This window comes from Chenopodium album, chromosome 19, assembly GCF_948465745.1.
Source record: "Chenopodium album chromosome 19, dcCheAlbu1.1, whole genome shotgun sequence".
Classification (NCBI taxonomy): Eukaryota; Viridiplantae; Streptophyta; class Magnoliopsida; order Caryophyllales; family Amaranthaceae; genus Chenopodium; species Chenopodium album.
This window is the reverse complement of record NC_137852.1, coordinates 10,358,523-10,419,255: the sequence shown is the minus strand read 5'-3', so window position 1 is coordinate 10,419,255 and position 60,733 is coordinate 10,358,523. Positions and strand designations below refer to the sequence as shown.

Below are 60,733 nucleotides of genomic sequence, written 5' to 3'. Positions count from 1 at the left end.
AATAAAAAATTGAAACACTAAAGCCTAGAAATGACCCCTAATTCAATTGAAACCTTAAACCCCAAAAATACAAAGCCGCTAATTCAATTGAAACAACAATACTTAAACAAATTTCAATTATGATAATTTAAAAAAATTAAAATCCTTAACCCCATTACATTGCAAAAGAATTACAAAATTTACTTAAAATATTACACGTTGAATTGTTAGATTTTAGTAAGTTATTGCCTTCAACAACTTCGAATTCAGGGTTCTTAGATTTTTCGTTGTGGTTGAAGGAAAAAAACAATTGAAGAAATGAAAATATGGGTTTTACAAACGACAAAGTTGACAAAACCGTTAAAGAATAGTGTTACACAAAGTTTTTGCAATTATGGGTAGTTTTTTTCAAAAAGTAAAAGTTCGAGTAGTTTACAAAACAAACCTTTTACAAGGTATTTTTGGACAAGATTTCCTTACATTGATGCTACCAGGCCACACCCAAGCGACTCGAATCAAGTTGTAATTGAACCAACCTCAATAGGCCTATGAAACTTAACTCAATCCTAGCTAGTTTTAGGGCCTGTTCACATTTACTGAACTGCTTGGAGCTGAACTAAAATGAATATTTTAAGAGAGAAGGAAATTAGGAGCTGACCTAAACTGAAGTGATTGGAGTTGAACTGAATTGAACTAAACTAAGCTGAAATTAAGCTAAAGTGAACAAGCCCTAATGGTCATACTTTATCGAAGAAACAATATGTTATATTCCTATTTTGGTTATGTTTATTTCATCTAATTTTGTCTGAATTTATTTTATTCAATATTATTTGAAATTATTTAATTTAATTTCGTCTGAACTTATTTGATTTCAATGTTTACGAACTTTGTTTAAACTTATTTTATTTGATCTAAACTTATATTACGTGAACCTATTTTACTTTATTATATCGAAATTCATTTGATTTTATTTTCTCGAAAATAAAAAGTTTTTTTTTTACTAAAACGGGTCGACCCAACCACTTACTACCAATACCATACCCATAAAAATATGACCTAATACGGCCTCATGGGCTTTATAACCCAACAAAAAATGTAAATGGGTAGTTTGGTAATTAGCCATGTTGGCCTCTCAGTCTACTTGCAGTATAAAACGCATCATCTTCCCCCTTACAAACCCTAATTTCTGCTACATTTGCCACTCTCTCTATATTTTCCCTCAGTAGCGGCTAGGGTTTTTGCTCATACTCTTCGAAGGTACTTTCTCTCTCCTCTTTTCATCTTTCAATTCCGAACAATCATCGTCTTTAATCTGTTATTACTTTTTCGTTTGATCTGAACAATCGGGTTTCTGTAAGATGTTGTCCCTGTTTTTTTATCGAATTTTTTTGAATTTTGTTGTTGTTGATTTGTGTGAAATGTGATTGAAATGAGTTAGTTTATATCGATTTTTAGGGTTTTACGAATTTGTTTGTACTACTGTAGTTGGATTTTTGTACGCTTTATGTGATTTAGCTGCTTTTCCTGCGAATATTTGGAGTAGGTTCTGTGTTTTTCTAATAAAATGTTGGAAAGTTTTGAATTTTATTTAGTTTTAGTATAAACAAGTGGAGTAATCCCAGAAATTAGATCGATTTTTGTGGTTAATATTCAAATTGTGGTGATAAATTTGTGTCCCGAGTAACAATTTTTTTTGGATTATGGCTTAAACATGAAATTATAATGATGCATTGGTTTAGGATGTGTAATCTGAAATTGATATGAAATGGAGGAGCTAATTTTGATTTTAGTGATTTTGGATGCTTAATAATAGGCTATATGATCTGGGTATATGGTTTTGGTTTTAATGGGTGATTGATTGGCACTTCTGTTAAGCAGAAATGGGTGAGGAGGCTACTAAAGTTGTTGTACCGGAGTCGGTTTTGAAAAAGCAGAAGAGGGAGGAAGAATGGGCTTTGGCCAAGAAGGAGGATCAGGATGTTCAGAAGAAGAAGAGAGTTGAAAACAGGAAGCTGATCTTTAAGAGGGCTGAGCAGTACGCCAAGGAATACGCAAACCAGGTCCGTGCTTGTTATTTGTGCCGTCTGTTCTTGGTGTATGGTTATTAAATTAAGTTTCTGATTTGACTTGTTTATTGTTAATCAGGAGAGGGAATTGATCTGTCTCAGAAGGGAGGCTAAATTGAAGGGTGGATTCTACGTCGAGCCAGAGGCTAAGCTTCTATTTATCATCCGTATTAGAGGGTGGGCGATCAACTTTTTTTCAATTAGTTAATTATGATAGTTAGTTGATTGTTTGTGGCATTAATGTAAGTTGTCATGTTTATACAGTATCAATGCTATGCACCCCAAGACCAGGTCTATTCTGCAGCTTCTCCGATTGAGACAGGTTCGATACACACTATGAGTTTTTAATGTTTAGTATATGTAGCTAGCTTTACTGCTCTCTGTCTATATGCATGTTTATATGTTTTTGGCTTATAAAATCTTACATAATTCTGTAACCAATTCCTATCTTTTGTATGTTTTTTATTCTATTTCTGCTAAGTTGAGCTGATAGAAATGATTTTTGGTAGATTAGTTTTTGATGTTGCATGGGAATAATTTCCTTGACTTGTTAGTCAAATGTTGATTGATCTTATTTTTAGCTTCTTTAGTTTCCTGTGTGTGTGGCTGGCTCTTTACTTTAGCCTGGCTGCTTACTGTTATATAACAAGCTTCGTCTAGGGAATTTTTTTTATATTTAGTTGCTGTAGTCTAAGATTCTTTGTCAATGCAGATTTTCAATGGAGTCTTCTTGAAGGTGAACAAGGCAACATTGAACATGTTGCACAGAGTCGAGCCTTTTGTTACCTTCGGGTATGTCTTCTCCACCATAGTTATATGCTGTTTGGTTGCCTCCTGGTTTGAGTTTGATTGTTTCTTACCAAAATCCTTCCTTTGCAGATACCCTAACTTGAAGAGTGTGAGGGAACTGATCTACAAGAGGGGTTTCGGAAAGGTTAACAAGCAGAGAATTGCTTTGACTGACAACTCCATTGTTGAGCAGGTAATTATTTGTATGTTAGTAATTTTTTTTCCAGATAACTTGATTATCTTTCAGGGTGTAGATGGAACACATCTTTGTAATTCTCCTCTCTAAGAAATTACATTAGTCATCACTTTTTCTTTTGTGTTCAATTTCATCTTCTCTAGTTAATGGTAATGCCAAATCTTATGTCTAAAAGCGTTGTGTAGATGATGATATGTTGCTTTATTTGGTCAAAAAGACTTGTTCAGATTAGTTTGTTCTTTTGATGACTAATAATAAATCTAACTGTATTGCAGTATTTTTGTAATGTTAATTTAATTTACTTGGCTTTTTCTTTTGTCTTACAGACCCTTGGGAAGCATGGCATCATCTGTGTGGAGGATCTCATCCACGAGATCATCACAGTTGGACCTCACTTCAAGGAGGCCAACAACTTCTTATGGCCATTCCAGCTTTCAGCTCCATTGGGTGGACTAAAGAAGAAGAGGAACCACTTTGTTGAAGGTGGAGATGCTGGTAACCGTGAGAACTTCATTAACGAGCTCATCAGGAGAATGAATTAGGGTGTAGTGTATTCTTCCCTTTTTTTGATCCGGTGTTGTTTTAGGGTAAACATATCTTGAATGTTTTTGATAGAGATTCAAAGAATGAATTTTATGTTTCTGGATTTTGTGTTTGCTTATGGCTTAAAAGTTTTGAAGAGTTATTTAAGGTACATTTTAAAGATTAGTATCTGTTTCAATCTCTCTTCATATGAGAATGATAATTATGTTTTCGAGCTGTTTTTGTAGTTAGTTCGTATGTGCTTTAATTCTCGACCCAAAGCCTTTTGACATTCTATCTTTTGTCAATTATCTTAAGAGCTCATTCTGTAGTTAAATGAACCGTTCTAAGGATTATTCCCAAAGAATTAGTTTAGGAAATTTATGGGACCTGTCCCTGAGTACTGTCACAAAATTAGTATGTTTCAAATTATGAGATGATGAATTCAGAACCTAATAACAGTTGATGATTAAACAAAGCTTGAGTGCAAATTTGGTGAATTGACCTAAGTTGAGTTGTACTTCGTATTACAATTACATGCTCAAAATTTATTTGTTCTAAAGAAATATGGAAATTGCAATCAACCGTTCAATTCACTTATATTGAACTCTCAAATTCTCAATTCCTGGGGTTTTAATAATATTTTGAGATTTATATAGGAAAATTTGTAAAAATTAATCCCAACTTTTGCGTATTTGCTTTTAATAAGCCCAACTTGCGTATTTTCAAAAATAATCCCAACTTTAGGGGGTATCCGCTCAAAAAATTTTAATCTAGGTTAAGCAAAGTTGTTCATGAACTATTTATGCTTATAAATTGTAATCATGCATAATGATTATCAGTATATCACTATATTGTACATAGATAGGTAAGTTAACATGCAATGGAACATGTAATCTCTTGCTCATTTGGGTTCTCCTAATGTAAAACCTTGTAAGATCATTCATTTTTGCCCTTTCACTTCAATTAAGGTTGAGTTCTCCTTGGCAATAATATAACATCCATATTTAATTTTGAAAAGAATAGTCTCATGTTCACTTGACCTGCTCAAAATAAGCCATCTTTGCTCTCTGCCTTATCAAAACAACCCTTTTTACCTAAAACATGTGCCGCAGGTTAATTTTTTTTAATTCTTTTAATCTTTCTCCTCCACCTCACCATCATCTTCCCACCATAGCTACAACCACCCAACCACGATAACCACCACCCCACCATAACCGCCGCCCTCTTCCCCTTCTTCGGCACCCCTACCCCTAGCTTATTCTTTCTCAACCTATCTCCAGCACTCAACACCTCTATTTCACTCTTTTTTTTTTCTTTTTTCTTTTTTTCTTTTTTTAATCTCTTAAATCTTGTTATGGGGTGGAATTAAGGGGGTCATCAGGGTGGGTTTTTGTTGGTGGAGGTGGTTAATTGGTGGTGGGGTGGATTTTTCGGGAGGGTGGTGATGAAATTATAAGGAAATGTGGCTAATTGGTGGTTGGGGTAGGATTTTCAAGTGATGGAGGTGAAGTTAAAGGGTTGGATTGAAGGGATTTTGGGTGAGTTAGGTCGGCGAGGTTATGTGATAAGGGTGGGTGGAGGTTTTTACGGGTGGGTTTCAGGGCACATGAAGTTGGTTGAGGGGTAGGGGTGGTTGTTGTTGGGGGAAGGTTAGGGGCGGCAAGCGCCAGAGGAGGAGGGGCAAAAGTAATAGTGGCAATAGTGGTATGTAGTGTTTGGGGGGGAAGGGGCAGGGGTGGCAGGCGGAGCGCAATTTCTATAGTAATCCTGGAGTACGGGTACTCCACGGGGTCAAACACGGGCCTTATAATTAAAAAAAAAAAAAATTATTCCTCTATTTTTTGTTCTCCTGCCCTTCCCTTTGTCTTACTTTATTTTTTGGGAAATTCTACATAGTGGCCTCTAGGTTTCAATTTTTCTACATGGAAGACACACTTTTTTCCAATTCTCTCAAGTGGCACCCAAGTTCTGAAAAATCATGTATAGTGCCCTTTTTTGGGTTTTATGGCTAACCTTTTGATTTTTCGGTTAAGCACAATTAATTTTTTTTTTTTTAAAAAAAAAATCAAATTCTTTTTTAAAATAAAATAAATAGATAAATAAATAAATCAAATTAAAGGCTCCAACCTACGACCACCATCTCCACCACCACCATCCCGGAAGGTGGCAACCTTCACCATTCCGACAACCCAGCCCACCCCTACCCCTCGCCGCCACCCAGACAACTTTTTGCTGCATCGGCACCGGCGATTTGTCCCCCCTTTCCCCTACCCACTAAACCCACCACCTGAAACCCCCAAATATCCAACCCAAAACCTGAATAAACTCTCCCTTGCCACATTAAACCCCAAATACAGACCTTTCCCACCCTCGAAACCATGGGCGTCGGAGTTTCTAGGGTTGGGGAGAGCCTGATTCGGGGTTTAAAGTGGTGGGAGTGTGTTTTTAAGGGGTTTCGGGTTGGGCATTTGGGGGTTTCGGGTTTGGGATATGGGGTTCAGGTGGTGCCGTGGTGGGTTCAGTGGGTAGGGGGATGGGGCCGCCGGTGCCGGCGCGATAAAAAGGGATTTTGGGTGCCAGCGGTGTATGGGGGTTGGGGTTGTGGATGGTGGACGTGGTGGTGGGATGGTGGTCGTGGGTTTGGGATGTTTTTTTATAAAAATAATTTCCTTTTTTTATTTTATTTTAAAATATAATTTAATTAATTTTTAAACTTAAAAACCTTAGGTCAACCATTTTTATTATAAAAGTTAGCCATAAACTAAAAAAAGGACACTATACATAATTTTGCAAAACCATAGTGCCACTTGAGAGAGTTGGAAAAAAGTGTGTCTTCCACGTAGAAAAATTGAAACCTGGAGGCCACCATGTAGAATTTCCCTTAATTTTTAAATTCTCCAATTAATCTCAAAATTCATCAACAACGTTCAAGAATCAAGATCCATCTTCTTCAATCACTCTATTATTAAGATATTTTGTTGAATTGAAGAGCTAATTGTTCGAATTACCAAAATCAGAAAAATTAAAACCCTAAAAATCAAATTGAGTATTTTATATTTGTGAGAATTTGATAAAATTTGAACAACAACATGAATGAAGATTATTTTATGTAAAGAGGAGAAAAACAATTGAACAAATTTATGAGAATTTTCAGACGGAACTCGTAGAAATTAATTAATTTTCATACGTTTGAAAAAATAACAAAAAGTTTAAGCAAAATAACACCAAGTTCAAGTATAGCATAATATGATAATAATCTTTTCGAAAAATAACATATGATTTCAGCAAAATAACACAAGGTTTGCGTGAAATAACACAAGTTTAGAGTAAAATAACATAGGCTGAGGTTTACACAAAATAACACTAGAATCTATCAAAATAGCACATGGTTTACGTAAAGTAACACAATGTTTTAGCAAAATAACATAAGGTTATTTTAGCAAACAACACAAAATTTGCTTAAAATAATATAATGTTTAAGCGGAAATACATAGTATTTTAATTAGTAAAATAACATAAATTTTTCAGAAAATAACACAACGTTTTGGAAAATTAAAAAATAACATAGATTCGATTGAATCAAATCAAATTAACATATTTAGTTCAAATTTGCAGTACATTTTCAATTAATTTAAAACAAAACAAAACAAATTCAATATACTTACTTTAATTTGTTTTGCTCATTATTCTTGTTCATGATTGTCTTTTCTTTATATTATTCATGAATATTAACCATTTTTATATAGTGAAATTGATTTTCAACTTCGATTGAGCAATTTTGTGCTTGTTTGAGTGGTTAAAATAATAATCAAAAGAATTTATGTGGTTTTTGTTGAGAAGAATGAAGGATTTGATGATGTTAAAATGGTGAGTTGAGAAATTAGAGAGAGGAAAGGTGGGGAGAGAGAAAGTGGAGACAGAAATGAAATTGAAATTTTAATTGGTTATTTTAGGTTTATTTTCATTTATATACTCTTTTTATGTTATTTTGTTTTAAAGATAAGTTATTTCACTTAATATGTTGGAGTATCATGAACATGGTACTCCAGTAGTACCTAATGAGGGGCGACAGTAGCAGTGGCTAACTGGCTGGGGAAGGAGGAGGAGTGAGAAAAGTTTTTTAAAAAAAAAAATAAAATTTTGTTATATTTTTTTTAAAAAAAATGGACTAATTAAAAGGTGACATGTGGCAGTCACCTTTTAAAACTGGTGACAAATTTTAAAAACCAATCAAGCGCTTGTTATAAGAAAATATGGGGCAAATGTTGGCTCGTTCTTAGAATACGTAAAGTTGGCTCGTTTTGATCAAATCGAGCAAAAGTGGGATTATTCTTTTCAATTTTTCCTTAAAATTTTCCTTCACTCCTTTTATAATGTTTAGGCTATGTTCTCCTTGGAAATTAATTTTATTTAATTTAAAAAAAAAAAAAAATCTTTGCAAAGCTTTAGTGTAACCTATATATTCCTATTGTTTGTATTCATTTAGCCATGTGTTGATGTGTGAGTAGTTCTAATCTAGGCTCTAAGGGAGCCACGAATATAGAGAAACGATCAATTAGATGATTTGGTTATTACTTGTGATTGTTAATTACTATTGACTATCATCATTCCTTTTCATATAGACTTGGCCAGTTCTAGTTGCATATGTTGAGCGATATTTGGTTATGCTCTGATATGTATAACATGGTATTAATTTTTTTTTTTAATAGAGAATCAGAATAATGCATGACAAGCGAGTTAACATAAGGATATTAACTGTAATTGTCAAGGTCCAAACAAATTTGTGGGGGCTATAAAACATGACTCTTTAAATGAGCCTTAGAATTGTTTGAAAGATTACGGAAATTTGAATTTAGGCTTATAAGATTGTAAATGCATAGAAATTTCAATTCATTGTTCAAAAAAGCATGGTGTTTGAGATAAAAGGAAAATTAAGGTAAAATTAATCCGATTACAGGAGTAATGCTTAATGCAAACTCCTATGCTTAGCTTAGGATGAAGTACACTTGTCATTGAATTCTAGCGCTGACAAGACGACTTGCACACCCTTATTCCTACTTCCGATAAAGGTAGAGTTCAGACTTGCATTAAATATGAGAATGCTCAGACACTCAGCGCAAGTGATCTCCAATGTTAGGACTTGCACTAAATACCACAGTTTGAGTTTGTTAGGCCTTACTAATTGGGTTTTTAAAGGATTTTGGGTAATTTGAATGTCAAATTAAAGGATTGGACTATATCATATCAATTCCTCAGAGAATTGAGTTGCTTAACAAATGATGTTGTTCCATCATTATCGGACACAATGTAGGGATGAGACTCACAAGAGGAAGAGAAATATTTAACTGTCTAAAAATTTTATCATCATCAAATGAATACCACCATTAGGTGGCGGAGGGAGGGGGGAGGGTGTTAATATTCTAGCAAGCCAAACAACAACTTTAATGAAATAAGATCCATTTATATGAAAAACCTCGCAACTCTTAAAATTTTATCAAATAAAATCCTTCGAGGATGAGAGTGCTAATAGTAATGATAACAAGGTTTGCATGAAAATTTCATTTCATTGTGAGATTTATTTAGTTGCTTTTCCTCTAAAAAAAAAAATTTGAACCTATAAAGTATGGAAAATTAGCTAAATTAGAGAATGTATTTCTAAGTGAGGACACCGTGTTTCTTTTCATACGTTTTCAAAAATGTTCTTTTTTTTAATTATTTTTTATTTAAAGCACGTTAGTTACATTAAGTTAAGGACTTAAAATCTTTTAGTATCTAGGGAACAACTTCTTGAGAATAACGATTTACCCAATTTGTTATACTCCAAGCAATACTAACTAATTAGCAAGAGAACGAGCAACATAGTTGTTGTCGTCCCTTTTAATATGAGACCAAGAAGTGACAAACTTAAAGTGAGGGCACATCGAAAAGATATCTCTTAAAACTATATCAAGCTTAGTAGAATGCGTGGATCCTTTCGAGAGTCGATCAATCAAAATTTAAGTTTATAAATGGATTCCAATATTATTACCTCGTCTACTTCATAGTTCATACCTTATACTACCATGCACCCACACATTCCTAGCAACTATGCCAATCCCCACTTGCCCATCATCTTTCAAGGAAGCATTCATATTGATTTTAGTCATATTTGTAGGTGGAGCACACCATTTTTTTTTTTTTTTTTTTTTTTTTTTTTTTGGAATTTGAGGGTGCTTTGTGCTTTACCAAGTTGTAGATACGAGACACTACTTATCATACTCCTATGTTAGCTTGAGGGTGCTTTGTGCTTTGCCAAGTTTGGAGTTTGGACATTGTTTTGCCCTACATTAAACACCTTGCAATCTTGTTTGCTCAAATACTCCATGTTAGGAACATCCCTCTTTGTTTAGTTTTTGAGTCTAGAGCTCTCCAACTCATTAGTAGATTGCAAAAGTGAATTCACCTTGTCCCACTTTGTCATTGATACACATTCGTATAACTCACACCCTGAACTCATTCACAACAAAAAGGGGCATGTTCCAGTGTTACCACTTCAAACATTTCGAGCTTGTCAATTATAAATCAAATTTAATCAACCTTAAGAGGAACCTCAAGAAGATAAAATTAAAGAAGTAGCATATGCAAGAAAAATCAAATCACATCGCCCCAAATTCAATAACATGTCTCATCATACAATTATTATTTTTGAGTAAACTACGAAAAAGATATAATAACCGAGACTAGACACTCATACTTATCGAGCTTTATTTTGTTAGGAATATGCAACACAAAGGCAAAAGTGACAATTTAGGATGCATCCAAAATGCAAGAATTGTTCTCCCAAAGTCCATCACACTTAAGTAGTTAGCACTAGTTAGTAACTAGATATAGGAATGGAATGTCAAATATAAGGGCAAAAAAAGGAAATAAAAAATAAAAGAAAAGATAAAATTTATTATTACACAAGTGAGACCGTGGGAAGGAGACCAACAAAGGAAGAGAGAGAAAGTGAAAGAGGAGAGAGAAACAGCGATCGAGGGTTGCAAAACAAAATCTAATTCCCTCTTTCTCCCAAAATCAGCTCAAAAAAATAAAAAATAAAAAAAAAAAAACCCAAAAAAATAAAGAAAAACAAAAAAAACCCAGAAAAATTCAGAGAGAGAAGAAGCAAATGCACTTATGAGAAGAGAGAGAAAATAATCTAGCTGGGTATTTCGCAAAAATTTGCTGACAATTCGAAGAAAGTTGAAATTCATCGAATTTGGGTGTTGTTCAGTCACCAAAGAAGCTGCTTGGTTGCCGATATTAAGGTCAGAAATTGATCAAAAAAAGGGTAAATTAATCAGCTTCTGGTAATATAGTTGAATTCCCATTTCCCCTTTTTCTTCAATTAATTGTGTTCTGAAAGTTGGGAATTTGTTTTCTGGGAAAAAGGGGGAAAATTAAAATCAGGGAAGTTAATTTTAATTGATCTTATATGTTGAAGTTAAACTCTGCGATCTCAGTGGTTAAAAGGGGAATTGAGGGGTACCCAGTTGGTGAATTTTGAATTGGAAATGTGGGATTTTGAGCAACGGTATAGTTACGCGCTTTACAGTTTTTACCGTTTGAAGTCGAGGCGTCGTAAGCTTTGTTGCTTATTTTGGTGAATTTGAACTTAGGGTTTTGTGATTTCTTGCAGATTTGAATTGTATAAGTGTTGATTTTAGGGTTTGGTTGTTTGTTGTTTGAGTAAGTTAGATCTCTACTTGGGTGGTTGTCATTTTTGAAATTTAGGGTTTTGTATTTGTTTAGTAATTGTGGTTATGTGTTGGCATTTTTGGGTAATTTTGAGTGAGTTTTATTAATTTGTTTAATTGGGTGTTTAGGGGTTGTGAAGTGGAATGTTGCTGAGATTTGAATTGGGAGGGATTTGGTGTTAGTTGTTGTTGTTGGATTTTTGTTGTATGAGTTTGTAGGCGTGACTGTGAAGAAATAAAAATATGCAACCGGAAAAGAGTTCGCGTATGGATATTGGTGAGCTCAAAGCTCATTTGTTCAAGAAGGTTGGTCCGGACAGATTTAAGAGATACTTTTATAGTTTGAACAGGTTTATTAATCAGAAGTTAAGTAAGAGTGACTTTGATAAGTCGTGTCATCGGTTACTTGGGAGGGAAAATCTCTCTTTGCATAATCAGATAATAAGGGCTATTTTGAAGAATGCTTGTAGTGCCAAGACCCCTCCTCCATCAGTTCATGAAGCGGGTCCCGCTAAACCTGCCATAGCAACTGGAAAGAGCTTGCCTGTATCAGAGGATGGGCATGGTCCGCTGGCAGTTGTGTCCCAGAATCAAAGCTCAGTGGCCCCTGTTTGGTCGAATGGGGTTGTTTTGCCTATGTCTCCGCGAAAGGTGAGGTCTGGAGTTCGGGAAAGGAAATTTAGAGATAGGCCAAGTCCTCTTGGGCCAAATGGGAAGGCAGATTCCTCTTCGCACCTGACAACTGCAACAGATGATAGTGGTATGAAAACTGTAGAAAATGGAGATTTGATGGAGATGACTCCTTGCGATTATCAACGGCCTTTGCAGCCACCACGGGGGCTTGCTGAGCAACCAGAGAATGAAGAGAGATTGATGATGAAAAAATCTGTAGATATTCCAGGTGTCGTTCGAGGTAAAGACCAGAATAATGTACCTGCTGTTGAAGATGGGGAAGAGGTGGAACAAGGCAGCCGGCTTAAGCTCTCCAAAAGTCCTCTACTTGCTCCTCTTGGAATTCCATTTTTCTCACCTAGTGGTGGAGCCCGCAAATCATTACCTGTGACGCACATTGGCGATTATGTTAACTGCTTTGATATTGGCGGACTCTCTGACAGTGAGATGCTAAGGAGGCGAATGGAGCAGATTGCAGCTACACAGGGTCTAGGAGGGGTTACGACAGATTGTGCTAATACCTTAAATAACATGTTGGATGTATATTTGAAGCGATTAATCAGATCTTGTTTAGAGTTAGTTGGTAGTAGATCTACAAGTGACACGTCAATGTATGCTGCTCAGAAGCAGCAAATTCACAGCAAGCTTATCAACGGTCTCTGGCCTAGTAATCATTCACATATGCAAAGTGGTGGTCCTCCTCTAGAAGAACAGAGGGCTCATCATTCTGTTTCTCTGCTTGATTTCAAGGTCGCAATGGAGCTAAACCCTCAACAACTTGGAGAAGATTGGCCTTTGCTGTTGGAGAAGATATCTATGCAGGCATTTGAAGAATAAGATCTATGAAGAACATAGGGAATTGCCTTTTAATCCTGGTGGGTTGGTCATTCTGGCTTGAAGAACTTGTCTTTTATGACTTGTTATTATTAATGGTATCAATGTCCATTTAATTACGCCCCTGTCCCAAGCCAGGTCATTCCTACCCATTAGATGCAGCTCGACCTTCGCAAGAACAAATGAAGGTTTTGAGCTCGATGTATGTACAGCTCCTTTCACAGAGTTTGTACATGATCGGGGATTATTTAACTGGCCACCAGTGAACGGGTTCTCGAGGGATGCCTAGTGGTGGTTGCTCTGTTGTATGTTTAGCATTCTTGTTGGCTGTCTTCTGCCTGAGTCATGTAATTTACTGCCAAGAGGAGGAAACATGGAAAATTTTTGCAGGGATACTGTTGTTTAGCTTGGTAAAGGTAATATTCACATAATGTAAGAGCTGCAATGTTGCTCTTCATGTGTTTTTAGATTAAAGTGGAATTCCAACATCAATAACATATTAACTTCTTAACAGCTTGTCATTGTAGTTTGACTCTGGATGTTTCCACTGTGAGGACCTGCAAATCTTTGCTTCTGAACATAAATTATGTTATTGTCAATAAAAGACTTCAGCAATTTCATAAGATATTGTGTAATGCAAATTTGTGGCCTGATGTTCTTGGACATTCTTTCTGGTGTTCTTAGCTATATGTGTTGCAAATGTTTGTTGGGAATGATTTCTATCTCCTCTATACCTCGAGTTTTACTCATCTGTTGAGCTTTATTTCAGCACAAGAAAGTAATACGTGGACTTAGGATTTGTATTTTACTACCTCAGTACTTAGGTCCATGACTGACTTTCCTATTTTTTTTCCTTAAATAACTCCATTATTTTTGTACAAATTACTGTCTAAATCCCAATAATGTTGTCCGTGGGTAAGTGACTAAATGGTATGCGAGGAGGCTCCAGTCACTTTTTTGTTAAGAAGGGCCTATGCTGCTGGAATAACTGGAAGGGTTAGATTTTTTAGAAGAATGCAGTGTCAGCTAAGTGGTAAGCACTTTGAGTTGCTATCAGTATGTCTTTTACTTTATCTATTTATATTTTTTTAATCTATACATGAACCTATTTGTGAAGGGGTTGGGGGTGGGATTAAAGGTAGTAGTCATTGCGAAAATGTGCAAGCATTTCTCTGCACTGTTGCAGAGAAGCATAGCTGCGTATGCGAACCAGTATCCATAATTATTTTCATGGGCTCCTGAGGTTTCAGCCTGCTTATCTATTTTTCAGCTACATTGGAAATTTGATATTGCTATTTCATTAGGCATCCTTCTGAAAAAAGATGACCACAAAAGTCTACTCTACTTTGTTTTCCATAGTGTTCCAATTATATGATAATAATGATTTACAAAAAATAGACATTAGATATCTTTCAACTGAACTAGGCTCTGTGACTTTGTTTCTGATGTTGTGTTTCTGTCCTTTTAATAAAGCATGTTGATTAACCCTATTTCCCCTTCCAAAAAAAAGAAGGAAAAGAAAAGAAAAAAGGAATAACCCTTTCCCTTTTCTGTCTTACAATTTCTATATCATTGGTGCTTCATGTGTCTTAAGAACTTCTCATTCGTTGTTTGCAATATTCAATCCATGTCCAGAGCTAAATGCTTTCATATTGGCCTTGAAATTTTTATGGATTGAATACTGAAGAATACTGACCTTATTCCTGGATATCAAATATGTTGTTTCACTAAACAGGTCCCACTTCCCAAGCACAATCTAGTCATTCCTCATTTCAGCTTATGGGGATTTTCTCCATCATTTTTATGTATTTATTTATATATGTTACTTTTCCTTAACCCCCCTTCCATGCAGGAGCTTCTTCAAAGGCATTGGTGTATTATTAGAAAAAAATTGTAATTGAATAATTGGTTATCAAATGATACTCTGTTCTTTGTGTCATCTTGAAAACATCTTTATTATTTATGCTTTCAATATTAGTACCTGAATTCTATATTGCAGCATGTCCAAGATTTGTATGTGGCGGTGTGGTCATAGCATAGCTGTCAGGACTTTCACACCTTGATGACCATTGCTGTTACTGATTTCTTGTGTCCCTCTCCTTCTGAAAATGTGGAGAGGCAGGGAGGGAAGCCTGATCTGTGCGGAATACTGGAATTTAGTGATCTTCGGTGGACATACTTCTTTCTATCTTTTAGAAATAAGTAGATATTCCCACCTGTTGTCTTTTCGGTAGTGGCAGGATTTTGTTCCCTCTCGCTCATGGAGAAGCATGCTGTGGAAGTGAGGATATTGCTTACTTATTGCCCAAAGCAACGGTTGTTATCATCAATTCCTTGGATGATAGAGACTATTGTTGGTTTCAGCATAGTTCAGAACGTATTATTGGTCCCAAAGAAGGAGGAGGATGTGGAAGTTGGTTCCCTTTACAATTTGGTGGTGCGCACAGAAGTGAACAAACTGGCAGATATTGAGACTTAAAAGTTCTAGTTCTATATTGTGAAGCTTTTGTGTTATTGCATTCAAGTGCTTGATACTTGGCTTTCCATTAATATGAGGATTAGTCTTGCATGCTTTGTAAGTTTGAGGGATTATGATAATTTTGTTCATAGCATTTATTCATATGAGCTAGCACCCCTTTTTTGTCCTGCTTTTGCTACAGTATCTATGTATATGGATTATGAAAAAAAAGTAACCAGTATCTAAGGAGTCAATTCTGCATGTGCTGATAGTCAAATCTCATTGCCTGTTATATGTGGAATGAGCTGAGGCATTACAGAAAGTGTATCTTATGGAGGATTGTAATGATATCTTCTTTCATCCAATTTAACTGTGATGAACCCAAGTGAGCAACCTTTGGCTGTGAATACAAGGAGGAAACGGCCAGTAGCAGACCATTTGGCAACAGCGGTACAGTAAGGCAGTGGGGGAAAAGCACCTTTGGGGGAAGCAGACAAAGCTAATTAAAGAAGCACTATGGAGAGTGGTAACAAGGTAGAAGAAAAGTAGCAGCAGGAGCAAAAGAAGACAGTGTAATTAAACAAGAATGTACTTTTGATTAGCTTGATTGTATATATAATTAATGAGTAGCATCAGTAGAGGTTATGCAGTTTGAATATTGAGAAATTTGTATAGAGATTGGCAGCCTAAAGTTGCTTAGAGAGTGATGACCTAAAGTTATCTTTCTTACCCTTTTGGCCATTATCAATGAAACAGTAACCTTTGGTGCTATTTCATCTTGTTAGTATTTGTTATTCTCTTGCTTCAGTCAGTTCATATCATTAACCTTGTTGAAATACCATGAAACTTGCTCAATAGTTGTTGCATTGATTTTTTCTTGTACAGGCTGTGAATAGTGGATATACTGATAGCTTTGTCTCATTATAATAGGAGACAGGTCCATAATATGGCTATGAAAAGACTCAGAGAAGGAGATGTTTAGTGCGGTGAGGGAGCAGGGTATTGTACAAGAGGATGCAGGTGCAGTCTTCTGACTCTTATGTTCTGCCCTGCTTCACTTTCAAAAGTTTATTGTAACATACTAACGTACTATGCTCAGAGAGTGCAGTCAAGAGGGGCTTTGGCCTCATTTGCACTAAAAGTTGTGTATGACTGTGTGAGTCTCACTCATAACTTATTTATCCTTTTCATTATAATTTTTTACTACGTATATTGCTCTATGAGAAAGGAAGAAGGGGAAATGTCTTAGTACTCCATATGTAATAAGAGCTATCATTTAGGAAGGTTGGAATTCTAGGAAATTAGTCTCTACTCCTGCCTCCAAAATGCTAAGGTCAAAATTTTGTTGTGTTTTTGGTGTTACTTGCAGAATTGCACTATCATGTTGGAGATAGTTAAATGGCAGATGCTTTAGTATCTGCCATCTTATTGAAGAAAACATGGTTGTCAAAATCATCAATCAAACAACCAATAGAAGAAGCATTTGCAAAAGTTTGAGGAAAGGGTAAGTAAATTGCAGGGTAATTGCTCTATCATAGGCGTTTCATGTCTAGTAATTATATTTATTTTATTATAATATGGCCTTCTGTTTAGCATTGGCATATATGTATAATTTAGATCTAGTTCAAGAGAGGCATTCCCGCCTGTATTTGGCATATGGTGTGTGCTGATGTGGTTGCATTTATATAAAGAAGCATCTTGGAAGAATTCAAGGGTATGTCATTTTGGAAATTCATGTCTTCTTCAAAGGCCTTGCACCTTTTGGTGCAGGTTTTCTCTGAGATTGTTTGAGGTGTTTTTTGATTTAGGTCATGTTTAATAAAGTAAAGATATGTTAGCTTAGTATTAATTAAACTTGTTATAAGGTAATTGATCAGCTATTCAGCTGGTTTTATTAGCAGATTAATAGCTGTTTGGTAAAATGACCTGATAGATGGTCAAAAATATATTGTAGATATTTCAATTTTCTGCTAAAAAACCATTCTTTCAGTAAGCCTTACTATTGAGGTTATTGCAGAAGAGCTTATTGTACTTGAAAAGCTCTTTTATAAACACCTTCAATTTTTAAAACAGCTACCCTCTTGTTATCAGCTAGAGCTCTCCAATAATTGTTATTCTCTTTCTCTCTTTTTTATTTTTTATTTTTTACAAACACCTTAAATTTTTAAAACAGCTACCCTCTTGTTATCAGCTAGAGCTCTCCAATAAGTGTTATTCTCTTTCTCTCTTTTTTATTTTTTTTCCCAAACACCCCCTAATCCTTCCTGATTGTAAGAATAAGATGTACTGTATTAAATTTGAGTCTTGAGTCTTGGAGACTCTTGGGTTATACTACGTAGTTATTTTGGAAGGTGTTCTCTCCAACTTAGTGATAAAATTCTTATTTGGAATGTCTCAAGCTTCCACTTTCTCATTTAATAGAAATTCCTTTGTTTTATTTCTAGTGCTATTCTATTTTAAGGCTTGATGCACGCCTCTGCCTTTCATTTTATATTTATATTGGGAGGAGATAAATACACATGCCTTTTTGCAGAAATTTGTAATCGAGTGTGTAAAACACAGTCCATGTTGAATTCTGTTGTATTTGAGCTCTTAATTGTTTCAAGGTCAGATTTGTTGGTTTTGGAAGTGGTCTCGGAAGAAAGATCGATATGGAAGAATGCTTGTTTGACTGATTTATGCACATACTCAAGGAAAGGAGGAGACTATTCTGGAGAGTGGAGTCATCTATTTGTGCTACCACTCTTACCAGACTTTTGAATTTTGTTCAACTTCGTGCTAGGTTGTTGGTGTATTTAATGTACTATCTCGACTGATACTTGGCTTAATGGAAGTGAAGCTCCTGATTTTTTTTTTCCTGGGACTATCATTATTACCAGAAAGTTTAGGTGTTTATATTTTAGGATGTTGTTCAGACCTGCTATATGGGGGATGTTCAAAGAAGAGTGTTTAGGATTTTTTGCCTGGAAATTTTCTCAAAGATCTAGTAATAAAACTTGATCTGAAGCCACAATTTCCTTCCATCTTTTGCATGTAAAGTCTGAACAAGATAAATTCTGTATTCTACATAGACCATTTAATACCTTGGTCCAATTATACTGTATTCTACATGGTCCATTTAAATTCTGTATTCTACATAGGCCATTAAAAGCTAAGATGAATATTGTGTGTTCTTCCTTGCACTCTTAATATTTACTGAATACAAAATTACACAAATATTTCCCACTTGGTATAGTGTGATACACATGTACTTTGCTCTAAGTCCATGTCCAGTAAATTTTTAAATCCTACTGTGTGTTTCAGTGAAAATAAGTCCAGCTGAAAGCATGCTCTGTTACTTGCTGGGATTGTTGTAGCTGTTTTCAACTCAGTTGATTCTTAAACTTGTTGACCCTATCAGCTTGTGTCTCTGATTTTAGCAGCCTTGTCAAAGCAAGACAAGTTCATACATTTACCTTTATTCTGTCTCTGTTTGATGATCAGTGCCTGCATATTTGCTCATAATTACGACTGGTACCTGCTTGGCTGCTCCCATGAGTTTGGGACTAGTAAGTTGTAACTGGTGAGTTCAAATCTTTTTAGATTGACCAAGTAGATTCACGATATTTGCAACAATTATAGCTTCAATTTCAATCAGTTGAAGCCTTGAAGGTTTATAACGTACTTGGTAATTTGGCTAGTGCTTTCTATCCTTTTTTTTAAATGATAGACAGAGCAAAGGACTGATGTTCTTAAATTCTTTGTGGTTGCAGACTTACAGCAAGCCTGCAATACCTAATATGAGTATGAAGTTTCTCTGAGATGTCCGTGGAAGATTCTTTATATGAGTATCATTGCCAAAGGCCTAAAGCAGTAATTCATGTCATCTAAAAACACTTTTTACTTGAAAAAAATCATAAGAGGAATGTGATCTGAAGTCGTTAACTGTTTCAATGGAATTGTGATACTTAAGACTCTCCTCTGCATTAGAATAGTAGAATACTAGTAAATTTCTGCTTTTGTGATCAGGTGCTCGATATGCTTGTGAGTCGTCAAGAAAAAGAATTCTCAAGAATTGTGCCCAAATGTGGCTGCAATTGTCTTCTTTCCTGCATTGATTCCCAGCTGATGAAGCAATCTACTTGTCCTATTTGTCATCTGCCCTTTTACATCTTTTGATCCAAAGATTGGATGAAAATGTTTTCAATCCTTTGCTCCTACCCAATTCAAGGTATTCAGCAATGCTGGCAGTCATCAACACCAGTCCACCACCGATCTATGTTGATCAACCAAGATATAAGTTTGCAAGCAGACTTTAGAGTCTAGGCAAGGATGAAGAAAAAAAATAAAGATGGTCCTATCTCTGATTTAATATGATTGCTATTAGAGTTACCAGAATTCAACATAATACAGGAAGCGTTGTTATTCTGCAGAGAAGTAAATTATTAATTATATACATATATACCTAGATGATCCTTGAAGCATTTGAATATCTTAAAGGTACAATTTCTTGTCATAATCTGATCGTGGTTATAAGTTGACCTTATAGATTTTTTGTGGAATTTTCTTCACATGATTTGTTGCAATGTTGCTGATATCTTGTGCTTCTGAAGCTAACTTGATAACATATGCATTTAGTTGGCATTATAAATGTATTTCTTTACAGTTCTTGATTCCTATCATCATTATAAAGCAAAGAGATTTGTGAACTTGGATTTAGTATCATGATCTGATAAACTCCTCAGCACTTTGGTATTTACGATGTGATAATTAAGGTCTTGTCAACTGTTGTATTATGATCTTTGAGCCTGGATTTAGTACTTAGATGTGAGTTTCTGAAACCCTTTCAGTATCCATGATCTGATAATTAAGGTTCTCATCATCTGTTGTAGTTGTTGCCGCTAAAATGATCAGCCACAACATTCTTGATTCATTGCAGGCTTTCAGCTACTATGAATCTATGACTTTACTGTCTATATTTGTCATTTGTTCGCTGCAATAAATGGATATTGCTATGCATGAAATCTCAAGAACTTGCACATCTTGTTTTGAAATTTAGAATAGCCTGAATTAATAATGATGTGAAAACAGACCTCCTAAACAAAACCTACAGAAGCTGTACTTGAGTATTTATAGCTGCATTTTAACACCACTGTTAATATTGCAACTCGACATAGATTAAACAAAACAGATATAAGAAAATACCTGGATAAAAATTTTACACAAATGTTAAATACAGGCGCAAAAATCTTACAAGTGTCTTTATTATTCATTAAAAACAATTAAAAGCCTAATAAGCCCTTTAAGATGTATGAAATTTATTATTTAAGCTCAATTCCTTTAAACAAGAATAATATATGTGGCCAATTATGTTGGAATGAAGACATAGTACTTGCGATTTTGACTTTTGAAAATAACATACTCCGTAATTATAAATATTACAGTGTCTATTATACACTTGGGTGTACCATGCACATAATATATTCACACTCGTTTAATTACCATTGTTGGAGCTCTCCAAAATAAGCAAATGCGTGTGCATTGATCACTCAAGGGCAAAACAAGTGTTGTCCACCAATCTCATCCATCAATCTAATCTGATTCCCTCCTATAATCTTGTGTTAGTTTGATCGCCTTAGTTGTTCTAGTTGATACAATTACTTGTCAACCACGATGCAACCTACACCACCAACGGGCTCCTTGAGGCAGGACAATAGAGGACAAGGTCAAGGACGAGGGTGCAACCTTTGGTACCTGGTTGGGGCATGGCCATGAAGGTGGCTGCTACAGTAACACCACCCCATGCTACGCACACAGTCTTTTCCACATGGCGCCCGTGGTTGTTTTAATATCACCATGAGGTCCAGACCAAATTATACTTCATAGTAAAATAAAAAAAAGGTTGAAAAGTTTTGTTATTCTTTTAATTATCTAACCTTCAAAAAATAAAAGTGGTTTGCATATGTTGAATTTTGGATTACAATGCGCTAAAAAGATAATTTAAATAAAATTATCTGCTTTAAGGAACATCAAGCCCGTCTAGCTCAGTTGGTAGAGCGCAAGGCTCTTAACCTTGTGGTCGTGGGTTCGAGCCCCACGGTGGGCGTTTTTTTTTTTTCTCTTCCATTCATTTTAATTCTAATTCAATTTTTGATATAAGAGAAACCGTATAAACAAAATAAATCGCGCTATCCATCAGCGATTTCATCACTTCACTAGATTACGAGATGTCTAACTACCTTGTCAAACATAATGAATACAACTATTCCAACGTATCAAACTACTCCGTTACGAGATGTCTAACTACCTTGTTAAACATAATGAATACAACTATTATGTATCAAACTACTCCGTGGCACGCGTGTGTGCAATACTTCGTGCATATATTTGTCTTCGTATACTATTAAAAGGTACTACCCATAGCATTTTGGCTTCGCAAAAAGTACATCCTTGATTAATAATACTACACAAATAATACACCAAAATTACACATAATACGAACCAAATAGTATATACAAATATTTTAGATTATGTTATGGAGGGTCGGCCAAGCGAGCCAACCCTATAGGAGTTTCCACAAATTATGTCGGCCATATGTCTTGATAGCCATACAGCACTCGCCTTATCTCAGGGCGAGCATGGCATATTTAGCCAACCGACCCTTTTAAATTTCTTAAGTTGTCAGCTGAATATTATTTATACTAAGGTTTGGCAACTCCATTTTTTCTTTTGTCCGATGTGGGACTTTTATAAAAGCTGTTCATTAATCACAATCCAACACTTAGTGCTGTAGAGTTTGACCATTTTGCTATCTAATGCATCAGTATTTGGCTCAATATGCTCAAGCTTCTTCCGATTACAAGTAATTGCTAAGAAAATGAAGAGATATATACATATACCAAGGACCATTTTGATAAGTTCATCAACAGAAATATGAACAAATAGTGGACGAGCAAGTAGAGAAGAAACTTGGGGGGGGGGGGGGGGGGAGATATTTACTTGAGAATCTGATGATAAATAAGGAAGCGAAATCAACCAATTCCCATAATGGAGCCTCTGAAAAGGGCTAGGATTATTAGTTGAAGGATTTAAGAGAATCTATGTACAAAAGAGTGGAAAAAGTGGCGAACTATGAAAAAAAAATATATATAATCAAATTTCTGATGAAGAAATGAGGCAGACCGAATTTGATCTGTACAAACTGAGGTAACGATGAAAGAACATAACAGTGGAGTTCAGGGAGGCAGGGACGCTGAAGGTGGAGGCGCTACAGAATTCTTGCAGACAGGGCACCAATTCTTGAGTTTCAGCCATTGATTTATACACTCAAAGTGATATCTATGATTACAACTAAGTCTTCCCAGTTCTTCTGTGTCTGCATATTCTTCCTGCACCCAGCAATTCGCTCAAATAAGTTAGTACAATTTCATAGTGTCTGGAAAATTGATTACAGTAGGAAAATCTAGGAAAAATTAAAACTATGGAAATATGTAGAAAAGCAAAATTGTAGAAGTGAGTGGTTTTCACTTAAAAATCTTCCAAGGAGTGAAACTATTGAAAAGCAAAAGGGTTCCGCGTTCTGAACTGCCTTATGCTATGCACACAATAACTTCAGCACATAAATTACTCATAAAGTATACAAATCATGAAATTAATAGCTTGACATAAAAATCCTTGAAAGACACCCTATCACACTGTTCTTTTTCCCTGGGGTACAACAAATGTGATCAAATGGCCTCCAAAGTCTAGCAGCCCTATTTGACAATCACGTTAGTTCTTCTGCAGATTGTTTTGCAATTTATAGAATCTTTCTACAAGGAAAACCTGCAGCTAGCATAGTAGCATACATGTTCATGTAGGGTATGGAATCGACACAAGTAGAATATATTTAAGAAAAAGGAAACTCAAAATTTTTTGTGGGATGGCAATAGATATAGATATTAGTGCCCGGGCTGAACGAATATGCAGATAGATCCTAAAAGCTCCAACAGAGTCCTTTTCTGGCTAAATGTTTGCCAAATTGTCCTGGTATTAAGTTGGCAAATAAAATTGGTGTCGACATAAGTATAGGATTTCCTTCAACTAGTCAGTGTTGAAAAGTCAAAGCAAGCTAGGATGACTAGATAAAGATCAAGTTTTCTTTTTCTTTCAGTTCTTTTCGTAGTAGAATGAATTAGAATGGTGTCGGCCATGATTTAACAAGGGCACTGCCTTTTGGTGTTCGGGAATGAGTGAAAGACAATTCTGTTTCACTTCAGAAACACAAAGAGAGGGAAAATGGATATAGATTGAAGGAACTGATTATACAATAACACCTAAGTGCACCTAATCATTTAAGTAGTTTTTAAGAATGCCATGCACAAGTTCAAGCAAAATGTAGTTTTCACAACAACGAGCTTTCTGTTTTCTTGCCTCCCAGTAATTAAGTTGATCACAAGTCAATATATAAGTAAAAAGAAAATTGGAAAAAAGATCAAGAGTCAAAACCTGGCATATACTGCATTTGACATCTTTCTCATCCTCTCTACTACATTCTGCAGTACCCTGGTAGATGCTTCTTTCAAGGCAATTAGCCAAAACGTTTTCTGGCACGCCTGTACTCACAGTTCCCATCCTCTCTTCTAAGGCTAATAACTCCTGTTAAAATAGCAAAGATAAGTTTCTTAGTAGTTAGTACTTATCCAAAATCACAAACAAGGAGAAATCAAATTTCATTAATTATACATATCATGGTCAAATGATCTGCAGGTGGCATATGTATCTGGGTTTCTTTATCCAAGGAGACATTGAAATTGTAGTAATGCAATGATGCAAATTAAAGATATACCTCATATGACATATTATCAATATCCAGCCTCATGTCCCTGTGCTGATCATGGAACGAAAGTCCACTTAAGAAAAGATTAGACTCCAGAACAAGCAATTGCTGCAAAATCAGATGAAAGCAGTAAACAAAAACAGTACATTATAAAAAGAGAAAGTTCTGACGATGCTTGAAGTAGCTTATGACAATTACCTCATATGTTGGCTCTTCTTCTTGTTCAATTCTCTCTAGTGCTAGTAACATCTGCATGATACCAGAAAGCGATATATCAAACAATCAATTCCTAAATAATAATATAGTTGAAACATGAGCATACTACCAACACAATACCTCAGCAATCCCATCTAAGTTGTACTGTCTTAAAGCATCACGATTCATAAAAGCACGAGCAAGGCCAGCATCATAGGGGTCACTAGACCTATTAGGATGCATGTGTTCGATGCCGCTACCTGGTCTAACCAGAGAATTTGAATAACCAGCTGAAGTTTGGACAGGGAACTGATTTTCCAAACTAAAATCAGTTTCATCAGTTGTTAAGTCAGGTTGAGATGAAGATGGGCTCATTCGAGGTGACTGAACCAATGGCAATCTGTTCCGACTTTCCTGATTTGAAAGCCTTGTTCTAGCAGATGACCTCTGAGTCCTAACTGGTGCAGAGTCGTTATTCCCAGGATTCAAGCTTCTGGTACGTCTTGAATCAGAGATTGAGATTCCACGGTTGGAAGATTCATTCCTTCGATCATCCAGTATAGTTCCATTCATCTTCTTTCCTCTCACAGGTAAACTACTCTCACCTTCACCAAATCTCTTCCTACCACCAGTGTCCCTCTTCTTACTGACATTTGACTCAGGAGAGAGAGAAGAACCTGATGGTACGACATCAGAGATTGAGTTGCATTTTAAATTCCTCAAATTATACCTACTTGTACTAGCCCCACCATTTCTTGCCCCTTGGTTCGCCTGTTTAAAACCAAATGAGGTAGATGAACTTGCAGCAGAATCTTGGCGCCCCATTCCAAACCTCAGAGCACTTTTCTTCGCAAATTTGCTAGTGGGTCCTGAACTAGAACTCCCAGCTTCAGAAGATGTAGCTTCAGGATGATCCTGATCTTCTGGCTCAGGATGAACCCTCATCTGGGTTTTTCCAGAAACTTTCTCGGATTCCTCTTGTAGACTGCACGTTTCTGAATCAGTGTCAAGGTGGGAAGACAATTTCTTTTTTGAGCCTGAGATTGACTTTTTTGAAGTATTAGGAGAAGCAGGAGCTCTGGATGAACTTCCAATGCTTTCCTTTCCTAGAGCAGATGAACGGAAAGGACTTTTTGGAGTTTTGACTTTACTGGGAGAGCCGGTCTGCGAATCCTTCATCGAGTTCAGCCTGCTACCACATCCTACTCGACTGCAAACCTGAACATTTTTATCTCTATTGTTCTGAGCTGTCTCTCTCAAAACAAGGCTAGGCCCTCTTCTTGTGACACCAAGTCCCCCAGAAGATCTTCTACTGGAATATTCATCCATGAGCAGACTTACAAAGTTTCAGTTCTGCACGATAGCATGAAAATTGTTTCAGGCATTTTCCATCTCAACTAAGAACATATAGGGAAATTTTTAACATTTTATCTCATCAACTACGAATAAGCTCTCATTATAACAGTATCACAAGTACAGATATACAACAGGGATTTGAATCCACAAAAATCGCATAACACGAATGGATTTAAAACAATTCTGACATTAAACAGAAAAAAGTTATGTTCTTACACGACATATGTAAACCATGTCCACTAACAGTAGCAAATCAGCAATTACTAAGAATGGAAAACCATTCGTAAAGCTACAATCAAAATGAAATTCATAACAAGTTTTAAATGAAAAAACAGTATTGCTACTGCCTCGTATACAATATCAAACCTGTGGAGCAGAACATTTATGTAGCTTTCATCCACAAGGTTTCAGAAAAGGTGTACAATGAGCAAATGAGGAAAAAAACTCCTTTCATAGAACATAACAAGAAGGGAACACCCAAGGCCACAAGGGTCATCATGTTTACCAAAAAATACCCTTAAACTTTCTTTCAACAAAAATTCTTAGCTTGGAAACAAAGAAACTAAAACCAGGAAAAAGAAATAGCTGTTTATCTTCGTGAAGGAAAAAAAAAAAAACCTTGCAACCAAAGCAGCCTTGAATATGTCAGTTTCATGGACTTGCAAGTTGCAACTAGCTCTTCCATTCACTGACTAATTACAAAGAAATATCAATAACAGTATTAGATCATAAAACAATTGAAATCCCAAGGTTGCAAATTTGGCAATAATCTTGATATATGAATTCAATAGAATTTCAGCTGGTTTCAGGGTAATACATCAATCTAATTCAACAGTTGATGAATTCAGACCACATAAAAAACTCCCAATAAAAGTTCAGAAAAAGTAAAATAGTCGCCACCAAAAACCAGACAGTCAGAAATTACAGATTTCACCGAGACCATCAAAAAGAAAAGGCACCAAGTGAGTCACTCCACTCCACTCCACTTCAACATTGCTCATTCTTACTTAAGTGTCATTCAGAAAACAACTCAGTCTCTAGTTCTCTACTTTGGTAATGAGAAGTCAACTCGGTCACTATAAGCCTTCACAAGAAACACCACATATCAATCAGCACAAAAGTTATTAGTAATAGTCAAATGAAGGGCCAAACAATTCCTCTTCCATTCATATATATCCAAAATGATTTGATAATCATTGAAAATTGTCAACAATTTCAAAGTTTCACTACTTCAAATGGTTCAACACATTTCTCTTCTCATAAGCCCAGTACTCAACCAGACGGAGGAGTATTAACAACAACACCACCAACATAAAAAATACTCCAATGTTTCCAAAGAAAATCCTTGGCCGAAAAAGGACTCCTTCCTAAAGAGGCTCTTAAGTTCCTTAACTTTACAACAACAACGCGGCTCTAAAGGTTGAGGCCATATTATTGATCATGGAAACTCATCAAGGTATGTGTCCCTAACTATTACTTCCAACAGCAGCAAAAGCAGAGTACACAAGGGTATCACCAACAATCACCTCGAATTCGTCCACCAATCTCAACAAGCTATTTCCATATCCTCAAAACTTCAAAAGCTTATTAATTCATACTAATTTTGCAACGCATAATTAACAGCAAATCATATCATACTTTCTTCTTTTGTATTACCCAAAAACTCCTACACAAAGGAAACTCATTTGGTAGCTACCTAAAAATTTCTAAAAATAGATAACAACCCATCCAAAAAAACCTTTCATAACATAAAGTCACACCAAACAAAAATAGAAACCTCCCACCAAAAGGTTTTCTGACATGTAACAAAAAAAAAGCACCCATGTCATAAACTAAACACAATCAAACAACAAAAATTACAACTACAAATTCCAATCAAAAGACAAGGATAAACAACAAAGAATTAATTAAGCACCTGTAATCAGTAATCAATAACAAAATCACCAAAGAAAAACACAAAATTTATCTGACAAAAAAGAAGCTAAAAATTTCATTGACAATTTCTGATCATCCTAATCTTAAAAATTAATTAAAGACAAAAACTAAGATTAGAAGAAAGGAGAGGAAAAACCCACATGGTCAGCAACTCATGTATTCCACCCAAAAAAGAAGGCGGCCTTGTTTCTCTCTCTAACTATCTCCCTCTTTCTCTCTCTAAAACTTGTTCACCACCTTTATTGAAGGACAGGTAAAGAAGCTTTCTTTGAACAATTCTTTAGACAATCTCTTTTATCATCAATTTATATATAATTTCTATTTATGACCAAGATCACTTTTATCCGCAACTTCAGGGGCTTATTAAGCTTCACAACCTTAAATATTTTTCTTCAACACAAACAAATAAACATTAAAACCACAAAAAAGGGAATAATATTGATAATTAAACAAAACCCATATCAACAAATTCACTAGATAATATACTTTAGGTGTACAGTAATACACGACGACGCACAATAATAATAATGTAGACTAGATTCGATCCCCACATTCAACATTACTTTAAAACCGTACCCACTAAACTAGTTGACAATTACGACTAAAAAAGATTTGATTTTAATGACTGCACGTATTTGTAACAATAAAATAAAAAAGTTTGAGATAATGAAATTACATGGGAAATTAAGGCCCACCTCATAAAAATAGCTGGATAACAAGAAAAGATAATAATTTAATTGAAATTTTGTAATAATTGAGAAGAATTTCTGGGTATTTTGGATAATAATTTTTTAAAAAAATTGTGTTGTATTTTTCTTTGTGAAAAATACCAATAAACAAGAAGGGAAGAAGGTAGATAGCAACAAAAGCGTGTAAAATAGAGAGACGCACAAAGAAAGAGGAGAGAGAGAGACGTGTGATGTAAGATCCAAGGCCTAGCAATTTAATAAAAGGTTTCTTTCAATTACCAAAAAATATTAAGAAGTTTGGTGAAATCACAGCCGTTGGATGTAGATGGACGTCAAATATCAACGGCTTTTTGATGACTATTACGTCATTTTTAAGTACCAAAGAAAGATAAATTCTTTTTTTTTTTTTAAAACAAGAAAGATAAATTCTAATTCTTGTGGTATTACGCCATAACCATATAATATGTTGTTATTTGTGGACTCAATTAGCACGTAGAATATTTAATCTATTATTACGGGAAATAATAAAATCAAATTGAAAAAACTTTGGAAGCATTCGAAGTTATAAAAGAAATCATCGTATTCTATCAATGAGAATGCAGAGTATTTCTTATAAAATATGTGTCACGAAAATAATTTAAGAATTCACCCTCAAACACAAATAGTAATATATGATTTAAAAAAATCAAAAAAATGTTTTTAAGGGAAATTTAGATTTTTTACTTCAAATATTGCGGAATATTGATTTATTAAAATTTTCGGTTTTTATAAAATATCTTTCCCCAAAACGAATTTAACCTCGTTGATTTTGATAAGTTTAGTTTATTTCCTGATAGAGATTTATAATTTATTTTGAGTTTGCAAAATATAGTGATTCATAGATAAAAGTTTAAGATCTTAGGATTTTTTTTTTTTAAGTTGTCGAAGATGTATGGTAATTCCTGCGTCAATACAAATACTATGTACTGCATAAATAATGTTATAAAACATCAACGACATTTTAACGAGGTTTGTCTCAAAATAGATACGATTTATTCAAAAATTATACAAATTATTGATTAAGCTAGCTAAAACTAAAAGCCACATAAATTATTATAAAGAACAATTATAAATATATAATAATAAATTTAATATTCTTCAACACAATTAAGAAATTATAAACATTTGGACCAACCCCACAATGACAGCTAACCCAAAGTTTATTGTCCTCCATCTTTCCAAACTTCTCCCACTTTATCTTAAGGTTGTTATCTTTAATTGATTAATCAATATATACAAGTTCAATTAGTTAAAAAAAAAGAAAGAATTGGGGATTGTTTAGTGTTTGTTGGGTGACAAAATTTTAAAAATTGGGATTCTTTAGATTGTGACATTACATAATATTTGCGTTGTGTGTATTGCACTTTCAAGTTTAAACTAGTACTAGTAGTATAATAAAAAGATTCTCTCTGAAATTGAGGGAGTTTTGGCCAAATGGCATGAATAGTGTGGACATTTTATGGTACTTTAACTTAACAAAGTTTGGTATAAAACTATAAATGAATTAAATTAGTGGGATTGTGTTCATCACTCATTTTGGATTATTGGTGTTTTTTAGTAGTTGTAGTTAGGCAATTTGTGGTGGTGATACTATAGTGAGGGTATTGTAGTTGTTGGACGTGGTATGTGGTTTTGTGTTGGTGGGTAGTCGTGACTAGCTCCAATCCCACGACTAACTTCAACCCGTCCCGCCTTTAAGAAACCGACCTAGTTTGTCCAATAATACTTAGCTTAGGTAGAATTTACCCCGACTCATGTAAATTACTTCCTCGGTTTAATTTAATTGTATTATCCCGATCCGAATGTAATCACTAATCAATTATAGAAGTGTAGTATGATTTTAGTATGAAAAAATATATTGAAAACGAAAAGGGTCTTAATAGCATTGAGTTGATATTTTGTCTCTAAATAAGTACATCACTTTGTTATCCAATTTTAAATTTTGACAATCAATATCATTGACTATAACATTTGTAAGAAAATCATAAGATGTTGATACTCAAATGAATTATAAACTAAAAATTATTTTTCTTAATAAATAAATCAGAATTTAAAGTTAAATTGTTCCCGTTTAAAAAAAAAGTCAAATTTATTTATTTATTTTGACAAATTATTGCATGCATACAATCATAAACGAAGAAAGTGTATACTTTTTAATACAAAGTATCAATTTTCATTAGTATGTAATCAATCAAAGATATTATAATTTGTGAAAAGTCAAATATTGTAGCAACTATTTTAGCACAACGAAAGTGTACTCGGTATTTTTTTTTTTTGAACGGAAAATAATAATATCATTAAATAATAGTCATACGGCATCTACAATAATAAAGATCTTTAAACCACAGATGAGAAAATATCATAACTTTTACAATCAAATTCATAACCAATTTGTATATTTGGCATAGCTCATACTCCACCGTTTCAAGCTTGACGCGAGCAATGATTATTATAAGAACCCTAAAAATAAATTCCATCCATGGATGAGAATCAAAGGGCCTGTTCACATTTACTTAATTTCAGTTCAGTTCAGCTCTAATCAGTTCAGTTCAGCTCCAATCAGTTCAGTTCCTAATTTCCCTCTCTCATAAAATATTTATTTCAGCTCAGTTCAGTTCAGTTCAGCTCCAATCAGTTCAGTTCAGTTCAGCTCCAATCAGTTCAATTCAGTTCAGTTCAGCTCAGTTCAGTAAATGTGAACAGGCCCAAAATCCCAGAAAATTAGGACAAACTCTCACGGATAGAGTGAACAAAACAACACAAACAAACCAAAACTTAAAAAAAAAAAACAAAAAAAAAAAACTAAATTGAATTAAAGAAAAAGGACGGAAATTAGACTATTTTCAGCCTAAACGGCCAAGAAAACTTACTCCGTATTTTATTTGTTATAAAAGGAAGGTATAAATAGAAACTAAACTACTTTGGACGAAGAATTTTACTTTTGGTGAGTCGTCGTCTAACACTGAATCTTGAGAAGTTAATAATTTGACAACTTTGCTTGATTGTGAGATATCCAAACCACTATAATTTGTCTTCAAAAAAAGCTTGTAAAATTGGATACTTTGCTTTTAGTCAGAAACGTGATGAAATTAAAAAGAATCCAAGTTGAATATTGCTTTTAGCCTTTTACATACCAATTGACAGTTGTAGGTAAGAACTTTGTCAAACTTCTCACAAAGTTCCCCTTCAAAATATATGGGCGAGGCTAAAATAGCTAACACTTGGTTCCATAAATAGCATATTACTATAACATAATCAGAAGTCAAAATTCCTTTCATTTGTTCTATCTTGATTCTATTAAGAAAATTTCTCACATTCTGTTATAATTATCGAGGTTTAAAACCTAAAATAAACTATACTCCATAGTGTATTTTAAATTTTGTATTATTGATGAAACGTAATTAGCTTATTAATATTACATAGAAGCTCGATAGCCTCGATTACTAATTAATTAATAAACTCTATTATTTCTCATGAAAATTAATAGACTATATATCAACATCAAAGTTATTAAACTTTGAACGATGTCTTTGATAAGGGTTTGATGTCATTTGCTATAATTGATTAGATTATTTGAGTCATTTCAGTGCTAAAAGTCCACTAAGACAGTTCCATTTGTTTTATTAAATGAAGTTTGGGAAGAAGGGTTATCTCAATTAGTAGCTTTCGTGACTACAAGGCTTATCAATAACTGATTTATAGACTATAATTTTTACAGTTGCATCTTTCTAATCCATTTTTAATCAATTGAATTATTAGACTAAAGAGATGATGAGGACACATAATTAATTAATTAATTTATTTATTTTTATTATTCTATCTAGACACCATGTTGTGATGATATTGAGGAGATATGTTTAATTACCCTTCAATCTTCACCCTAAAGTTATGATCACTTCTTAATAAAAGCCAAAAACATACATTACCCTCCCGGAACTCTATCTATATCTCTATTCAAGGAACGGATGAAGTAGTTAATACTTTGTAGGTATTGTATGACTTTCTTGAATTGAGTTTATTTGGGCCTTTATACTTCTGTATTCTAGTTTCTTGACACGGCTTAACATATGTCATGTAACTTGGTGTAATATATTGTTGATCGGTTCGGGATTGTTAAAAGTCAGTGCACCCCTAAGTTAGAGTTATTCCAAAATAATTGAAAATTGGAATTATTTAAAGAAAATTAGCCAAAGTTGATATTACGAAAACAAAATTTTCCTTTGTTTTACACTTTTCTATCAATAACGGCATCTACCCTTGTAGACTTACACCTATAAATATAAATGTTAGGCATACGATTGTGATAATCCGCCCTCCCACTCCGCCTAGGCACCTACACATCCCTTGACTGTATCTTACACACGGTTTTAGGCTAATGGCTAAGTTCATGTATGTTTAGTACACCTTATTTTTAGTTATTTCAGAAAAAAAAAAAAAGCTACTAATTAGCTCTAATTAGATCAGAAAAAATAAGTTCATATCAGATTAGAAAAAATCAGTTCTGACATAATTTATTGTTTTATGTGCGGTTTTTTTAATTATAAAAGATTGAACGGATTTAATATGATTTATGTACTCGCTTTGTATTTGACTTATGCCCTATTCACTCTCTTTGACTTAATTTTCTTCACTTTTATAAAATAAATAAATGTAATTATATGTAATATATCATTGGATTAGTTACAATGTCTATTTTCATCATAATTAAAGTATTTTATTTTAGAAAGATATTAATGGTCAAAGTTATGTCTCAACAAATATGTCTATTAAAGTGATGCAATTATTTATAAACCGAATGGAGCATAAAGCATATCCTAAGTAATACCATTCATATCCTCTCTCCGAAACCCTAGCTTCTGTTGTTGATTTTTGAATAGGTTTTAATGAAAAACCCCAATTTTTATTTCTTTAACTTATTTTTTATTATTATTTTTAATTTTTTTTTTAAATGTTTATAATAATGTTTCCTCTTTTTGGGAGAACTTTTATCTCTTAAAAAAAAGGGTTTTCAAAATCCTTCGAAAGGCAAGGGTTTTTCGACCTCCTTCTGAAGACAAGGTTTATTTCCTTCTTTCGGGAGATAAATATCTTAGTTTTAAATCTATGATATTAGATCTAATAGATTGTCGTGAAATTATTTCGTTGGTGAAAAATTAACCTAAAATGTGAGGAAAAGCTTAGGTGATTAGAGCTTCCTACCTGGTTCCATATGATTTGGGATTAACTGATTGATTCTCATTATCCGCTCTTGTGGTTCTCTTAAAAAAAAAAAAACCCTCCGTATAAGAGCATCTACATTGAGAAGCAAACTGTTAAATTAGCTTGCCATGCCACATACATATGATTTCAAGCTAACCTTCTTTGTAGCTATTTTGTGCCCCAATGGTTAGCTGCTTGCTAATAGATAAGCTTGACTTTCTAAATTAGCTGTATAAATTTTATTATATTAATATATTAATCTCTAAAAATTTTGGAATCTTTCTCAAGCAAATTTGCTTGTGCAAGGTTTCAAAAAATAAAAAATAAAAAATAAAAAAAAAATAAATAAATAAATTTGCTTGGGCAAACTAATTGTAACTTTTAGTTCCAATGATCAAGCTAGTTGGTACAAACTTTTGAAAATTGCAAGCAAATCTCTAGGTATTACCATTAGAGTTCTATTAAACACCTATAAATTTTTTTTTTTTTTTTTAAAAAAAAAAAAAAAGCTGATTAAATTCTATCCAAATAAAATATCAAAAATTCCAAATAAAAGTTGAAAAGGTCAACGCCTCTTCCAATCCTAAGTGGCAAGATACTATTGGTTGATAACCTAATGCGTAAATTGCTCCCACCTATTTTCGATTTTCCTTTTTTTAATTTTTATTTATTTATTTTTAAAGAATTAGATTTAATTTAATAATAATATTTACTACAACATTTAAGGTATTAATTAATCAAAAGACAGCAAATATTCTTTCTCTGATCCCTCTCTCTTTCTTTGTTTTCAATCACCTCTCCCACCTTTCTTGTTTGTTTGGCTTCTTCATATATTTCTCATTTCCCTAAACTTCTCTTGTTTTTGCTATTCTTTTTCATTAATGGAGATTTAGAACTTGATCATTATTTTGTTGGTCTCAACAAAACCAAGGAATTTTTGAGATAAAGAGGTACGTATAACTTGTAACACCCTCTTTATTATCCATTTGTTCATTGTATTCATGTTTTAAAACTTTATATAGTCGTATGAAATAAAAATTAATCCCCAAACCTCCTACTTCATCTCCTCAGGCATAATTCTTCCATTTTTTGAGAATTAGGCCTAACAAGGAGGATCTAGCTCTTTTTAGTATGTTGCAAATTTTGCATTGTTTTAATATTATCTTTCAAAAGAGAAGATTGCGTTTTATTTGTGATATGTTTTGATCACCTTAAAACTTGCGTGCGTGTTTATGATTAAGGTTGTTGTTTGAATAACATTTCTTAATGCATCCAAATGTTACAATTATCATTAATCTCCATCTTATTTTATCAAACAATTTTTATTTTTAAAAACATGCATTTTACAATTAAATGTTGAATTTTAAGTTAAAATGTGACAATTATGTATCAATTGTATGGCCTAAATTCCATTGATTTTGTTATTTTTTTTTCTCCATATCAAATGACCAATGCTGAAACAGGATCATATCTTTGTGCATGACTTATTCCTCTTTCTTGACTTTGACTAATTGATTACTCTTATTTAGGTATTTCTTTCACTATAATTGATATATTAAAAATGCACCAATTTAATCATTCCATAAAAAGTGATGCATGCAATATCATTTATTTGTATTGTAAAGGTGCAATTTTTGGAATGAAATAAAGTTATGCTAACCGATTTGTTTTTCTATATGGTATTAGAAAATGTTATGATGGATGTTTATTTGTGACATCCAAGAAATGGACTAATAACAAATCACAAAAACTTAGCCACTAATAGTAATAAATTACAATGAAAAGAAAATTGGTGTCGCTTAAAAAAGAAAAAATCTCCGAAATGTCTTGAATTCTTGATACATGATTGTTAATTTGTACGTACTTAAACAAATTTTTTAGTGCAATAATGCCAATAAGTGTTTTCCTTGTACAGAATACGCAGTTAATAAGTATGAATTGATCATTTAATGTGTAGGATTTCATTCAGTGTATGAAAAGATTTTCCAATCAATTTCCTCGTCTTTCCTTGTGAGTTCAAGATATGTGAGCTACTTCGTATATTATAAAGAATCAAACGTAAGAGTTTAAGCTCTCACATTAGTTATTAGGTCAGAAGCTTAAGACATAAATTTATTTGTAAGCATTTATATTAAAAAAAAAAAAAAAAAAAAAAAAAAAAAGGTTCAAGAAAGCAAGATTTATATACTTTGTATACGGTTAAGGAAAAAAAAAATGCATGTTCATGAATGTGATATTTGAGTAATTAACTGTGAGGGAATGTATCTAGAAGGCTAGAATGAGGTACACCCGGGTGCAAAATAAATTAAATGTTATGAAATAATTATGTGCAAGCGCTATGCCCTCAGGACAAAAGGAAGATTACATAGCCCATTAAACTAATACCATTTTAAATTTATAGTTCTGTTTGTAGGTGTGAAGCATGATAATGCATAATTGGTCATCATACACAACTAACAACCAACATTTGAAAATCATACAAAAGATTTTTAAGAACCTGATTTTATATAATTGGTCAAAAAGCATAGTAGTGGTGAGCATGTATATTTATATATTCTTTTCAGGAGAGAAAAGAATGTCAATGTTGATCATGTCTGCCTTATTCTCCATTTTTTTCTGCATTTACCTTCATTTAAATATTTAAACAGGTTTATTATACTGATAATTCTTCTTCTTTTATTAAACTTTTCTTAAAAAATAAATTAAGCTACTATATATATGCAGGTTGAGTTTGAATTTGATAATTAAAAGGGAAAATTCATGGCAACATTAAGGGGAAATGGTGGTGGAGGAAAGGAGATAAAGAGAGGAACATCTCCTTCAAGTTCTGTTATCAAGAAATCTCCTAAACCTTCATCATCTAATCCAAGTGATGAAAAAACCAGCTCAACTTCAGACACCAGCAAACCTGTCCCAAACTATCTCAAACCAACCATGAGCTCGAGTCTTGACTTTTCGAGGATTCCTAAGAAATCGAGCACAGAGGCCTCTGTCCAAAAACCGGCTCTCAATAGGAGGAGGTCATTTGAGCGCCCCCCACCTGCATCCCAAGTCAATAAGGCCATTCGCGGTCCTCCTGCAGGGACTCGTGACATTAAGCCTCAACGATCAACATCATTCTCGAATAAATCAGTTACTCCCTCTGAGTCCTCTTCCTCCTCTACAAAGTCATCCTCAGAGAAAAGCTATGCTAGGACCTCGAGCTTGAAGGATAGGAAGGTTGGGCCGCAGATGAGTAAGTCTTGGAGTATCAAAAAGAGTACATTGTCATCACCAAGTACCAAAAGGGAACCTACATCGTCATCTTCCTCTTCTACAAAGAAGCCTCCTAGGAGTGTAACTTCGGAATCAAGTGTAGATTGTGAGAGTCGATCAGTTGATCGTTTGGTTATTGAGGATGAGTTTGTGAATATTGATGACAGAGAGGTTCAGTCTCTTCCTGAGATGTCAGAGATGCCTGATAGTAATAGTGAGCTTGCTGATCCTACTGATGTAGATGTGAAGGAACTCGAACATGTTGAAGTGGATCCAAAGGAAAGCATTGTGGAGGAAGATCATCAGCCTCATCATGAGGATAAATTGACAGTTGTTGAACAGGTAACGGAGGAGCCTGCAGCGGTCTTGGTGGAAGCTGCAGCAGAACATGAGAGTGAAAAATCCGAAGATCAGAATCAGACTGTCGAAGAAGTATCAGTTGATGATCAGCCAAAGGTTGAGCCTGCAGAAGAACAGAATCTGGCAGAGGATGCACAGGATCACGAAGATGACTCTGACATTAAGGTACTAGAAGTGGATCCCCCTGAAATAAAAGTCGAAGAAAAAAAGAAGGAAGATGTAGAGGAACCAAAGGAGCCAGAAGCCGAAAAGGAAAAGGCAGAGGAAAAAACAGAAGCAAAGGATGAGAAGCCGGTTGAGGAAACTGTTAGCAGTCTGCCTGCAGAGACTGCTGCTGCACCTGTGAAAACACAAGCTGCTGCAGCCGAAAAGAAAGAAAAGCAAGATTATAATGATGTGATTGAAGAGACTGCAACCAAGCTTATGGGAACCAGTGGCTCAAAGAAGCCGAACAAGGTTTTGGCCTTAGCTGGTGCATTTGAGACTGTCATTTCTTTGCAAGACACTAAAAAGGGCTGATCATCATCATACTTATACATTGGAGTCAATTTCGAATTGCTGGGGGTGAGCAGAAGAGAAAAGAAATTGGTTTTATTCATTAATTAACTTGTCTATTACATTTTCCCTTTTATTGTTTTTCTTTTACTGGATTAGACCAGCTGTTCTTTGAGGTTGGAAATTAATTGGGAAACAGTTTGCTTTGCTTTTGTACAATGTCTTCCTTCTTAATTTCAATTTTTGTTCTTTTCATCTTCAGTTTTTTTTTTTTTTTCAAAAACTTTGCATAGATTGTTGCAAGGAAAGGCGAAAACAACTTAGAATTTCATATATAGTGAAGAGTCCTGAAATTTTTTACTAGTCTTTTGTATCATTGTATGTGGATGTATGATCAGTTGAAATGAAAACATTTTTGTGATTCTGCAACTCCTTGACTCAGATTTAACTCCTCCTTTGATTATTAATTAGCTATTTCAGCTTAATATGAAGAAAGTATGATACAGTATATTTACAAGACAAATAACAAAAATATGAAAACAACGCGATTAGGGAAGACACAAGGTGAAATATCAAATGCAAGTAATAATGAAGAAACAAGAAAACATATATACATGATTCACCAGCAATGCGTTATCTATGTTTACATACAAACGGAAAACAAAATTTTAAGGCACATCAACATGGAAATATAAGGATAACATATCAAAAAAAAAGATCCATACATCATACATTCATACATATTATATTTATATATATAACAGCTATAATTTATATAGGCATAAACTAATAGTACTGTATTTTCTCATAGTATTCAAGAAAAACAAATCAAAAATTCACATCCTAGAGTTTGTTACATTATTCTCCAAACTATTATCAACATTGTCATTTTTGTTGCAATATCTAAGCTCCAAAGAAATCTGTCTTTCCATCCGAAGTTGACGATGAAAATTCTCAATAAACAAATCAGCCCTTCTATCAACATCTTCAGTACCGTAGTTATTATTATAACTCATCCTTCCAAAACTTCTAAACGAACACAAATCGCGTCTATTATCACAACCATTACTTTCTCCATTGAATACCACATCTTTAGAACATCCGTTGTATATTCCCAACTCATCATTAAAGCTCAAATGACGAGTGTAACGTCTTCTAGTACTCGAAGGACCTCGTAACATTGAGATCAAGCTCCATTGGCTATACTTAAACGTCGAACTTAAGATGACATTAAGCTTCTTAACAGCCCTTCTTAGCTTGTTTAGCAAAGACCATTTCTTGGTAGCATTGTTATGAGTCATTTTTTCTAAAGGAATTATTTGTGTACAAGTTAAGAAGTGATGAAATATTTATAGGATTACATAAATAAGAAAGAGGAAAGTTTGTGAGAGAAGTTACTCGGTTTAAATGAGAGAAGCGTGTTGAGAATTCTTTAATAAAATAATGAGATAAGTTGTACTTAGATTGAAGAGGGATTTATGTGTAACTGATTATTAAAGTGAACGTTAAGAAATAAATAAAGGGTTGCCACATTTTCTTTATATTGAGAGCCTTGTAAGTTTCAATCTTAATCTCAATGCAAAATCTTTCATTTTTTTTCCTTGATTTGTGAAATTACTGTTTGATTGTTTGGTAAAATTAGACTATATGTAACTAATCTTACATATGAATATGGTTTAAATGTTAGGAATTGAGGTTAAAAGGTTTAAAGATCAAGTAACTAAAGTATAGGAATGATACTATATTTTGAGACGGACTTATTTATAAGACATAGTATTTAAGGTCGCATGTTGTATAATACTTTTAGATAAGATAATAGTTATTAATGATACATAAATGCTTTTCGTGTGTATAATAACAATAGTTACGTATACTTCTAGAGTATCTGAAACTTTTGTGCTTAGTTTTGGCAAAATATGATAACTGAGTTATACATAGAGTGACAACAATTCAATTGCCATAAAGAATTATGAGCTAACATTTTATAATTTATGATGTTCTTAAAATAATTATGAATGGAAAGATCCATTAAATAGGATAAGATAATACAGAGTATAAAATAAATGGAAAAAATGAGGTACATCAAATACATCATGCTGAGGTTAATAGACTAAAATTAGCTCAAAAACTAACGGCTAACACCGCCAAGATTGTTTGGATAACGACACTTTTACTGCCTTTTAGGCTACTTTCCCCTCTTTCTTTCCTTCTTTCTTTCTACAAAGTTCCATTTTTTGCTTAAAATTTTGATAAAACGAGATGTACGCAAAATAAGACATGGATATATAGTTATACCAAGGAATTCTCACACTTTGGTTTGGTTATGTTTGTAAGATTCAATTATCTAAGTCATCAAACATCCTCATCTTTACCTTTTAATTAACTTCTTTATAACCATTTTGCTAACGAGGAAAAACAAAATAGATCTCAAGTCTTATAGTAAGCATTAGCAAGTCTTAGACGAGATGGACTTCAACATTCACCACCACCACCACCCCCCCCCCCCCCCCTTCTCCACGAAAAATATATAATAATAACCAAAAAATACGATAAATAAAACACACTAAGCTTAGGGGGAAAAAAATTAAAGCGCGTCTCATAATAAGTATTAAGTTTTTTGCAAGACTTATAACCCGTTTTTTACAATGAAATTATTGATTAAACTGTGTTGAAATGAAAATTTTTGTTTTGTTTTTTCATCACCCTTTAAACTAATAGATTAAGCCATGTTCAAATGTTATAATGATATGCAGGTAAACCTTTTGTTTAGTGCCAATGATTCCTAGCTAAAATTATTGATCTTGAACTCCTGAACTAAGTGTTAGGTAAATGATTGCAGAATGCTGCAGGAAAAGTAAGGTATATTATGAGTTTATGAAGGTCTTACATATAGCGAAGAATTTTGTCCTGACAATTTTGAAGCTGGCTTATTAATAAGCTTGTGTAATTGCTCATAAGTAAACACTCCAACAGGCCTAGAGCCGGAAGAACTGTACATGTTGCTATATGTTACAACTATCAGCATCTTGTACCGTTTCTCCAAGATTTGGTTAATCACACGGCCAGCAGAGGTTGAGGCTGCCACATAAGGAGGAGGGCTCTTCATCATTGCTGATAGTGGTTTATTTAGCTGCACCATCATATCAAACACACAAAGAAAAAATTAACAATGACGAACTCTGAAAGTAGCACAGAACTACACTATATATGAATACTATCTGTAGACTTCCCAGTAGACAGGTTCAGAGAAAGTGACTCGAGGCTAATATAACATTTTAGGACAACATAAGAGGTCACAAAAGTGACTGACCTAAACCCAATTTGTACCCGAAACTGGATGACCCAACAGAAAAGTCAATATGATTAGAATGGATGAGCTAAAGCAGATAGACAAATCAGTGAAAGTTTTTTACACAAAAAAATAACATACATCTGTACAGTCTTCGCGGTGCAGTAGTCCCACACAATTGCCCCAATCATCTATGATGGGCACAACTGATTCCTCCAGAAAACGCATGGTCACTTCCTTAAGCATTAAGGTAGCTTGTAGAGGGCGAGCTTCTTCAAATGGAATCATGATACTTTCCACTGTATCATCTACTGATACCTAATAGCATAAAGAAGTTCAAATACGTGAAGCACAGGCATCACCAATCAAAAGGTACAACAAACACAACTAGATCTATGCCTTTAACCAATAGACACAAAATTATAAAAAATATAAAAACACACACAAGCTAAAGATGACAAATCAGTAAATGAATAATAATAATAACAATTATAATAATAATGTGCTTCATGAGTTTATAGTTCTAGTCTCTTCAAGTTCAAGTTTAGGATTTGACTGAGTTGTTAAAATGAATGTTGATACTTCGTGGCAGCTGTCTTCTGTAGGCATGGCAAGTGATCATTTAGAAATATTTTTATGAGGAGCTATTCAAGAAAGTGTACAATCTCCTAATTTTATGTATTGGATCTGTAGAGCTTCTCCTTTATTATATACTTGGTATTAATCATGTGTTTCTACAAACAAAAATGTACAAGTTTCTTCATTTGAATATGTAACAATGTTTCCATGTCATATCATTATGACAACTGACTCTTAAGACAGTTCTAGAGTATTAAACTGCTATTTAATTGTATAAATAATACCTACGATCAGCAATGGAGAGGAACAAAAAAATCATAACAAGCATCATATTAGACTATAAAAAAGAAATACTTTTATTCTATTTTTCTATTTCATAAAAAATCAATAATGCAGAAGGCAGAGTCGAATACCCAAATCTACATAGGAAGGACAGTAATCCCAAGACTCCCAACTCCCAAGTATGTGTAAAGGAGAGAAGCACAACATACCTGGGGCAGAATATAGGGATAAAATATGGATCGGTCAAAGCCCAACAAAGCCTCAAGGCGTACAGCAGCCTGCATGTGCATGACATATCAACATAGCTAGAAAATAAGAAAAGTAATAGCTACAAAATGAGATTCTAATTGTATTTAGTATAACAGTTCCTAGAGAAAGAAAGTAGGAATTATGATGTGAAGCATTAATTAATCTATACTATACGAAATGTGTTCCTGGAAAAAATATGCATGCCAAGCGGAACCCCCTCATTCACTTGAAACTTGCCATGTCATTCACTCAGCAAGAAACATGTGCTACAACAGACAATAAAAGTTCTTATTGTAGGATTTGAACATGGGATCCAGAATTCCGGACCAACAAGACCTAAATAAGAAGTCTTACCATCTCAGCTTTATATCAGCTACGCTAAGTGAGTGTTTGATAAATCCTCTGTTTATTTTTCATTGCAACATTCCTATTTTCACGATGGTCAATGCATAACTTCAAGCATTAATTACTTTGATTAATCATCAAAGGATCGTGTGTGAATACTGAAAGTTGAAATGTTGTAAATAAGAATAAACAGATAAATTATGTACTAATTTTTTTTTATCAATAATTCTTATGCTATATGGTAATTTCCACTAGGTATTCATTGTAAGACATTATAAATTTGTTAGCAAATAACTTGGCAACTGTATGGTTTCAAACGGATAGGTATATGCTCTTTATAATGATCAACAAAATGCAAAAGCCAAACTCAATACTATAAATTCCAAATGATATGCCACACACTAGTCGAGGTACTAATAAAATGCAGGAAGTGATTCATCCCAGAGATGGTCGCCCAAAAATTTAAACTATACACCCCGCCCCCTCGGCACTCCCTCTTTAGTAAAAAAACCCAGTTTATCCATATAGGGTTAGGGTGAATGAATTAGTACAAAAGAAAACATAATGTAAGTAATACTCACCAGGCCACCAGGACTTGTCCAAGATAGTCCTTTCCATCTAGCATTAACATTTGAAAGTATCTGTACAGCAACTTCAACCTGACAAGATACAAAAACCAGTAGCAGAGTAAACAATTAGATGTAGGATGGTAAAAGAGGATAGAACCTCTATGCAAGGGAACTTTCTTCTCAGTAAGAGCAAAACAAATACTCTGGATCAGTAACAGGGTATAAGAACCTGGCCAGCATTCAAAGCAGCTTCCATTAGAAGGTGATCAGCTGCTTCCTGAGTTGCAGGAGGGATGGTTCCTGAGGTATCCAGCCACATGCGATTGTGTAAGTTCTTCACCATCAAAAAATCACCAATGTGAGCCAAAGCACGCATCAAGGAAAGATAAAGGTGAGGCTTTGGCCGCAGTTCTGAATTTTCTCCTGCCTTCTTTAATATCTTCCCGAATACACATAGAGCATCTGAGAAAGCCATTGATGTTTACTTGTCACATACTAATTGTATATTACAACAGAAACTTATGTCTCCACATTGGAGGAAACCCAAAAGCCAGGAACAACATAAAGCTGTTCAGCAAACAAGAGATTTCTCTCCTTCACCCCCAAGCCATGCAGTCAAAAAAAAAAAATAAAATAAAATAAAATAAAATAAAAATTAAAAATTTAAAAACAAAAAGGTAAAAAATGAAGATGTATTTTACTCCGTATCACAACAGAAGGTGATGATTTCAAATTCTACAAGGATTCTTGGTGAAATCATTGCGTTAGTTATTTATTCACCAACCAAGCTCTCTGTCATTGTCTAAGGAGTCTTGCTGTAGCAACTTTGCTGTTTCTATCAGATTCCAGCTTGAGGAATAGTCCAATTCAAGGGACCACTAAAAAATTTCAGCCAAGGTCAGCAAAGGCAGAATTTGGAAAACAGTATTGTTGGAAAACTTTAAAAGGTCCAACGAGGGCAACGACTAATAATAACCAGTCCTATAAGATTTTCAAAAACCAATATGACAGGAATTTGGACGGTGGCTAAGGTATAGCAATTATAGCATCATAAGCCTCTAAGCCTCTTTGCTTTGGGGGCAAGGGTTTTATATCCATCTTAGTTACTTGGCTCCTCACATTCCTGTCCACCTCTCCATTTATAACAGATCCTAGATCCTACAATTTTCACTCTTTATGCTACAATCTGTATACAATTCACTAGCAATGCTTACAATAGCCCAGTGTATTAAACTATTAATGACTTCAGGTCTTGGGAGGATCAACAATATTTGATTGAGACAACATAAGTGAAACATGCTGAGACTATTATCAAATGTTTGGAGTATCCTTTCATGCCTCAATATGTCATTAAAGATATATGTAGGATAGGATCCTAGGCCCTCTAGCAAAATGAGCATTGATGAAAGAGACCGTTAAGCATAGGTTGATACATTCTAGCAACTACAACAAGCACAGAACTGAATTAAATAGCATTATTACATTACCCTTGAAGCAATACTCTTAACTAAGTTCAACGAACAGATGTAACCCATCTTGAAATCAAAAGAAGTTATATAAAGAACAATAATCCCAATGATTATGTTTAATCGAAGTGCAATTCTGAGAAATCTCACGTCATTCCCAGCAAGTCACAAACTGGGCTTGCTCTGAGAAACATAGAATATTGATCTTAAGGGAAGAAAATGTTTAAAATTATAGGTGCACATTGGAGAAAATGTCTAGCCTCTTCCCTGCCCTACATTAACCTTCCCAATATACAGCAATAGAGAAAGGTTGCATGTTAGATCAGTAAAAAAGTACTCTAAATTTGGAATCTACATCAACCAAGGGAGAATTAGCAGTGTCACATAAATTGGCACTCTAGAATTTAAAAGTTGTTGAACAGAAGGTAATGTTTTGTCACCAATTCCTGGTTTTTTTTAAAGTATTATCAATAAGCCTAGTGTCAGCAGAACTTTTCAAATTTGGTTTAGGTCATACCATTGATTAAGCTGCAGCTTAGCAGAGCATCAACAAGTGCAGTATAGGCAACTCGGTCAGTAGAAAACTTTTCAGAAGTTTGCATTTCCATCATTATCTTCTGAACCAGATGGATATCTTTAGCCAGTGCAGCACCCTGTAAACAACAATTGTAAGTAGCAACAATACAATTCAAAACTATATCAGGAATAAGAGTAATGGCCTGACATAATTTTCAGTTTCCAAACACTGTGGATAGAGTTATAATCAGCACAATTATTATTAACTAGACCAAACAACACTTATAGTCTAAACAGCATGGGAGAACTTTTAGAAAAGATTATATAAGGTAAGTATACTTTGCACCAAAAAAATAAAAGGCAAGTATACTGACCTTCAATAGAGTAGTAAACGTTACATTATCTGGAAAAAGATAATCGGAATTGTACTTCAGTGCAGCATCCTGAAAAAGAGGGGAGATATGAGTAACTGGTTGCATACTCTCAGGCTCAGCATGATATAGAAGCTCTAAACTGGCCTTTCAACACTTTCTTAAGACCTTCATTTTCTCCAAATACTGCATTGCAGAATCCAGTTTTTCTGTCTTCACTGCAGCAAGGATAAGCATATTATAGGTAAGCTTATCTGGTTTTAAGCCTTGGCGTAACATCTCATCATGTACAGTAAATGAAGCCTCGGGAGAACCTGAACTTATGTATCCCTGAAATAAGAGCGGATGGTTATTGCCAAGGTAGGAATTTATTAATTAGTTTATGGCCAGTATATTTACTATGTATAAATTAGAGACATTGTCCAGTTAGAAAAAATAAAATAAAATAAAATAAAAGTATAAAGTACGAAACAAAAGAAGGAACATAAAGCAAATGTAAATATTCCTATTGCATTAAGAAGATAATTTCAAGTATCACACCTTCATTAACAAGTTGTATATCAAGATGGAAGGGCTCCCACCTTCATGGAACACAAATCCATAGCGTGCAAGAAGACCATTGGCACGGCGTAAGTCTCCTGCAGTAAACTATTGCGAACATGAAAATGTTGTCCAGGAATTTCCTAATGCAAACATGTAGCATTTGTCATTTTTTTCAAGTTTATTACAAGTTTTACTGGTTATTAATATTGATGTTATTGTCTTAACTCTAAAGATTGAAGCAAGAAAGATGATTTTTTCAACTGGAAAGAGTTGACACAGTAAAACATAAATTTAGAAATTTAATGGTGCTCTATTAAACCAGCTGCCTTTGTTACCCTCTCGCATTGTCACATCTCCCTACAAATGTGAGTAAGTTTCCACAAAAAGAAGAAACGAGCAAAGAAATATTTCTGTAGGTTGAAACGAGCAAAGAAATATTTCTGTAGGTTGAAACTCTCAAGGTATCCCCACTTAAACTATGCTCTAATAACAGAAAATATTACATAAGAGGAATCATACAGTGCATTTTTAACCTTTGAGAATTTTAGAGTTGAAATGGCCAGAAATATATAAAGCATTGAGCTTTCAGCTACATTCAAACAAGACAGCACCCCCCCCCCCCCCCCCCCTCTCTTCCAAAAAAGGGGGGAAAAAAAAACCCCTCCATGCTAAGGGGCACAAGTAAATTTTTTGTTCATTTCACAGCAATAGTGACTGCAGTTGAGGCCTCCAGCAATGGTCACAGAAGACATTTATCACTCTGACTTCATACTTAGTGTAGTAAAAGTTTATAATTCCCTTTCCATCGGTAAAAAAAAAAAAAAAAAAAAAAAAGGGGAAGAACAGTTGAATATCTTTTAGGGCATGAAATACTACCTGCATCAAGAAGAGCATTAAGCAAACCGTGGAGAAGTGATGCTGATAATTCTGGATTCCCAATGGCACTACCTCGCTCCACTGCTTCAAGGAGTTGAAATGCTTCATCAATTCGTCGAGCCTTACCTAAACCCTGCAATTACATCAAAATTGAAAAAATTCCCTCAATCATATTTCAGATCTTTAAATCAGCTCTGTATCACATCCAATTGAAAAATTTCCCAAAAACTCAAACACTTGAAAACCATGAATCCATCATTTAATAATATTTTCCAAAGGACCAGATATATAAATATAAGCAATAGCTTAAGTTTGGGACATTCAGGATTCCAGATTGTTCGTTTTTATCAAAGTTATAATACAGTACAAAATATTGCCTCGCTCCACTGCTTCAAGGAGTTATAATACAGGACATACAGTTCACTAGAGACATCAATTCCAATATATATACAGCATTGACCAAAGAAGTTTCGGCCCAGTGGTCAAGACTGAAATATCAGATACCTTAGGTCCCGTGTTGAAATCCTTATACAGACTTGGGCTTAACATGTAATCATTTCATCACGATCAAAGTATATGCTTCAAATTATACCTACCCCATGACAATGTCACATCATTAACCTTCATCTCCCACCTCCACCCCACCCCTCCCCCCCCCCCCCCCCTCCCCACTAAAAAAAGGAGGGGGGGTCCCTTGATTCCCTTCAAAAAAAACCATTGGATGCATCATGCATGTATGGTTTAGACACTTTAGACAACAAGCAACACAACACTCCTACCTAACTCGTACATTTGAAAGACTTCGAGCACCCTAACCCCTTCACAATGTAACTACAAATTGTATTAAGTATACATACATATAGGGTCAACTCGGTCAAGGGCATTCTCCCTATACTAAGATAGATCATCCACCAGTCGACTTCAATTAGTATTCCACAATTTGGTATCATGTATCATGCTTATTCAAATGCTGCAATCCATAAAAATCGAATTATAGAGTTACTTAACAAGATCATCTCATAACCAGTAATAATTCTTTGAAAGGAAACTACTTTATGGGTCAATTGGTATACAAGATACAACAATGAAATGATCAACCTTGATGAAGCAACAAAAACAGACCATAAATTTAAATGAGGTGAGTTGGATTCAGTACCTTCAACAAAGTACCATAAGAGACACTATCAACACGGCAACTTCTTGACTTAGACATTTCATCGAACACCTTAAGTGCAGAATCAATATCACCACAATGAACACAAGCCTCTAACACCGCATTCATCACAATTGTATTAATCCCTCCATATCTTTTTTTCGCTACCTCAATTTCTTCAAAAACCTACACAAAAACAACCCAAATCACAAAAATTACCAAAAAACCACATCAAATTATAAAAACCCCATTTTAAATTTGAAGAAAAAAAGTGGGAAATTCACAAAAACTGAGAACCTGATTGAGTTGCCTGCGACGAGTTAACTGAACAATGCGAAAAGTAAGACGCTTGAGATTGGATTTGCGGGGTTTTTTAGGAGAAAGATTATTGAAGATTGGAGAAAAATGGGTATAAAAATAATAATCATTTTGGGAAGAAATTGAGGGAAAATTGGGAAAATGAGTTGAAATTGATACGAATTTATAGGTTAGAAAATTGGAAATTTGAGAATGCATTTTATGAAATTGAAGCTAAGCCATTACCCATAATCAAAATCTGAAGAAGTTTGGAGAAGCAGAGATAGGAGAGAATCTGGAGATGAAGATAATGCTGATGAAATTGGCGGGGAATTGTGGGGTCCAAAACACCTTTGCTCAACTGCTGGAGTGTAGTGTTTAGAGACTGCTGTTCATTGTGATGATGTTTTATCTACTACGAGTAGAAAAATCAAGGGCTTGTTTGATATATATTTTTTTTTTTAAGTTTTTTTTTAAAAAAAATAAAAAATTAAAAATAAATAACATAAAAAATAAAAAAAATATATTTTCACAATTCTGTTGTCAGTTTTTCAAAATTACCACGAATTTAATATATTTGACTTATTTTTTATTCATTATATGACATATATCATATGTTTTTGAAAAACAAAAACTCAAACAACAGAAAACCACAATGATGCCAAACAAACCCTGATTTTAATTTCGAAAAATAAACTTTTTTTTTAATATATACTTATCTCTTTTATTATTTGACAAGTATTTCTTTTTAGGAAGTTTCTTTTTAGTTTTTATACTATACTTTACTTTTACTGGTTACCCAATTTACTTTATCATTCTCTCTCACTCTCCTCTCTCCTTAATATATGTGTCTAAATTAAACGTGTCAACTATTTAGAAACGGAAGAAATATATATAAAGAGATAGCTTTGCATTCATTAAATTAATTTATGCCAAATTAATAAAATAAAATAAAAAAATCAATTTCCGCCCAACCGTTAAGGTTTGAGGAAACAAACCTATACATACATATGGAGTATTAGTATTTAGGATTACTACTTGTATACGACTGTGCAACCTTGCTATCATGTGACGTGACCTATAATATTTAGAGTACGAAAAAAAAATAAAAATATGAACCAATACATACATATATTCAAAATTACTGCTCGTACCTCCTCTTCCAAAAAAAAAAAAAAAAAAAAAAAAAAAAAACCTCTTAAAGATGAGCTAATATTTTAGAATTACACCTTACGCCTTTAAACTAATGTACTAAAAGCATACAGAAAGATGGACAACATAGGGAAGCATTCTTGTATATGAAACTAGCCTTTTGTAAGTATAGTGTTAATTAGTTACAGAATTACAGTTATTACAAATGAGATGGTGGATTACGTTAAGATAAGAAGTGATTAAAACTTTTAAACATAATTAGTTATTAAAAGACTAGCTTATTACTCAACTAACCGAGCTTCTTGTTATTTATGCACTTAACATATTTTCGACAAAATTATTGAAAATGGCAGATAGGAAAGAAATCATGGAATAGAATTGAAAAACTGATAAACCAAAGGGTTAAATACCCTCGGCTTTTTTGCTTGTCTTTCTATTTAATTATTACTCGTAATGCACCATTACTTTTATTTCAATTCAATTCATCATTTTAGATTCAGATTCAATTCATAGCAAATGAATACAAAATATAACCTATTGCACAAAAAAAAAAAAAAAAAAAAAAAAGGAGTGGATGGTGATTTTAACGCATTTTGCATATTAAATTATTATTTATATACACCATCAGGCTAGTCTGTGACATAAATGTCTAATTGTTATTGTTCCTTGAACTTAAACGCATATAGTTGATACTAAAAGATAGTGGGCATTATCTCTAATCAAGATAATAGAGATAGTTCAATATTCATCATACATTCTACAATCTTCTATTTTTTTTTTTTATTATTCAATTGTACATTCGAGTTTTTACGTTGTTCATTCACGCACCATCCCTTGATCAACGATTTATTATGATTTTTACTCAATGAGCTACATTGTCACGTGAGGATTGTTAGCTTATCTCATTTGATAGGTAGTAAAAATTGGACACACGACGATCACCAAATGAAAAAATAGGAGAGTACAATAATTGGTAGAAAAGGTGAATTAGTATAAGGATGTGAAAGGCTTATGTGTTGTGTGTATATGTCTTAAATGTCCATGACTCTTTTATAGTTGTAGATGGAGGTCGGAAAAAATGGCTGGAAGATTCTAGATTTTCCTTTATTACTCTTGTATCCGTAATATTCTAGAATATTCACGAACCATGTATTCTACTTCTTCCAATGTCAATAATTTTCTAAATTGTTCAAGTAGGTTATTATTCTAAAAAAATCATGAGCAAGTACATGTTAACCTTACTTGATCTTTTCGGAAGCTTTTAAAATATGCACGATACTCCACCAAAATATTTTAAAATATGCACGATACTCCACCAAAATATGGGCATATAAAATTTGGGCCATACCCAACCGAAAACATGAAACTTTGAATATTGCAAATTTGCAATATACACATAAAGTTACTGTGCTTGATCTATAATTTAACTAGTTGCAGTTATAGGGATGATAATAAACCCATCTCAAACAAATACAAATAACATACATTCTCGACATCATACATAGCTTAGATGAGCTGGTGAGTTATATTCAAAGAATAGCCGTCAAAGATTGGTCGATTTTACCCGTCTTTACGACAGGTATCATCACGACTCGAGAGCAGAGGGATCTAAATCATCTTATACAATACAAATACATTGTTACAGAGGATCATGATACAATGATACACATATTTGAAACCTTAATTATTAGAAAGGTTTTTGTCCTAAAATATTACCATGAGGATCATAATTACAACCAATAAAAGTATACCCATTATAACAAATAACCTTAGCACAACCAACTCTTTTACTTTGTTTCCAAATAATCTGTGTATAATGCAAGCATTCCTCCCCTTGAGCACATGTATTTGTGTAATAATTGTAAAATCTATACTCACCCGCCCAATACGCCACCGCGTCTTCGGCACCCCATTGCCTCCCGGTGCTCCCCCAAAAGAGGTTTTCTCCGTAATCGGAACCCGAATGTATCATAGCACAATCGCCTTGCCGTTGGTGCGCCCACCACCGGGCGTAGCTAGCTAGTTGTTCACTCCATTTTAAGAGTGGCAACCCTAGTCTTGCTCTAACTTTGTTGTGTGGTATTAAGTATTGGTTTATTGTATCCTTAGAAGTTGTTAAATGCCTTCTATTTTCTAAGGCTAAACATTGTTTAGGCAATGAAAATAATATTAATAATGTTGCCAAGAAAAAGTAAGCAATTATTAGCTTAGCTACCATTGGTTGAGAGAATTGAGAGGAGAATGTGTGTTACTTTATGGTTTTGATGTTGTTATTTGATTATCAAATTTTGGTATATATATATATATAGTGGGATTTCATTTTTAAAATAAATAAAAAAAAGGGAAAATAATGTGTTTTTTTAAATGAATTTGAGGTTACAAATAATTGTGATTTAGCAAGTTGTAATCAAAGTTTATATAATAATAATGGAGTAAAGTTAGTAGCTAAATGAGCCAATTTCCCATGTTAGGGAGCGAATAAAAAGGGAAAGAACATGTTAGAGAAAAAAGTTGCTATTTTTTCTTAACTAACATAACTGATTAGTGAATTTATTTTACATAAATAAATTAGTGAAAGTGGCAAAAATTGAATTGGTGGATGAAAATGGATTTTGGTTGCATTTAATTGGCGTTATATTTAGGTAAAGTAATTAATGAAGATATGAATTATGATGTCAGGATTTAGGACTGGAAATTCAAGGGAATAGCATGTGAACATGTGCATAGTTACTTTTTTGCTCATAATAATTTGGAATGGGGTGTCGGTTGAATGTTGAATAACATGAGTTACATGATTAAGTAGACAGCCATTTGATTTCAGCTAGTATGCTCTACTCAAATTTCATCTAATTATAATAATTTGGATTGATTGTAGTTGGGAATCTTGGGATTATATCACATAGTATTCAATTAGATTGAATTTAGTTTAGATTGTATAAATAAAGTGATAGTCAATCGATTTAGGAGTTGTTATTGAATGACAAATCACGCACAAATAACTAGAAGTTGGCTTAGATGAAAGCACAACAAGGTTTAACATGCATGGGCTTCAGTCTCATCTGGGTTGCTTACAACATGATATGTGTTTAATAAGTTAGGCTGTGATGAACCGAGCCTATTAGGCATCAACACACCTAGATTCGATATGAGATACGAAGCGCGACATATAGCTATTTATAATTGTGTCTATTATCAGCTAGTTTATCATAAAATGTTGATTTGTTCTTGAGACAAGTTCATCATTTTTGGTCAATTTTGAGACATTGTAGAGCACGCAATTCGGGTTTGAGTGGAGGCAAAATTTGGCAGGCCCTCTAATTGCATATTTAAGGTAGCATGAAATAAACAAATACTAAACAAATTTCACATTATTTAAACTTGTAAAGCTTCATATTGTCTAGTCTTTCAATTCATTTTTATTCATCACTCTCCACTTTAAATAAGTTTGATCATGTCTAATAAAGAATTACAATTTATTTAGTATTTTAGTTACACACAAGTTTGAGTCCATCGAATTAATAAAATAAAATATATTTATTGAAATTTGAAACTAATACAAGTATTAATTTTATACGAAGTATGACATTCAAGGAATTAAGAGGAATGCAGGAGATTTCAACTTTCAACCCATTGTCAATGATATTGATGATATTTGTTCTCATCTCTCTCAATTTTTTGGTGTTTTTTCTTGGTCTCATGTAAAGTGTGCGGGTAATACTTTGGCTCACCATGTAGCTTGGTGGGATTCGAGATTGTAATGAACTTATTTGCTAAGATCCTTTTCCCCAAAGTCTATTAACTTTGGCGGAAATTGACCTCTATTAATGATAACCCAAGTGTTTCCTTAAAAAAAAAAAAAAAAAAGGAGGATGACTACTCAATAGACACGCACTTAGATTTAACATTCTAAGCAAGTTTTAATGTATTAAGTTCTCCAAATTAAATTATCTAAACTTGATGCTTATATAATTTGTCTTGTCTTTGTAACAAAATGACATTATGATCTGATCTCTAAGAAGATAAACTTTAGTCATTGTATATTTGTATTCCTTTTTGTATATTTGTAGCCTTTTTGTTTAGTTCAATACCTAAAGTTCCTATTCCAGAAGACCGGTACCAGAATAATGTTATTATATTGAATCTTACATTTAATTATAATTACAATTGTAATTTTAATATTGAAACTATGTTATCCAACTCAAAATCAAGTATAGTTAAACGATAATTTGAAACAGGTTTCGAACAAAACTAATGATGTGTGCCTGATCTAAGACAGTAGTTGGTTGGGAAAACGACGCCTAAATAATGAATTGAAGAAATGCCTTAGGCTGTAATGTCTAATTCTGCCCTCAACTCCTCAAGTAACTGTCAAACTTTCTAGTTGGGTGGAGTAGTGTTATTGAAACAATTCTATTCAAGTTATACAATAAAATATGTTGATGACCCATCATCATATAGTAGTTGTGTATTATGCTTCATAATATTATACTCCGTATTTCATATTAACTTTATCTGTTACTCGTACTATTTAAATAGGTGACGATACATGTGTTTGAGGTTATTAAGTTACATTTTCTTATTAATCTTATACTAGTATGATACATGTTCATGTGTAGAGCATGTGACTATGTGAGTAGTTAAATTTAAGAAAGTGCATATGTAGGTACTGGGTATATAATGAATAATGCGAGGAGGAAGATATTAAAGATTAAGGTGATTTTTTTAATTTCTTGTACTTTATATAAGTATGAATAAAAGGATTTCGAGCCATTACCTTTTTCTTTTTCTACTACTTATACAGGAAAAATTAGATTAGTCAAATAGTAGTAAATAAGTTTTGGTGTGAGTTCATAAGAGTTTCCTAACTTCAATTTAGTGATTTACATTCAAAATAAGTTGATAAGATAAGTCAAATAAATGTGATTAAAATCGAAATTGGAAAATCGGATGAACAAAATAATGCCCCTAAATAAGCAATGATCCTTATTTTAAGTATGTAAAATCCGACATGATGCTCTTGTGATAGATTCAACCTTTATAATAACAAAGAGGGCAATAATTCTACTAGATTTAGAATTCATGATCTCATATTATTGTTATTTATGGTCTTGAACTCTAATAATCAATTATTAAATACTTTTTACTCCCTCCGTCCCTAAATTACATTCCTCCTTTTTAGTTTGGGTATTTCAAAATTACATTCCTCCTCCTTTCTATTTTTGGTAAGTTTTTTTTAGTAAATCAACTCTCTTTTTCTGTTTTATATTTAATGCTTTCTCACTCATCCTTACCTAATCGAGGAATTTTAAAGGGAGGAAAGTTAAGCATTTGTAAATACATAACATTGATTAAAATATTTTTAAAACACATGATAGAGAGAGAAAAGAGGAGAGAGATAGGAAGAGAGAGGTATGTACGTGGACCCCACCTATTTTTTGGTCGGATTGTATCACGTGATGGGGGACCACATGTTGATTGTTCCGCTTAAAGTTTATGTGGTACCATTGAATCCTTAGTGGTACTATTTATGCATAAATTTTGTACAACTGAATCCATATATAATACCATTATGTGCATATATAGTATCACTGTATATTCAGTGGTACCATTTGATACCAGAATATGCATTCGTTTATACATATGTATAATTACATGAATACCCCTTGTTATGCATTTGTAAATGCCTAACTTTCCTCCATTTCTAGTTCCTCTACCTAATCTCACTCATAATCCTGTGCCAAATTACAATGAATATGATTGGTTAAAAATTTTCAATTAGGAGCATGTGATTGGTCCTTTTTTTTTGCAAAGGATTGATGACATGTCATGAGTAATAATTACTCTATCTTTGTACTTTCCATTGCATTATCCAATTATTGTTATTTGTCTTATTCTTCCCTCCTTAATTCCCGTGTAAATTTCCAAAAAGGAATGTAATTTAGGGACGGAGGGAGTAAATCTTTATATTTGAAATATTTTTCTTAAAAATGTTGGTAAAAGCTTAATAAAGATTAAAATGTACAGATGGAGTATCTTTCTCTTATGAGAAGTTGTGTATAACCCTATAATAACGAGCTAAGGACTATGTATAAGAAGTTAAAAAAGGATATATTATGGACAACTAAGCATTAATTATATTACACCGATTTGTACGTGATTTTGTCATGAATTCCCAACTTAATTCCATTTTAGAAAGTATATTTAATGCTTATACATAGCCCTAAGGGCTACATATATCATTACCCTTTTCTAAATAACACCCAAAAATCCACCCTCTCTCCAATAATTGTAAAATTGAAAATCATTAAAACTAAAATTAAATTTATCAATTCTATCAAAACTATTAAATTTATCCAAGTAGAGAATAAAAGCAATTATAAATGCAAGAGGAATAGGAAACATGAGATAGTATGTGATCCCTTTGTTTTATCCCAAAAGATTTTATCTATCGAAGTTTTCAATGAAGCAATAATTAACACTCTATTAAAAATATGAACATCTTTGTCAAAATCAAACAAAAAAAAAAAGGAACAGTATGAACATTCAAAGCTAGGATACTGTTATGGTCAAAAACAATAATGCATGTATTCACTAACATCTCATTTAAATTTAATGCTTGGTAATTTATTTCTTGCCACCCCTATATACTAGCTCGATCGATCACCTATATGGCTATATATATCAATGTACTCCGTACTAAGCAAACTGATCTAGTGGTAAGGTTTGCATCTCTCAACCTTAAGGTTGTGGGATTAAATAACATTAGAGGCACTTTGCGGTGGGGATTCCTTTACCCTTCTCACACTCTCAAAGTGCCTAGCCTGTTAATCATGGCTGGAAGGACTTGTGAGAGGTTTCGGTCCGATTAAACCCTTCTCCTCACCAATCAAAAAACACGTTATATATATCAATGGTATATAGTAACAATTGTACATAAACACACAAGTTATTACTCCGTGTATTTCTTTCTCCCTCTATATTGTACATCTCATTTCCATCATTATTTTTCGCAGTTTCTTTACGTACCCGTATTAGATATAGTAAATGGACAAAATAACTAAAATAACTTAGCATTGATAACACAACAGAACGATCTCACCAGTGTTTAAATTATACTACTTCGTATTAGTTAACTTGTTCATTTACCTCTTTTAATTAAATTTTTAATTTTTTGAAACATTAATCACCTTAATTTACTCAAATAGTTGGAATTGGACATATTCCATTAGCTAGTCAACATAAGAATATATGCTAACACGGTTACAACACGAATAAGAACAACACCGCTTCCAAATTCCAATCCTAGTTTGTGTCTATCTTTGTGAATTGGTGAATCTTCTAGACTCACCTTCAAACCTTCCAGATTATTTCTCCCCATTAACAAATCCATCATATAACATATACATATTCTTTCAAAAAAAAAAAAATATAACATATACATATACTTAATTATAGGAAAACTTCAATAAAACAATTATTAACTCGTTACACCTAAGAATACTTCAAAAATAAATCAAACAAAACTTCACGATCATCAAATTCAAATATCATTATGTGTTTGGTGTTTATTGTAGACGAAGACGAGAAGGTGATCGGGCAGTACGCAGCAGGCGGCGCGTGCCCCTACTGCGGAGGTCAAGTCCAGGCTTTAGATGTTGAGAAAGCATGGCGTTTGTGGTACGTCCCTTTGTACACCCGTACCAAACGCAAGTTTCTTTGCTCCTTTTGTAATCGCCCTTTGATCATTCAATATCCATGAATTTTCTATTATTGTTCATGTTTTGTATATAATTGTATTATAGTATACGATTAATACGAATTATAAAATGTTTGCTCTTTCTCCCTCTCGAAAAATTATATATGAAGTACTCCGTATATGAATAATGATTTTGTTATTATGTAACCTTTTTGTAATTTTGTGTTTGTAAATTGTTGAAGTATATGTAAATGTGTAGTCGATATTCATTTTAAGTATTATTGTTGATGTTTTTCAAATTTATAAATAAGTGTGACCATAAGCATTATAGCGTATACATAATATAATGTCCGCTCTATTTTTCCCTCGCAAACAATCAGAAGTATACGAAAAATGATCATGTTATTATTAGGTGAGGTTTTTGTGTGTACATTGAACAATAATGTAGCAACTAGCAATGTAGCTTATATTCATTTTAAGGAGGGAAGGCAAAAAAGAGTGGCGTCGCCCGGACTCGAACCGGAGACCTTCAGTGTGTTAGACTGACGTGATAACCAACTACACCACGACACCTTCAACGGCAAGTTTTGTGTTTTTTTAAATACCTTTTATTAATTGATTTAATTCCTTTCTTAAAATTAGATCTTTTTAGTAATGATAAAAATCCCGAGGTTTAAGCGTTTAATGAACAAGTTGATTGTTTGTACAGTCAATAACTCAATACTTTCCAAATTTAGAAGTTTCATTATATTACTATAGATTATTGGGAGGATTAAACTTTATTAGAGTTGAGTGTTAGTTTGGTGTAAACTAACTTTGTGGTTGCCTTTAAAATACGTCAATAACTCAATATCTAATGGTAAGCTGCATCAACATGTACTTTACTACCTTTTTTGTTTTTTTTTTTTTTTTAAGAACAGCATGTACTTTACTACTTAAATGGTAAGTTAATTTAATTTCAATATACTAGTATAATACCAAACAAAGCTTGGTGGAGTTGGTGGGGAACTCACCTTGTGATTTTACCAAGTACAAAATGCTTGGGGAGTTAGGTGCCGGCCAAAAGAGCATTTACAATAAACCGATTTGGGGGCAAGCTTTTCTCAAATCTAACACTTGTCTAATTTGTTATATACATTAAGTCCCGAGTAATTCAGGACAAAATGAATATGCATGCATTTTTCAAGATCTTGAATATAATCTTTGGCTCATACACAATTAGAGAAATTTGGGTAAAACAAAGCCTGTTTACAATCTTTACATGAACAATTGAACATAACTTACCTAAGTTTGCTACCTATTGCAGATTTGTAGTATTGTGGTTTTGCAGCCCTCTTATTCTGTTATAATATCTCATGATTCTCATTGTGATAGCATCTTTTCTGAATAATAAATAAGTAAATGCCATGAATTAAGCCTGCCACTTGCTTGTTTGACCCATTGCCAAAACTCATGGCCCTTGATGCTTGATCATTCTAGCGTTGGCCCAAATACTTTTTGTGTAATAGCCACAAACTTTGATGGTAACATGACTAACATCATACATCAATCCAAATAAACAAGGTGCATGCACCTTATTTTTAGGGAGCTCGTAAGTTAAGATTATTATGTATGGCTAGTAAATTCCTTTTTTTGAGCTTCCACCTTATCGAATGTCACACTTCTAAGAGCACTCACACTAGTGAGCAAAAAAAAAAATGCTCATTCTCTCTCATGCACTTTCTTTCTCTTCAAACCCATGAGCATTTTTGGTGAGCAAATTCTATCCCATTAGTGAGCAAAAAAAAAATGATCATCATTCTCTCTCCTAATTTTTATTTTTAAGAAAATTTGGGAGTAAGAATAATATAGAGTGTTTTTGTGATTTATGAAATTATACAAAAATATGTCAAAATGGATCTCTATTTAAGGAAAAAAAATTATAATCGTTGCTGAATTTATATATATATATATATATATATATATATATATATACATATATATATTCAAAATTGGCCTAAAAATAGCTGTTTTAATTTAATTACCGTTTGAAAACGGTAACATTTGCTGATTGGGTGAAGAGGCTGACAGGGAGAGTTGCTCATTGGAGAGTTGCTGGCCCCACGTAGTTACTGTTCATCCTCAAATTTGCTCATAGGATGAGCAAAATGAAAAATGCTCATGAGCATTTTTCAATATGCTCATTGATGGGGAACCATTTCTAACAAATTTGCTCACCATTTTTGCTCATGGGCAAAAAAATGCTCACTAACGTAAAAGTGGTTATAAACTTGTATGATGGTAATGCGGTTTTGATTGGAGTTAATATTACAATACCATATCTCATCTGCGAATGATAGGTGCGAAAATAACAGAAAGAAAATAAATAGCTTTACACCTTATAATTCTGAATTATATAATCCAGGGAAGAACAATGACATTAGAAAATTAGGATCCATTGATTGTTAGTTGTCTTTATATGATGTGGCATTCATTCAATGGTGCCATATTAGCCTAATTCATCAATTTTATTTACCAGAAATTCAATATTTTTTCTACAAGTTTAGATTACATGTTGAGAATTAAGATTGTGTTGAAGATCAAGGGAAAAGATTGTCATGGAAAAGATATATTTCTTTTATCAATCTTTGAAAAGATAGGAAATTAATGAATTCTTCACTTACAAGGAAAATTAAACTAAATTCCCAATAATTTAATGCCTTTATAATTCTAAATTTACAAATATATTTTCCTATCTTTACTTAGGCTTTTGGTTTTGTTGCATAGATTAGGGATCACATAGAAAAGGTCCATTCTAAAAACCTCATCCTACTTTATCAAATCAATTGGTATTCATTAATAATTGATGACGAAATAATCAATATAAAACAATCAGGATATCTTACATGCGAGTGTATTTGTGTACAACGCACAACGGGTTTATCCCGCTCGATTATCATAGCTTCGATTCCAGACCACATAAAACTACACCAATCCCTAAACACCAAAAAAGAAAAAAAACACCAATGTCTAATGACTTTCAAAAGAAGGGATAAGAAAATGAATGAAAGCCAAAAAGAAGAGGTAAGAAAGAGACCTAATAGTTTAGAAGCAAATAACGAATAGTTCCTTAGTCTTTGGGACAGGTGGCTGCTTCTTTTGTTTATGTCTTTCCAAAATGTTTACATCGACAATTACCATATTATCAATTATCATCAATAATACAAAGGGACCACCTCAATCATCATTAATCCCATTTACTTTATCCTTTCAACATTTACTTTTTTTTATCATTTATTATTGTGGACCTGAGGTTTATACACACGTAACTGACATATTATTTAACATAATGACCCTTAATTTTATTATAGTAACCTTATTTTAACATAGTAACCTTTTTATGACCCTTAATGTTATTATGAACTTAAAGTACAACATTATGTTGAATAGTGACCTAATTTTAACATTGTATTATACATATTGACCAATATATTAAAAATTTCATTAAAAAAGTTAACCTCTTATAACTTTTATAATGTCGCACTAACTTTTATTTCAACATAATAACTTTTATTTTTATATATTGAGCCTTTTTTTTATTAATAAAACAATCACATTGTCTCTAATGTTAGTGGTCCACAATAAATTAGTGTGAACCAGGTTCATTTGATAATTTGTACAATTTCGGTGTATGGAAATTATTTCTTATAAAAATGATTATACTCACAAGTGTAATAACTAATACTTGGTATATTTAAAAAAAAATTAAAAAATTAAAAACTATAGTATATAAAAAATTGATAAACAAGCCTAG

At 33.5% G+C, this 60,733-nt stretch overlaps 6 protein-coding genes, 3 non-coding genes and 1 pseudogene across 12 annotated transcripts; 4 read left to right on the top strand and 6 right to left on the bottom strand.

The window, feature by feature from the left end:
* The first annotated feature begins 1,119 nt into the window (after positions 1-1,119).
* Positions 1,120-3,738, top strand: LOC145595947 (large ribosomal subunit protein uL30y). Its single transcript, XM_081652383.1, has 7 exons — positions 1,120-1,236; positions 1,858-2,039; positions 2,125-2,222; positions 2,310-2,367; positions 2,758-2,837; positions 2,925-3,027; positions 3,357-3,738. The coding sequence occupies exons 2-7, from the start codon at positions 1,860-1,862 to the stop codon at positions 3,570-3,572; spliced, it is 735 nt and encodes a 244-aa protein (XP_081508509.1). The 5' UTR covers positions 1,120-1,236; positions 1,858-1,859; the 3' UTR covers positions 3,573-3,738.
* A 6,755-nt stretch (positions 3,739-10,493) lies between these two features.
* LOC145595946 (uncharacterized) lies at positions 10,494-13,878 on the top strand. Its single transcript, XM_081652382.1, has one exon. It carries the CDS (start codon positions 11,517-11,519, stop codon positions 12,780-12,782), a length of 1,266 nt encoding a protein of 421 aa, XP_081508508.1. The 5' UTR covers positions 10,494-11,516; the 3' UTR covers positions 12,783-13,878.
* A 7,371-nt stretch (positions 13,879-21,249) lies between these two features.
* Positions 21,250-21,322, top strand: TRNAK-CUU (transfer RNA lysine (anticodon CUU)). Its single transcript has one exon. It is a non-coding gene; the product is annotated as a tRNA-Lys (tRNA).
* A 430-nt stretch (positions 21,323-21,752) lies between these two features.
* On the bottom strand, positions 21,753-21,883 carry LOC145596362 (U11 spliceosomal RNA). Its single transcript, XR_014103205.1, has one exon. It is a non-coding gene; the product is annotated as a U11 spliceosomal RNA (small nuclear RNA).
* A 327-nt stretch (positions 21,884-22,210) lies between these two features.
* Positions 22,211-28,100, bottom strand: LOC145595945 (uncharacterized). 4 transcript variants are annotated; one of them, XM_081652380.1, is made up of 7 exons: positions 27,661-28,100; positions 26,204-26,277; positions 24,371-25,582; positions 24,233-24,283; positions 24,044-24,142; positions 23,704-23,853; positions 22,211-22,604 (listed from the first exon to the last, which is right to left on the bottom strand). In XM_081652380.1, exons 3-7 carry the CDS (start codon positions 25,556-25,558, stop codon positions 22,452-22,454), a joined length of 1,641 nt encoding a protein of 546 aa, XP_081508506.1. In that variant the 5' UTR covers positions 25,559-25,582; positions 26,204-26,277; positions 27,661-28,100; the 3' UTR covers positions 22,211-22,451. The 4 variants fall into 4 exon arrangements, with proteins under 4 accessions (XP_081508506.1, XP_081508504.1, XP_081508503.1 ...); XM_081652378.1 differs by having other exon boundaries at positions 26,204-26,273; XM_081652377.1 differs by lacking the exon at positions 26,204-26,277 and having other exon boundaries at positions 27,661-28,097.
* An 8,107-nt stretch (positions 28,101-36,207) lies between these two features.
* LOC145595986 (uncharacterized) lies at positions 36,208-37,915 on the top strand. Its single transcript, XM_081652414.1, has one exon. The coding sequence runs from the start codon at positions 36,208-36,210 to the stop codon at positions 37,579-37,581; it is 1,374 nt and encodes a 457-aa protein (XP_081508540.1). The 3' UTR covers positions 37,582-37,915.
* Positions 37,916-38,393: 478 nt separating this feature from the next.
* Positions 38,394-38,858, bottom strand: LOC145593992 (uncharacterized). The gene has a single exon (XM_081650342.1). It carries the CDS (start codon positions 38,856-38,858, stop codon positions 38,394-38,396), a length of 465 nt encoding a protein of 154 aa, XP_081506468.1.
* Positions 38,859-40,401: 1,543 nt separating this feature from the next.
* Positions 40,402-48,484, bottom strand: LOC145595944 (pentatricopeptide repeat-containing protein At5g10690-like). Its single transcript, XM_081652376.1, has 12 exons — positions 48,093-48,484; positions 47,799-47,981; positions 46,643-46,775; positions 45,764-45,861; positions 45,392-45,553; positions 45,227-45,295; positions 44,854-44,989; positions 43,100-43,332; positions 42,883-42,960; positions 41,917-41,985; positions 40,988-41,164; positions 40,402-40,687 (listed from the first exon to the last, which is right to left on the bottom strand). Exons 1-12 carry the CDS (start codon positions 48,309-48,311, stop codon positions 40,430-40,432), a joined length of 1,815 nt encoding a protein of 604 aa, XP_081508502.1. The 5' UTR covers positions 48,312-48,484; the 3' UTR covers positions 40,402-40,429.
* Positions 48,485-50,672: 2,188 nt separating this feature from the next.
* LOC145595521 (pathogenesis-related protein PRB1-2 pseudogene) lies at positions 50,673-51,504 on the bottom strand (annotated as a pseudogene).
* Positions 51,505-57,439: 5,935 nt separating this feature from the next.
* On the bottom strand, positions 57,440-57,513 carry TRNAV-AAC (transfer RNA valine (anticodon AAC)). The gene has a single exon. It is a non-coding gene; the product is annotated as a tRNA-Val (tRNA).
* Positions 57,514-60,733: the final 3,220 nt, after the last annotated feature.

Coding starts and splice junctions, on each gene's coding strand:
- LOC145595947 (XM_081652383.1), top strand. CDS start 1,860: ATGGGTGAGGAGGCTACTAAAGTTGTTGTACCGGAGTCGGTTTTGAAA. Junction 2,223..2,309: donor TTTATCATCCGTATTAGAGG/GTGGGCGATCAA, acceptor ATGTTTATACAG/TATCAATGCTATGCACCCCA. Junction 2,368..2,757: donor AGCTTCTCCGATTGAGACAG/GTTCGATACACA, acceptor TTGTCAATGCAG/ATTTTCAATGGAGTCTTCTT.
- LOC145595946 (XM_081652382.1), top strand. CDS start 11,517: ATGCAACCGGAAAAGAGTTCGCGTATGGATATTGGTGAGCTCAAAGCT.
- LOC145595945 (XM_081652380.1), bottom strand. CDS start 25,558: ATGGATGAATATTCCAGTAGAAGATCTTCTGGGGGACTTGGTGTCACA. Junction 24,143..24,232: donor AAGAAGAGCCAACATATGAG/GTAATTGTCATA, acceptor CTGATTTTGCAG/CAATTGCTTGTTCTGGAGTC. Junction 23,854..24,043: donor TTGATAATATGTCATATGAG/GTATATCTTTAA, acceptor CTATTTTAACAG/GAGTTATTAGCCTTAGAAGA.
- LOC145595986 (XM_081652414.1), top strand. CDS start 36,208: ATGGCAACATTAAGGGGAAATGGTGGTGGAGGAAAGGAGATAAAGAGA.
- LOC145593992 (XM_081650342.1), bottom strand. CDS start 38,858: ATGACTCATAACAATGCTACCAAGAAATGGTCTTTGCTAAACAAGCTA.
- LOC145595944 (XM_081652376.1), bottom strand. CDS start 48,311: ATGCATTCTCAAATTTCCAATTTTCTAACCTATAAATTCGTATCAATT. Junction 47,982..48,092: donor GTCGCAGGCAACTCAATCAG/GTTCTCAGTTTT, acceptor GTTTTTGTGTAG/GTTTTTGAAGAAATTGAGGT. Junction 41,165..41,916: donor ATCCCTATATTCTGCCCCAG/GTATGTTGTGCT, acceptor TTATGCTATTAG/GTATCAGTAGATGATACAGT.